The following is a 72,089-nucleotide window of genomic DNA, read 5'->3' on the forward strand; positions in this document are numbered from 1 at the left end:
AGAATGATATAGTCTATATAGGACCTCATCCAGCCTCTCTGCCAGGTGAAGGGGTTGATGTGAATGTTATCAGTAATTACATGAAGGTCCCAATCTTCAAAGAATTGGATCCAGGAAGAAGCCTTGAGCTGTGAAAGAGTGTTAATGACAGGCCCACTGAGCGGCGAATGCAGCAATGTATTAAAGTCACCTCCTAAGATAATTTCAAGGTTAGAATTGAGTAATAAAGCATCAGTCAGTATGGCGTTCAGTTTAAATATAATTTTTTCAGTAGGAATCGAATTTGGATTCCAGTAGAGTGCGATAATCAAAAAGAATTGGCGCGGATTCATAGATAAGGATAAGTGAATGACTAAAAACTGTGGAGAAGCTGCCAAAATATATGCAGAGCCATCAATGTCATTTTTAATCAAAACAGCCAGACCACCATATGGTCTACCCACCGTTCCTTTTTCAGCATTGTGAGAGAATGCCGTATACCCATCTGACATAATATCCTTCAAGGCCATTGTTTCTTGTAAAATAATGATGGAAGGCAAATCACTACATTTTAGAGAATGGAACCATGTGTAAAAGTTTTTGAAGCCACAACAGTTCCAGGAACTAACAGAGAAAGAAGTATTTTATGATTTGTTACTCGACATATTGGCATTCGTGATTGTTTTTATTAGTGGTTCAAGCCAAGCCAAACCTTTGACTATGTTCGAAACTGAATCCAGTTGCTCTTTTAACGCAATACTGGCCTGCTGTGTATTAAATTCTAGATTTGTTAGGTGAACAGATGAGGATTCTGCCTGCGGCTGATGTTCAATAAAGGCAATAGATTCATCAATAGATGTAAACATAAACAATTGGTACCCAAGTGTGAACAAGTTGGATTCATGCTCCTAAATTAATGTGGCAATAATATGTGATTGCAATCTGCAAAGCATGCGACTATTCTTTATACAAGGAAGTTTGATCCATTCCACATCCTCAGAAATCAAACTACGTAAGGCCGGAATCTGATGGAACAGTTTCATTAATGCTGACCTATTAAGACAAGGATGAGCGTTATTGTCTGTAGTTACAAACCATCCCATTAGCAATTTTAGTTCCATTGGTAAGTGCTCGAGCATGGAAACAGAAGTCACGACTTTTTTTCGAGGTTGGGTACCCATTTGTCTATCAACAACAGTGTCCGACACGCTTGGAATTGACAAGGCAATCACAGCACGAGACTTCTCATTTTGTTGAACAGCAGAGACATTCTCTTCGGACACCATGCTACCTTCCCCAGACTGATCTATGAGAGGGTTTATCTTGTTTAAGGATGTCTCTTGATCCTTAGTATGTTTAGAGGATAGCATCTCCTCAATAACAACTCCTTTAGCAGTCTCATTCATAGCCAGGGCCAGGGTGGAAAGCGAGGATTTTTTGTTGTCAGTCAACGATAAATAATTAATCATTTGCGTTTGTGTTGCAGCAGTAGTAGCACTACAAGTTTTCAATGGGTCTTTAACTCGAATATCTGTAATTCCCGTAACCATTGAAGTTGTAGCAGACTCTTTTGATAAATGAACCAGATCTGCACCTTTTAGATCAAGATGTAACTTACTTTCAATGTCTAACTGATTCAAGTCTATGGAGAAGTTTCAATTTTTTTGATAGGTGTTTTAGGCCCTTTATTTTTTATGATGGTACATTTTTTGATTTAGACTCAGAAGGAAGTATAGATTGAGATTCTGTTTTAGCTCTAGCCTGTGCAGTTTTTCGCCTTTTAATTGCTCTCATATATGATTTTCTCACTTTACGCGACATAAATAGAGTATTTTTTTGAAGTTCATTCTGACTGGCCGAGTCATCATTAGATTCAGCAAGTTCAATACATTTAAGCTGATCAGCCTCAATAAATTCAATTAGAGGTTAAGGAGTATTGGGGTTAGCCAAGATGTCACCTGAGTCTGTAGGGCTATTAGTCGTACTGAAAACAGGGTGAGAAGGATCATTGGGAACCAGGTTAGCTTGCATGAGAATGTTTTCTATGACAAGAATTCTATCATGCTGCAATTTCGCAACCGACATGTAATCTATGGGCGAAACCCTTTCATCATCATTCACAACATGTGTTGGTATTTTGAGAACATTGGCGAATGATCTAGGATTGATACCTAGGTCTTCCATAGGGCCACATGTTTGAGTTTCTTGTGTCTGAAAGTTGATGATTGGGGAGACTTGTGAATTGGGTTTACATAGCCTAGAAGGGCAGCACTGAAGCAAGGATGGTGTTTGAAAATGTTCCCGTGCAAGCATGAAACCTTCTATACTACTCAGTTTAATAAGAATATCATAAGTGGACGCATTAAGTGCAAGAATAGCTGCATGGGTATGTTCATGACCCTTGTCTAAGAGATTCAGTATGCGGGTAAGAACAGGAACATTTTGCAATTCCTGCTTGTTGAGGTCAATTAAAGATTCTTCCAACGGAAAGGTTGGAAAATTAGCCTGACTCTGATGAAAAGAAACCCCAGCTATATTATGAGCTGAAAATGAGTATACATCCGCTGAGGGGTGTGAAGGTAATGGTTCCAAAATCATTGCAGCCGCATCAAGTGTAGGAGATCTAGCAGTGATTTGATCAGACATAACCTCATTACATATCTCTCCATCTTTATTGGACTTTGAGCCTACCAGTACTTCTAGAGGTGTTTGATGGAAATGCACCTGTTCCCTACCCCTTTAGATTTTGAGACAGGAGTTGAGGGACCATTAGACAAGTGTACACGCTTATGCAGTTCAGCCATAACAACAGGAGCCACCAATGAGGTATCAATGTTTGTAGAGACATGTGCATGAGTTGTAATACCCAATAAAGAATTGTCCATTATGGGAATGTTATGCACCATGACCATTGGTGGACTAGCAACAATCTGAAGCTTGGATTCGATCATGTTATCACACAACATATCCAACTTAATGCCGGCACTAACATGTACATTATGAGACACCACGTCACAAGACAAATCCACAATATTAGAATCCACAATGTTTGAATCAGCATCAATCAGTTGCTTTCCAGCCGTCGTTAACAAATAAGTCGGCACTGAATCAGCCAAACCTAAGGTATCAGCTACGCTCATCCGAGATTTCACTGGTAGTGTACCCAGACATTTGCCATTTCTTAGAGTACTCGTTGCCATGATTTGAATGTGTGAGTGCTCAAAATTATGCAACAAGGGGTAAACACACTCTTAACTAAAAGCACATCAAAGAAGTCCCCCAAATCAATCGAAGACAGGCTCTACAAATAATCTTACCCCACACCCGTGCACTCGCCGCACACCCGAACAGCCAAACAGCCAGGCACTTACGGGGCACTTCCGGTTGCGCGCGCGCGGTGCGCGAGGATGGGGAAGAAGTAGGCAGAGCCTGCAAGTATGGGCGGAGTCAATTAGTCAACTGGAAAAAAAACAGAAACAAAAAAGGGAGTAAGAAATTGCGGTACAGCACACGAGTCCAGTGAACAGTACAGAACACAAACAAGAACACAAGCAGAACACAAGCAGTTTAGACAAAAGAAGCCCTAGCTGACTACTACTGCTTGGAAAAACAAAAGTCCTTGTGATACGGTGTTACGGCACTGAACACCTTCTTCTTGCCGACGGCCACCTTTCCAATAGCGAATCACGAATGGACAAGCAGAGAGTTGCAGCCAAACAGCCAGGCACTTACGGTGCACTTCCGGGTACGCGCGCGTGGTGCGCAAGGATGGGGAAGAAGTAGGCAGAGCCTGCAAGTATGGGCGTAGTCAATGAGTCAAGGGGCACTTCCGGGTGCGCGCGCACGGTGCGAGAGGATGGGGAAGAAGTAGGCAGAGCCTGCAAGTATGGGCGGAGTCAATGAGTCAACTGCAGGGAATTATCCCACAATTACTGCCTCCTCCTCCTCTGTAAAGCGCCTCCCATTAGCCAAGGTGATGCAATTTTCTGTTGTCGGGAATGGTCTGTAGGCGTTAATGAGCTTGCAAGTGTAGGCAGTGGTGGATGCTGTGGTGTTGATTTGTTTTCCTAGCGAGAGGGTGGCATCAATGTACATACCTAATGTTGTGATGTCTTTAGATTATTTGATGTTGTTGCATCAATATTAAAGGTGTTGAATTTGTTGCCCAATTTGTTGAGTCTGGCTTGGATTCCCACTAGGGAACTTCACTCTTGTCGTCATTGAGGCAGAGACCATGTTGTGCTATCCAGGCTTGGATGATAAGGTAGATGTTGTTGGGTCGTGTGAGAGTCATGATTGCTTGTGATGTGTATGAGAATTTTTGTGTCATCAGCGTAATTAGTGTAGCATATGTCCAGTTGGTCAAGTTTGTCGAATAGAGGTTTTGTGAAAATGTTGTAGAGTGTGGGGGAGACACATGAGCCATGTGGGACCCCACATTTGACCGTCGATGGAGGTGCAGATGCCGATGGTGCACATACTCTGGTTGTTCTGCTGTTAAGAAATGATTGGATCCAGGTGATGGTGTCATTGGAGAAGTGGGCTGCCGAGGAGAGGTGTTTGCAGAGAGTTTTGTGGTCAACTAGGTAAAACGCCGCTGATAGGTCTAGTAAGAGAAGGAGGGCAAGGTTGCCTGAGTCCTTAATGTTCTCAATTTGGGTTACTAGATCTATCAGGGCTGTTTCGGTGCTGTGTCTAGGTCAGAATCCGGATTGTCGTAGCCCTAGTAGGTTATTGCTTTCCAGATGGTGCTCGATCTGTAGGTAGGCTGCCCTGTCGATGATCTTCAAGAGGAAGGGTACCGTAGTAATTGGTCTGTAGTTGGAGGGGTTGTTAGGATCAAGGGAGGGTTTCTTCAGGAGTGGCATGACCCAACCGTCCTTCGGGTTAGTATGGATTTCATTGGCCTTGAAGGAGGCGTTGATTAGTGAGGTTATGTATGGGGCAATCTCCTTCGCTGTTTCTTTTATGGTGGGAGCAGGGCAGATATCGCCCATGCATCTGGATGGTTTGAGGCTTAGTATTATTTCTTCTACTTCCTAGACACTGAGTGAGGAGAATTTGAATAAGTTAGGTTGGAGAAGGGGTGGGGTCGCGGGTGAGTGATCAAGAAGTTTTGAGTTAAAATGGCTTTTTTTGTTTCAATTTTCTTTTGTAGGAGCCCAATTTTGTCTGATAGTGCTTTTTGAACTGGTGTCTTTGATGCAGGTGTTAGGGGGCTGTGTGGGTGATTCAAGCTCTCTTAGAATGCTGAAGAGTTCCTTAGTGTTGGATTTGGCATTTTGAATATGGTTATTATAGGAGTCAGATTTGGCTGAGAAAATGGCAGATTTATATGAAGCAGAGGCTGCTAGGAAGTTTTCTTTGTTAGGAGCTATAGGGGCGTTTCTCCACATGATTTCAGCTGCTCTTTTGTTTTTCCGAAGTGTCCTCAATTGTGGTGTAAACCAAGTGTTCAGGTGGGCGACAAGTTTGGCTTTGCAAGGTTTCTGCAGTGCTAGTTGTCGATGGCATTTTGGTTGGTAGTGTTGTAGAAGTTCACCAAGTGGGTAGTGTACTTATTAGGTCTGAGGGCAGTATCCCTATGTGGGTTTGTTTGAAGAAGTGGTAGTAGTTTAAGGGCTGTTATGTTGCACAAGTTTCTAGCTAATCTTGGAGGGGCTAGGGTTTTCTCCTGGTTAGGAAGGTCTCTAGGAATGGAGAAGAGGATAGCATGATGGTACGTCAAGGCGAGAGGATGGTTAGCAGTGATGGTAGTGTTGCAGTTGCAATCAGATATCGAATCTAGTTGTCTTCCTTTGGAGTGGGTGGCTTGTGTCAAGCGTTGGGTGAGTCCTAAGTCTGCTATGCTGTTGCTAATTTCCATAGCGTTCTTGTCATTGGTGTCATATAGACCTAGGTTGAAGTCTCCGGGGAGGAGTGTTTGCGAGCATGGTTTAGTATTGGTAGTTAGCAATAGTGATAAGTCTTCTTCGAAAGGAACAGAGTTGGCCGCGGGATCTGTAGATCAGGTGGTCTGTGATCATTTGAGACGGTGATAGAGGTATTTAAATGATAAGTGTTCAGCATAGGTGGATGTTTGGCAAGGAATCTGTCTGAGGCCTAAAGAGGATTTAGCGATAATAGCTATGCCGCCCCTTTTCAATGAGGTTCTGTCTTGCCTAATGATGGTGTATTGGTCTGGGATGGCTAGTGACAGGCTAGTGACACAGCGCCCATTCATCCAGATGAAACAGGAGTGCGCGGGCAAGCGTCTTCCCCCCATCGTCTTACAGTGAAATAGCTTTAAAGTTGGCACGGTCGTCACATGTGCACTTTTTTATAAATTGCGACAATTTCTGCCAAGGTCCAAGACTCCCAGACCTGCATGCTAGACAGCACTATGTTAAATAGTTTGGTCATATACGGTACCAGACCACAGACTCATTTCTATAAACGTCTATCGGTGCTCTGTCCGGGCCCGGCTCCTTACCTATTTTTTGGCGCACCAGCACAAGCTCTACCTGGGCATTGGTGAGTATCAGTGGAGGAGGGAGTGGTGCCCTAGTTATACAGCACTTTCCCTGATGGATGTAAGCTCCATCGAAGTCCCACCATCTGCCGGTAGAGGTTACCGTAGTATTCTGCCCATACTGATTCAGGGATCAATCCATGAAATGCCTTTGGCTTGCTCAATGAGTAGCCCCCATCTTAGACCAAAAACTATTGCAGTCTCTGCAGCTTATTGCTTCCAGGAGGGCCTTCTATAAGTCATTATGCCACCCCCTCTTATTGTCCTTCATCATTTTACAATATTCACCTCTTACCCGTCTGCCTTCAGCACACCTCTGGGGCCCTTGGATCTTTGCGGCCACAATAAGCCGCCCCTTGGCCTCCCAGCAATCCCTATTGTACCAAGGGGTGGCTTTCTCTGTGAAGTTACGGACTGCATCAGCTAGTGTTGAGAAATAGGATCTCACCTGCGCTATTATTTCCTCATGGAATTTGCTCAAGTCTGTGGCACCGCTTAGATCTGACCTCACAAAGGCATCAAGGGAGGGGTCAAATGCCAGCACACATCAGTGGAAGAACTCCCTGCAGATCGAAGCCACCCTACCTCAAATTCTTTCTGGCCCGGCCAAGAAATGCAAGGGAGACTGCACTTTACTCATCATCATCATGGCTCCCTCTTAAAACCTCCCAAAGGTCCTTTCCCACCTCTATATGTAGTGGGTGATGATCGCTCTCCACCCTCTCTATAACTTCAAATGCCCTGACGGATCCCCGGGCCTCGAGATTAACAAGCATATAATCTATTTTGCTAGAGGACTGGTCATTATCAAAAGTAGGAGCAGCTGGCAAGTCCCCAGGAAATTGGCCATTGCATGCCCTGAGGTTGGTCGAGGCTAACAGAATTACCATTTCTGCTGCTGACTTGTGCTGCCTCCTAGGTGGAGTGGAATTCGGGGGGCCAAACCCGAGTGACTATCTTCCTCTGTCATGATATCATCCAGGGCAGGCATCAACTTGGTCTGTACATTGAGATCCCCCATAATTAAGGTTTTTGGGAGTCCAATAAGACACACCCTGCAATCCAGGATTTTATTCATGATCCTTTCTACAAGTGCTACCCCCTCCCTGCTACACCCCTGTTATAAAAATTAACAAGCAGCACATATGTGCCGTCCCACAGTTTTATATTCAACACCAAAATATAAGGCAAATGTATATCTATCACTGTAACTGATTTAAATAAGGACATGTTCACCCAAGTCACAAAGCCCCTGCACGGGCGCCCCCTTGCTCCCTCGGCTGCTAGGATAAAGGAGGTTGCATACCCCTGCAGGTGCGGAGGTTCCAGGGTCCAGGTTACCTGGAGCAAAATCACCTCAGACTCCCTAACGAATGTAAGCCAGTATTCGTCGATTAGGTACTTGTCAACCACGGCTATGTTCCATGACAGAAACTGCACCCTGGGCAGTGTTGGTGTCAAACCATCCGCTAAGCAGTGGAATGAGTTGCTCGCAGCACCCTGTCGTCTTTATCACGGGTGAGAGTAGATGGAGGAGAATTCCATCCCTGCTCAGGGTTCCCCCGAACTTCCAGTACTGTAGCCAAACCACTGATTTTCGCTGAGCTGTACTTTCCGTTCTTGGATCCCAGCGACATTGGAACAGGGCATCCTAGTATACCTTCTACATCCTTCAATGCCTCTAGGCGGCAACACTGCGGCTGTGGTCCTAGGTTGCGATAGGGACAGCATTGCCGTCCCAACAGGAGCCTAGGGTCCCCCACAAGGGTAGACTAGTGTCACTCAGGAGGGGACATTTTCATGGAGATCTTAATAACCTTTTTATTTTTTAACAAATCTTTACAATACTTTGCAGTGTGGGCGTACCCGCAGACTTTTAATCACTTTCAAAATTTCGGCCAAATCTGTTACTCGAATCAAATGTTATTAACAATAGAATTTTGAGGGGTTCCTATATGTCTCCGACTCACCTTAACTATACTTTGTTAAAGGGACGTTATGGTTAGTTGCACTAATAAAAACCTATGAAATTCAGTGTAAAAACTTTGTTAAAGAGACATTATGATTAAGTTGCACTAGTAAAAACCTTACAAATTCAGTGGAAAACTTTGTCAAGGGGATGTTATGGTTACAAGTAAAATCGGAAAACCCCAGAAATTCCCCAGTTATGGTAAGGTAAGCAACCATAACTCGCGCCACCACCATGCACTGCTAAGACTAACACCCAGGACTTCAAAGATGACATCACAAATGTCATTGATGACATCACTGATGACATCACATGTATGGGCCACTTGTTTTTGTGCACTGACATATCTAGGCCAGGTGGTTTTGTTCACTCACAGTCAGAATATTAAAACGTAAAAGGTGCTATATATGTGGACGTTAACATTGTCATATGTTCTTAAAGTACTTTCCTTAGGGTTTTGTCTCACTCATGTTGCACATACATGGGGCAAGAAGCAGGCCTCAAACACACAATTCATATGTGTACATGAGGATGAACTTGAATGTTATTAACATTTTATGGTAATGCTGTTTCTTTCTTCTGTACTTTGGTTTCCCTGTATGTGCCTTAGATTTGTATGCATTGTGGGTCTTTATATGTATTGTTTGTAGTAGTACATGTGTGTAGTAAGTGTTCAATTTTTAGCTGGTTATTACTTGTTTAATATTACTCAAACTTCTGATAATGTAGGATTCATTATTTTACTAATGCGGGTCCGCGCTTAGAAACCTTTGGGTATTAAGTGCGTTATAAATAACCTATCATATCATATCATATTCAAAATTACAAGATTATAAATATTGTACTTCGAGTGGATTGTGTCCTCCAACGTATTCCTCATCTTTGATGTTATTCCATCCAGCTCAGCTTCGTCAGAATTTTTTTTTCGGCAGAGGGCGCCGTGCGTCGATATCGTCGAGTCGATGGTCCCTCGAAGGCCTCCGTCGAGGGTGACGTCATCGGGTGTATAAGTAACACGCGCGGCGCCCATTTGCCTCAGTTCCGTTTTTCCGCAGTGTACGTTGCTTAGGAGAATCGGCGCGCCTCGAGTTCTGTGAAGAAAAGATAAATAAAGAAATATGTCTTCGTCATCGACGCCGACCACAACCCGAAATCGGGTTTCAAGAAATGTAAATCGTGCGACTCAAAAATGTCGATTACCGATCCACACCGAGAGTGTTTATGGTGACTTGGAGAGAGCCACGACATGGAAGCCTGCATGAAGTGTCAATCAATGATGGGGAAGGCCTTACGAGAGAGAAGGGGAAAACTGGAGGTAGGTCGTAAATCCGACTGAAAAGCCTCTAGCGTTGAGTCGAGGTCCCGTGAGGAGAAATCTCTTCGACGCGAAAGGCATCGGTCGGGGTCTCGAAGCGATTCCCATCGCTCGTCGTCTTCGACAAAAAAATCGAAGAAACGACGCCATAGATCCCCCTCCACTTCGTCTTTGGACGAATCCACAAAAATTATGAAATGTCCCACAAAACATTCATCATCCGAAGAATGGGAAGCTTTTAGGATGAAAATGTTGGAGGTTTTTGACAAAGCGAAGCCTCGGTCCGTGCCTTCCTCTGAAGCCAGCCGGGAGCGCCATCGCTCCGACACTCGCGCGCCCTAGATCCCAGGTGATCGAAAGAGGAAGGCTAGAGAACCTTCTAGGACGTCGAGCGAAAAAAAGTCGCTCGAGTCGAGTCGACCGATCGAGGTCACCGACACCGTCCGAGACCGAACACACCTCGAAGGGCAAGTCCTCGAAGGGTGTCTCGACGCCCTCGAAGTCGACGCCGTCGAAGTAGGATAATACGTGGAAGTTATCGATGCCTTTGTTGACATCGACGCCGAAGCCCTCGACCTTGAAACTTCCAGCTCGACAAGATCAGCTAGGAAGAGAGAAAGAAAAGGCAAAAGCACCTGGGTTGCATTCACGACCCAGTAGCACTCCTCCTATACCACCCCCAGAGAAGGTTTTTAAGCCTTTATCTAGGAAGGAGTTCTTCAAATCCTTGACCTCAATTTTTGAGGAACAAGAAAGATCTGATGAAGAAAATGTTCCCTTTGGCCTTCAATTTGGTACTCCAAATGTTCCTGAATGCCTGATTTCAGAGGAAAGCAGGATGAAGGATTTGGTGGAATCATTACACAATGCAAGTGGTATTGATACGTCCCCAGAGAACGAATTTGGTAGACCAGAGCCAGGTGAACATGCTAATCCATCATATTGTCAGTTAATGACTAAGGTTGTGGATTATTTGGGCTGGGCCAGGCCTACAGCCCAATTTGTCCAAGATGATCTTACAGACATATTGGACCATGGTCCTACTGAAGACCCAATTCTACCTTTCTATGTAGCCTTACAAAATAGGGTGGCCAAAAATTGGGAGACGCCGGATTCTATTCCTCCAGTGAATAAATCCCTTACCTCAAAATACCGCCCTGCTAGTAGCGACCCCAGCTATCTGTCTAAGCATCCCTCTCCAGAAAGTTTAGTTATACAGGCAGCCACAGCTTCAAACAAACTTGCGTACCCGTCTATCCCTCCAGACAGGGACGATAAGCGTGTGGATGGCTGGGCAAGGAAGGAAGGTATTTTCAGCCGGGAGAATGGCATTAAAATCAGCCAACTCCACCTGTGCCTTGGCAAAGTTTTCGTATACTCTTTGGGAATGTATTGCAATGGCGGCGGAGCACATACCAGAATGGGAAGAAAGGGAAGGATTCCTAGCCATTGTTAGAGATAGGCAGCTGCCAAATCGTTGGGAGCTGCTATCAGGCAACCTCAGTCCTTTCGTGCGACAAATCAATCTTGGAGGGGACGATCCTATCGTTACTACACCTCATATGGAAAGGTGAGAGGAATGGCCAGTCGAGGGGGGCCAAAGAAAGGCCACTCGCGGTGGACGAGCAAGACGTGCAAAGCCAGCTCCAGCTACAGCATCTTTGCCTTCAGCAGCTGCAGCAACCGCCACAAAACCACTTTGAGGACTTGCATCACAAGACACCTGTAGGAGGCAGGCTGTCACAACATCTGCAAGAATGGCAAGCCATTACTTCAGATGTTTGGGCCTTAGAAATAATAGCCCAAGGTTACTGCCTTCCTTTTCTAACGCAACCTCAAAGCAATCCACCAGGGAGACACCCGTTGAAGTCTTTGAATCTGCTCCTACAGCAGGAAGTTTGAACCCTGCTGGAGAAAGGTGCTATAGAACCAGTACCTGCAGCGGAAAGGAACAAGGGATGGTACTCCCCGTACTTTTTTGTCCCCAAAAAGGACGGAGGATTGAGACCCATCTTGGACTTAAGAAACTTGAACAAGTTCCTCAGGAAGGACAAGTTCAAGATGGTTACCCTTTCTCGGATCCTTCAGGCCCTTCAACTTCAGGACTGGTTGGTGTCATTGGACCTCCAGGATGCTTATTTTCATGTGCCGATTCATCTCAAGCACAGAAAATACCTGAGGTTCGTGGTTGGCAACTCACACTATCAGTTTCGAGTCCTGCCATTCGGATTGACCTCCGCCCGAGGGTCTTCACCAAGTTAATGGTAGTGGTAGCAGCGCACCTCAGGAGAGGGGGGATTCATGTCTACCCCTAACTGGACGATTGGTTGATCAGGGCGCGTTCTGCCGACAAGCACTGGATCATCTGAAAGTCACCTGCCACTTCCTCCACAAACTGGGCTTCTCCCTCAATTTCAAGAAGTCGCAAATGACACCTTCCCAACAGCTTCAATACATAGGAGCTGTATTAGACACATCCTTGGGAAAGAGCTTGCCTCCCAAGTCGAGGGCTCAAGACATTCTCCAGATGGTTTACAAATTCCAAAATGCCCAAAATCTCTGGGGTTACGACTTTTTAAGGTTGCTCGGCCTCATGGCATCCTGCATCTTCCTGGTGCCAGATGCACGCTTGAGGATGAGATCCCTTCAGTGGGCATTAAAGACTCAATGGTCCCAGTTCTCAGGTCAAATGACGGATCTTCTCCAGATTCCGAACAAGGTTCGACAGGACCTTCTATGGTGGACTTGTACAGAGAACATCCTAAAAGGGGAACCTTTTTGGCAACCATGGCCGGAGATCACAGTAGTGACGGACGCCTCACTCAAGGGGTGGGGAGCTCACGCCAACGATCTGACAATCAGCGGTCGTTGGTCTCCATCGGAGTCCAAACTACACATCAATCTTTTGGAGCTGAGAGCAATCAGACTAGCGCTGAAGGCTTTCCTGCCATCTGTCAGAGGGAAGAATGTCCTGATAATGACGGACAACATAGTGGCCATGCATTATTTAAACAAAAGAGGAGATGTAGGGTCACTACCTCTGCAGAGAGGCAATGCAACTCTGGTATTGGGCAATTCAAGAAGGAATTTCTTTAGCGGCAGTTTACCTGGCCGGGGAAGAGAATATGACAGCAGATGCTCTGAGCAGGCAGAGCACGGTGTCCCACAAATGGGAACGGGCTCAGGAAGTCATTCTAGAGATCTTCGCCCTTTGGGGAACTCCTCAGTTAGACTTATTTGCGACCGGTACCAACCGAAAGTGCAAACAGTATTGCTCAAGGGAATTTCCCCCGAGAGGAGCCCTAGGGGACGCGTTCGTGGTGAAGTGGTATTTCCCACTACTGTATGCGTTCCCTCCGATTCCCGTCATTCCTCAGGTCATCAGGAGGTTGAGACGGTTCGGGAGCCGCATGATCCTAATTGCCCCGGATTGGGCCAGGAGAACGTGGTACCCGGACCTTCTAGACATGTCCATCTGTCCTCCAGTACGTCTTCCTCAGAGAGAGAACCTTCTCTCTCAAATGGAAGGTCAGGTTCTCCACCCAGAGGTCAAAACGCTCAACCTTCATGCTTGGTATCTGAAAGGCTGAGATACAGGGATTGGAACCTTCCAGATGACGTTATGGAGGTGTTGCTTTTGGCAAGAAGGCCAGCGACAAAGTCTCTATACCGTTGCCGTTGGAAAAAGTTTTGCAACTGGTGCAGAGAAAAGAATGTCAATCCTTTTCTATGTTTTATCCCGGAAGTACTATCTTTCCTTCTGACCCTAGCGCATAGAGGTCTGAATATTGGAACAATAAAAGGTTACCTTGCAGCGCTTTCCATCTTCAAGCGCTCGTTAGAAGAATGCTCCTACTTCAAAATTCCTTTGATAATACAATTCTTAAAAGGACTCACTAATGTGTTTCCTCCTCACCCATTTCAAGTACCGATTTGGGATCTGAATTTGGTCTTAAAATTCTTAATGTGTGCTCATTTTGAACCGCTGCACACGTGCCCATTGAGATTGCTAACATGGAAAACTGCTTGTCTAGTTGCCTTAACATCTGCAAGAAGAGTGAGCGAATTGCAGGCACTGTCTTCTGGGCCACCCTATACTGTGTTCCATAAGGACAGAGTTGTTTTGAAGGTCAAACCCTCTTTTTTAGTGGTATCTGAGTTTCACTTAAATCAAAACATTGTGTTACAGACTTTCTATCCTCCACCCATCCTAGTAAGGAGGAGGAAAGACTCCACGGGTTGGATCCAAAAAGAGCTTTAAGCTTTTATATCTCTAGGCTATCTAGGCTTAGATTGGATAACCAACTGTTTATTGGCTACACGGGAAAAAGTTTGGGTCAATCAGTAACAAAACAGACCATATCACGTTGGATTGTCCTTTGCATTTCAGAATGCTACAGACTGGCGGGGAAAGACCCACCAGAAGGTTTAAGGGCTCATTCCACCAGGGGCATCGCTTCGTCTACAGCCCTGCAAAGAGGTGTTCCTATAAAGTCCATTTGTGAAGCAGCGACTTGGTCATCGCTGCATACTTTTTCAAAATTCTACAACCTAGATGCTTCCCAATCTAAGGAGTTAAATTTTGGCAGAGCAGTTCTATACTTGGCCATCTAAAAAAAATAAAAAAATAAAAAAGAAATCTAATCCCTCCTCCATAAGGATTGTCCTTACTGCTTTGGGAGTCTATCAAAGATGAGGAATACGTTGGAGGACACAATCCACTCGAAGAACAAGTTACTTACCAACTGGTGAAATTCTTTCGATTGGATGTTCCTCCAACGTATTCCTCATCGCCCTCCCAACCTACCCCTCTGTAGATTTTTCCCGGGCTATTGCCACTCCAACTCTCGCAAGGCAAAGTACCTGTTTACCGACACAGTCTGCATAGTGTAAATCAATAACAAAAGAGGGGCAAAAACAGAACTGAGGCAAACGGGCGCCACCCGTGCTACTTATACACCTGATGATGTCACCCTCGACGGAGGAATTCGAGGGACCATCGACTCGATGACATCGACGCACGGCGCCCTCTGCCGAAATTTTTTTTTCCGAAGCAGCTGAGCTGGATGGAATAACATCAAAGATGAGGAATATGTTGGAGGAACATCCAATCGAAAGAACGTTACCAGTTGGTAAGTAACTTGTTCTTCCATGCTGCAGCCATTACCTACGTTTATGTATGATTAGGTTCCTGTATGAACAACATTCCAATGTAACATTTTGTTTAAATAAGTACATTCTTTAAAAGATTAAGTAGTTCTTGATAGGTCTCCCGATCACCCCTTACATCTTGTTACCAACATTATAAACACACCCCCTTATAGGAACTTTTCATCAAAATTAATTTCATATGTGATGTCATCAGTGATGTCATCATTGACATTTGTGATGTCATCTTTGATGTCCTGGGTGTTAGTCTTAGCAGTGCACAGTGGTGGCGTGAATTATGGATGCTTATGTTACCATAATTGGTGAATTTCGTGGGTTTTCCGTTTTTACTTATAACCATAGCATCCCTTTGAAAAAGTTTTCCACTGAATTTGTTAGGTTTTTTATTAGTGCAACTTAACCATAACGTCTCTTTAACAATGTTTTTTCACTGAATTTGATAGGTTTTTATTAGTGCAACTTAACCATAACATCCCATTTTTTTTTCCACTGGATTTCATGGGTTTTTACCAGGTTAGACTTCATTTTTCTACATATTCCTTACTACATACTGACTCCCCATCCCCTCTGCCCCATTTTGATAGCCGCAGTGTCCATGGACTGCACAAATGTCTGCAGACTTCAGACAGCATTCACACTGCCCAAAAGCACAGGGTTTACCTTACATTGATGTATCCTGCAACGAGCAAAGACATATACATGAAACAATAAGATATATATATTCGCACCAGGACTTTTACGTTGTGCGCGTCCCACTTTCATGCTTCGCTCTTTGAAGGGGATTGTTGCCGCTGGTGGCAGACGGTACTGCCCATAGGATTGGGACCCAATGCAGACACGGGAAGACAACAGCTGATACTACCTTGCCGGCCGGCGCTTTTCATGTGTGCCGGAGGACGCACAAGAGATCGCTCTCAGGTAAGTGCATGCTGTCAATTTGTTTACACTTCCCGGTTGCCACACATGTATTTATTGCATTTTGGCTCCCAGCCCGCACCAGTTTCCAGGTCCTTTTGTTGCCGTACTTACTATTAGAAGACGGCACTCCGCTCTCTTGGTTCTTTTTTGTCGGACTCAGTTGATAATATCCAGTACTTGGCAGCCAGAGTATGACAGGCACGCAGGACGCCTGGGTGGCAGCCCGGCTACTCCAAGCCAAGGATTTATTTTGTGAAGAGCAGGAATCCATCTCTACACTGCCCACTATTGGGGCTAATAAAAATGCTAGCAGCAATGTTAGCAAGGAAGTGTTCCTGTTGAGGGAATACAAGAGACTCCGACGAAGGGAAATATCTAAGTGGTGGGAGCAGCATTCCCTTCAAAACTATTTGGACTTTGAGAGAATACCACGAGGCTTACGTATAATGACTACTCCGTCCTTTGAGGACCAAAATCCATTAATGCTCGAGGAATGGGGAGAAGCAAGCAAGGATTGTTCTGGCAGGTTTTTGACAGTATTAGTAAAGTATGCTAAATTGGATCGTGATTTGGGTAAAGTAGAGGTCGATCTTACCAAAGTCCCTACAACAGAGTAGGGTAAATCTTTACGCAAAAAAATTGATGAAGTTTTAATTGCTTATGAAGATGAAATCAAACAGCGGAAACACAGGAAATTTTTACGAGACAAAACAGACTATGAGATGGGTCGTGTTTTTACATTTGCGAAACGCTTCGACTCTCTCCTCAAAACTAATGCCATACAGTCTGTCTGTTCCATCTAGTGACCTAGCCGCGACCACCTCTGAGTCAGATATCTCTGCATCTGAGACTGACGAGCCCATTCCCAAAATGAATTTCTTGGATGAAATGAGACTTCTATGTCAGGATGGGAAAAATCAAAAAAGAGGTAGAGGTCGTGGTAAGCCTAAAGGACGAGGAAGAGGTCAGAAGTCACAGGCAAAAAAGTCATCCGCCGAGGCCGACGTGGGAACCGGTCAAAAGGCGTTACAACAGGGCAGATCAACGCGCTCTGGAGTCAAGAATCAACTATAGAGAACATGAAGATTTGGCAAATTATCAACTTATCATCCCATGTCCTCACCAAATCCCAAACCTCGTTACTATCACTAGGTCTTAATTTTTGTCCCACTGTGAATTACGATTACGCTCAAGTACGCATAGACTTCGAAGAGTTTATGCGTTAAAGTCAAGCTAAAGAAATTCTTTGCCAACACAGCTGCCACCATAAAACGTCCAACATCCCGTACTGGTGGCACCGATCTCTTAATTTTGGATATTCCATCACTCATGGATCTGGCATGCCTTGATGATGACAAATATGATCCTTTGAACATTGATTTTTCTGATTTTGACATCAATCCCAATTGGGATATACGGACCAAGCTCAAAAGTAAATCAAGATTCAACCCTCAATTTTCAGTCGGTGGCTGTATTGAGGCTTTCCATCACTTATGTATTGATGATCTCAGAAAACTTCGTCTAAAGGCAGGTACCGCCAAACATAATCTCACTATTGCCCAACGCCAAGCCATGAATGAACTTCAGCTACTTTCTAACATTGTCATCAAGCCAGCTGACAAGGGTTCCAATGTTGTTATCCTAGACAGAACTAAATATGTCATTGAGGCCAATCGACAATTACATGACCGCCAATGTTATACCAAAATGTTAAAGGATCCTTCTGAAGAAATCAGGACTGATTTGATTGCTCTGTGTACCAGGTGGATGAGTGAAGGTCTACTGGAGTACGATCTGGTTAAATTTCTTACTCCCACATGCTATACTATACCTACCATTTACTTCCTCCCTAAAACGCACAAATGCCTTATTAATCCCCCAGGTAGGCCTATTGTTACTCTTTGTGGCTCATTATTGGAACATTAGCCCAATTCATTGATGAAACACTGGTCAAATTTGTCACAGTGCTACCTTCCTACCTGAGGGATACTAAGGATTTTCTGCAACACGTTTCTAATACACCTTGGGAGGAGGGTTTACTTTTGGCCACTTTAGATGTAGTTTCGTTATACACATCTATTAGTCACACCATTGGTATATCTGCATGTAAATATTTCTTGGACACTCGCTCGTTAAACTATCTTGGACACAGCTCTATGATTTTGGATATGCTCTCATTCTGTCTACACAACAATGTTTTTCTTTTCGAAGGACACTTCTATCGTCAAGTAAGGAGGACTGCAATGGGGAGTACCTTTGCACCACCCTATGCTAATCTCACAATGGGGTGGTGGGAGGCTACTTTCCTTTCTGACTTATTACTATCTTGCTTTCCGACACAGATTATCTCTTGGTGGCGGTATATAGACAATGTTTTTATCATTTGGAAGGGCACCGAAAGGGACTGGCTATCAAAGTATCAACACTAACCAGGTCAATCTCAGTTTTACTGAATGCCATAGTCACTCTAAAATTGTTTATTTGGATGTGACCGTCATGATGGATGACTCCGGTATCAGCACTGCCTTATATAAGAAATCTACTAATACTAGTTTACCACTCCATGCTAGCAGCTGTCATCCTACCCCTTGCAAAAAGTCCATCCCTTATGGCGAATTTATTCGATATCGCCGCAACTGCTCCAACATTGCCTGTTTTGACCATTATTGTGCACAGGCAGCTATGGATTTCTTGAAACAAGGTTACCAAAAAAGAACGATTGAAGCGGCATATCTTCGAGCCCGAGGCATGTCCAGGGATGCCTTACTTTATGATACTGGTCCCAAATCTTTGCCCAATGAAGATCCTAGATTCATCATTACATTCAATACCTCGTCTAATGAAATTCGAAAAATTGTGGCAAGACATTGGCATGTTCTCACCCTTGATAATGACTTGAAGCCCATTTTGGGCAACCGTCCAACTTTAACCTATAAACGTGTTCCCTCCCTTAGGGACAAACATGTGTCCAGTTTCTTACCCCTGTGGGCAAGATCCAGCGTTCCAACACATGGCTTCCAGCTTCTCATACGGGATTCACCAAGTGCATGAAATGTAAAGCATGTGCCCATGCTATTGCCAAGAAATCTTTCTTGCATCCTATCACACAAACGCAGCAACTGATATGTCATTCAATTAATTGTGACACCACTTTTGTTGTTTAGGTACTTTCGTGCCCCTGTGTGCGTTGCTATGTTGGCAGCACTACCTGTAAACTAAAACTCAGGATTCTGCCACATCTGAGGGCCATTAAGAAATCTGATCCAACATACCCTATGGCTAAACATGTTAAATCTGAACATAACAACGATGTGAAAATGTTAACATTTTTTGCTGTGGCACATGTACCCCCGCATCCTAGAGGTGGTGATCGCGTACTGAGGCTGAGACAACTTGAAACCAGATTTATCTTGGATCTTGACACTAAATTCCCCAGGGGGCATAATGTAGACGAGGAGTTATATGCTTTCTTGGGTACTTAATCTTGTGCCCAAGTGTATTTATTCTCTGTTTTTCCTGCCATTTCTGTTCTGTTTTCCTCTATTTCGGGTTATCTTGTTTTCCTGATAGGACGCTTTTTTATTTTGGTATTCCTGCCTCACGTTTGTTGGTTTTGTGCAGGTATTTATGGCTTTAAATTTGTCTTTACACATATTATTAATTTTTTCTTTTTTCATCTTTCCTTACCTGCCTGTCTTAGCTGATTATTTTGCAATTTTGGGGGAGCACTTTCTGGTCTATGTATTGTTAACTTTGGCGGCTCACATGCAGCTTCTTTTTCTATATATCTGTGTCCTTCCCTTTACACTTTGACATTGTTTATTTTTTTCTCTATGTCTTGTTGTTACTGGTCTAGCTGACTGCGTGTTCTGGATTTGTCATGCTGCTTTTAGCTCTTGGCCTTATGTACCTCCAAATTATGGTTCGCCATTATTGCCCTTGCACTTGCACTTTGATGAACTGGCAGCTATTTTTTGCTAACTTTGCACAGTCATGTTGACGCACTTGCACTTTAAATCATCCTCTCATTTTGAGGTTGGTTCGGCACATAGATGCCTTGCTGCTCCGTTCACCTATTTGCACTGTACAACTGACATCTGTCGATGTAGCTTTTGCTTTTTGCACTTATTATCTTGCTGGCTGTATTATCATGCTGACATTTTCTAACATTTTCAGTCCAGCTCCATTGTTTTTAATCCTATTTTACATCTCATTGTGATTGACCAGTTTTTATTGCTATTGTATTATTATTGGGAATGACTTGCTTTTTCATGAGGTTGTTTGTACATCTGTATGGGGTGTTTTCCAATGTTGGTTCCTTTATCTTGAGTGTGGTTTATTACATCATCTATGTTGTGTGGCCTTCATACTACTATTTTATGCACTGTGCATATATGTCGAGTATGGCCCTTATACAGCTAATTACATAGGTATAGGGCTTTACCTTATATTGAAACTATTATGTTTCCTATTATGCTGTATACTGTGGTCAGTCCTACTTTGCATGACTGATCATTAACAGAGGTTTTGTTTAGGCACTGTGCTTTCATTTCTCTGTTTTAATATGTATACACACTACTTTCCAACATGGCCACCTTTGTTCCCTCATGTGCTGTATGAAGTGGTGCCATTGACATAGTGAAGGGACTCCATGTAGGTGTTTGCATTTATCATTGCCTAACCCTCTCCCCCTCACGTGATCAAGCGCTCAGTTTAGCGCGAAACGCGTTGTTTGCAGGCTCCCCCACCTAGGCGTCCTGCTGTTTGTCTTTTATGTGCTGCCTTGTGTCGTGCATTTGTGTGCTGCACGATGCATTTGGTTTTTTAATATTTTGGATTAACATTAAAGACATCAGTTAACTTATCACTGTGTCTGCGGTGTTCTTCTCCGACCCTCCACCGAACCCGGCACTTGTTTTTATGTGCCTGCGGGATTGCGTTTCGCCCTTTCCTCCTTTTTTCCATATATATATATATATATATATATATTTTTTTTTTTTTTTTTCAAAAAAGGAAAAAAAATGCCATAGGACAGGGCAAAATTCGATGGATTGCACTCCCAAGAGCAGCTGAGAAACGAAATCCAGTCGCAGCAAGGAAAAGGCATGACAGCAAATCCAGGCAGCACAAATGTTTCTTTATTAATAAAAAGGTGCAGCAAAAAGGGAAAGCCTGGTTACAAAACAACGCATTTCGCGGTACACTGACCGCTTGTTCACGTATATATGTATATAGTACATCCAAAAATAAATCTTTATAGGAATTCAGTACTTGAAACACCACAAGTATGGTGCACAACATAATGGAATGCACCAAGCACAAAGCTTAAGTGTACACTAAGTAGTATCAACTCAGTGGAACTTTGCTTACACACTGACAAGCACCTGCCAGTTATTCCAGAAGAAACCCTTAGAGAATAGTAAGTACACTGTATTTTTTTCTGAAAAATTACAATTTATTATGTATGCATAACTTGTGAGAAATAGCAGTATTGTTTTCTTTGAACAGAAATAGCAAGCACACTGGAATGGTTTGAAGAACATTTCCCCAATGACGAAATGAGTGAAGAAAACAGCTGTAATGGTACAGAATGCATTTTTGAAAGCAGAAAAAAGTGATGTAATTTGCTGAAATAGCACTGTAACATGGTTTTCTTTTTAACAGTACATAGTGGGAATGTGGAAACCAAGCCCAAATTACATTTGAGTGAACCTGAAGATGGACAGAGACAGTCCCTAACTCCAAATGCACAGAATGAACTGATTAACTTATCAGCAAAAATGGAGGAACTAAATAATACTTTTATGCAGTTGATGACGTTTGTGAAAAATCATGTCAAGGAAAATGTTCAATAACACTGCCCGACTTGTGCCCATTTACACTGTACCAAACAATCATCCCCATCAAATTCCGTAAATGAAAGACGCTATGATGAAACCTCAATCCCTTCCTCCCCCATGAACATTGTGTAGAAAATCCCAACTCTCCCATATAAGTATCCCATTCCGATTCTCATCTATTTTCTAATTGAGTGTATGTTTTTGTTTTCAATAAATATGTGTGTGTGTACTGGTGCTGCTTTTTTATTTTTTAAAAGCCCAATTTTGAGTCTGCGAACTGCACGACTGTCTGGGTTAACTGTATCCAAAATGGAGGTGCCCCCGGACACCACGGCTGTACGGGCATGTCCGCTCTGTTGTGTCACACTTTTAATTAGTTCGGGGACTGCTCCCCTGTCCTGCGGACACTGGCACACATGTGCACCTGATCTCACTGGGCCCCCAGACACTGCACCTGTCTGGACATGTCAACTCGCACGTGTCACACTTTTAATTAGTTCGGGGACTCCATCCCTGTTCTGTGGACACTGGCACACATGCGCACCTGATCTCACTTTGCCCCCAGATACCGCACCTGTCCGGACATGTCTGCCCGCTCGTGTCACACTTTTAATTAGTTTGGGGACTACGCCCCTGTCCTACGGACACTGGCATGCATGCGTACATCGTATCCTACCCAATAGGTGTCCGCAGGACAGCCGTCGTGTCCCCAGACGTCATCATGTGCCCCCACTCACACCGTACGATGGAAATATCCGCGGACAGTGTCCGTACCCCTGGACATTTTAAAACTGCATTTTTACCCATTCTAGGGTGTTTCACGCTGAAACTGTACTCCTGCAGAGATCCTAGACCGTGTCTTAGTTGGTGGCAACTTTTTCTAACTTTGTAAGTGCCATTTGTGACTCGATAGTCCGCGGACAGTCGCACGGTCTGTGGACAGCCCCTCTAAAGGGACCCACTCATTACTGCTCCTCATTCTCAATCTGGCTGTCCAGGAGAGAGCACCTACTGGTTTTTCTGTGCTTGTTGGAGACCACAATGGCATCTTCTATGGTCACTGCAACTCCCCCACCACCACCATCTGGTGGGCCTGGAGAGGTCAACCATCGAGGTGCTACAGAAGTGGATCAAGATGAAGATGAGGATGAGGTACTGGAAGACCCTCTCTCCAGCTCTCGTTGTGAGTCCTGGTTGTGGCAGCTTTTTATCACCCTTGGGGGTGTACCAAAGGCCCGGGCAGACCAGGTTCGATGCACTGAGTGGAAGGTTGTACTCAGTTGCAGAAAACCAGGTCTGTACTCCTATGGGACCACCTCCATGCTGTGCCACCTCAACTCCAATCACAAGGGAGCAGTGCAAAAGGTCGTACCTAACTCGACGCCCGCTAACTCATCCTCATCATCCGCTCCCGTCACCACAAGGGACACTCCTGTGGGACAGAGGATCCCAGCAGAAGCCTCATAGGCCATAGATAACACAGTTGACCCTTACCTTTCGAGGGTGACAGTGCGGTGCATGTGCTGTGACACACCGGTCAAGTAGCACGAGAAACACTGGGGGTCATTATGAGTTGGGCGGTAAGGGATACCGTGCACCGGTTAGGAGACCGGTGCCGGTAATTTATTACCCTCCAATTCCAAGGTCCCTTAGCGGGAACCGTAAAGGATGTGTGGTCTGACCACACGTCCTTTACGGTTCCCGCTAACGGACCAGGGTGCTAATAACGGGCCTGCTATTTGCAGGCCCGTTATTAGCGCCTTCCTCATTCCCATTGAGCCCTATGGGGGCTCAAATGGGAATGGGGAATGGTTGGTTGAATGGGGACTTACCGGGTCCTCCAGGGTCAGAATGACCCGGTAAATCCCCATTCAACCAGACCGGTGCCAGACCCGGTATTGGAGGCAGCCCTGGCGCAAATAACGCCATTGCTACCTCCAATCTCGGAATGAGGGCCACTCAAAATCTTCCTTTCTTCACCTGCCCCTTTGTCTCTGTGGTTAGTGCCCCTTCCCTGCCCTCCCTTGTCTCGCCTGTGAAAAAGAAGCCAAATATAAAACAAAAAATAAACAAAAAATAGTTCCTTTAGGTGCCACCATTCACAGTTGAAAAATAGAAGCACCCCAAAAAGTTACAGGGCCCTACACAGCCTGCAGAGTCCACAGACAGTGCGGTAGTCCGTGGACACTGAAAAATGTGTGCGGTGGTGGCATCAAAAACTTTTAACTCTTTTGTGTGGGAAAGTGGTGACTCTGAAAAGAACCTTTTTTGTATTTTTAAATGTTTTTTTCAATTTTTAAAGTAAACTAAAGAACATTTTATTAAACTGAACTATTTCTTTAAACTTGCAAAAAAGTAGGCATTTTGTTTTCCGTGTATTTCCATGTATTTTTTTTTGCACCTACTGGTAAATGCTTTCTATATTTCAAAAACTGCTTCAAAGCATTTTGAACGTTTTGCAGAAAAAGCTGTTTACTGGCATCGGTAAAATGTACTCCATCTCTGCAGAATATATTGGCAATGCCAAATTTTATATTTTCGTTATCGCCTCGCTTTCTCTATTTGTGGACCAATTGAACTTGAGCGCATCCACATCTGTCTCTGGGCAATGCGAGAACAAATCAGTCTAGAATTTGTGAACATTTCCTTCAATTTGTCCAATTTCTCCTTCATTGCAAACTGCAGTGAAATTCCAGTGACATACCCTAAACTGTCCCCCTCACAATGAACAATGATAATGTCCGGATGTTTCAATGTCACCATATTTACACAAATTGGGAGCAAGTCCACCCAATTCATGGCACACCCTCCATAACATTGCACATGAACATCATCAAATCCAAGATTTTCTGCCAGTCCACAGTGCTCTGCATGCACCTTCAGCCAACAGATCCACGAGTCCCCCAAAATCTATACACTCTGCCTCCTGAAATACATAATCATAGCCATCTACAGTCCTCTCAGCAAACAAAGCTTCTGTCAGAGTCTCTCCTTGTGTACCACTCCCAGGAAACCTGATTGGCTGGGCTGCACAGTCCCATTTCCATTCCTGGCATCTTCAAAAGACCCTGATGTGGCACGTGCCGTCCGCGGACTACTGCGGTGTCCGCGGACAGATTGTCCGATTGAAGGGGGTGGAGAGAGAAATTAAACACAATGTAAGTTATTTAATCTTTGGTGGTTCCTCTCAAAAGAACCTTTTTCAGTTTTTGGGGCTTTTCAGGTTTTTTGTTCCTACAACTACTCATATACACTCTACATCATTTTCACAGGAACTTTCTGAGTGCATTTTGAATGTTTTTAAGAAAGATTGCATTACCAAAATCAGTGAAAGTCATGCCATCACTGAAAAAATGATGTCCACCATCCGGCAGAATGTTCTCATTTGGGAAGGATGTCATCCAAACACCATTAAAAAAATGAACATACCCCTTTGTTCTCAAGGCACCTTCCTGCGTCTTGTTGGGGACAAAACACATTTGTGCATCGCCATAGTGCCCTTGGAGGTATGTGTAAAAAGATTATCTTTCCACGTAAAAATAGTTCCATTAGTGCTTTCAGCATATGTTTCAATGCAATCTGCAAATATATTGCAGTAATGTAGCCCAAAGTATGTCCCCCACAATGCACCACAATGATATCTGGACATTGGAAATGAGACATGTTTTTGAAATGTGCAAATAAAATCTCCCAGTTTTGGCCAGGCACTCTATACCATGAAACCTCCACTCCCTCCAATTCAATGTTCGCAGAAATGCCACGCATTTCTGAGTACCTTCTTTTCAAACTCACCATCCAAGAATCTCCCACCATCCACACAGTAAGCCTTCTCATCTCAACAAGCACAGCCATCTTCCCAACACACAGCAATGAAAAGAACTGCTACCCACTCTTCTAATAAACCACAACCAGAATACCTCAGTGGCTAATTCGCACAGTCCCCTTTGCCTGCAAGGCATCCCTAACAGACCCGGTTGTGGCATGCTCTGTCCACGGACTACCGCACTGTCCACGGACCCTGTGACACAGTGCAGCCCCTCTTCCCTTTCTACTTTAATCTTTGTAGCACTCCCTCATTGGCTACTTTCAAGCAGTCACAATGCCATGCACCAATCCCATCTAAAAACTCTACATCTAACTCTGTCATCTTAGTTCAACATTTCAGATGTACTGTTGAACTGTGAGTACATGTCTCCTGTTACTCACAAGCACCTGCATCAAAAATGACTATAAAAATCTCTGTTTGCAGATTCAACCACATCTACATCTATCAACACAAAGTACAGGTATGCTTATATTTTTAAAATTATATTTCCAACTCTTTTACCAATGCATATAAACAGGGTGCCTGCCACTTAGCCTGCATTAACGTAGTCAATAATCATACACTCTTGTGTCCCATCTTCTGACATCAAGTGGCAGTTACTTACAATGCGATGTGGTTACAAAGTTTTCTTTTAATGAGCATTTTTGTAAAAGTTTAAAAATACATATTAACAATTTCAGAACCACTGTCTTTTTTGTTAAAGAAAAGAAAACCACAATTAAAACATTTCTACAGCATCTTTAAATGACAGATCCTGTGTGAAAGTTGTCTATTGACACTACATGCATACTTGCCAAAATAACTCATTTTAATCTATTAAGTGTTATTTTCTCCTTTAATTCTGTCACTTTTAACACCACTTCTCCCAATAAAAAAGTTACACTAAAACTCCCACAATGCAAAGTCAAAACTAAAACTGTATGTATGTTACTAAAGCATGCCATGTACATGGAATGAAAAATGGCAAAATGCAATACGTTTAAAAATATTTATTTTAGCACCATTTCAAGTCAAATTAATAAATGGATGTATACCTTCACACATTTATAACAGTACAGTGTATAATTAAATTTGTTTTAATAAAGAAAATGGAAACGATTTGTGCAACATTTTGAAATAACACTGTGTGCAATTTTATTAACTTTGGCACACATGCATACTTGCTAACATTCTCCTTTCTAATCTGTACTTGCTTGTTGGCTCCTCGATTTTTCTCCGCATTCTGGGTCTTGAAGTACATCTTTTAAAATGCAAAAAGTGCAGCCACAACTCCCACAATACAAACAAAAAAGGCATAATTGGAATGTATCACATTTGCATGTATGCATGTACTGACAACATAATAAACCTTCACACAAGTGCCACTTAAAAGTGTTCTACAAATATTTTCCATCTCCGTTTCTTTTATTTATTAAACAACTTACGCACAGTGCGGCTATAAATCCACAAAATCATTTTTTTACTTTCATATACAGCCTCAAAAAGGAAAACTTTTTAAATGGCCAGCATTTTCCATTTGGCATTCTATAGAAAGTCACACTTTCTTGCTGCGGCCCCATTGGGCATATTTATCACGGGACCACCGGACCCATTAGCAACAGTGCCAGTGCTCAGGTGTTCCCATTCCTGTAGAATCCTATGCAACTCCACGGGAATAAGGACTAACATTTTCCAGCACCTGACTTTCCAGGCCAACAGGAATTGTAACGTCCTGGTGGCACTAGGAAGCTAGGTGCTGAAAATGTATTAGGAATCTGGTGGCAATCTTATCTGCAGCGCCGGCAGGGTTACCACCATACTCGTAATGAGGCCCAATGTTATTAGCTCTTCCTCCCAACAACTCCTCCTACATTCATAAATAATGTCTTCTTGTACTAAAATTACTTCACCATTACCATATAACCCACTAATTTTCTTCTTTGGCAATTGCAGTGAACAACAACCTCCTGGAAGGCAACAACCTGAAGAAAAATAATCTTCACATCCTACAAAGTGAGTGCATTAGTGTAGTAGTATTCTTTCTCTTACTCGTACAGTATAGTTTAGCCGCATAGTAGCCTACACAATTTCTTTCAAATCAACATTTATTTCGCTCTTATTCAATATACCTCAACATGTACACTCTTTATGTCTCACCTAAACACCATTATTATAACTGCCACTATTAACCGAAAAACATCGTAATGTCCTTACTGATTTATTCATACTACCATTCTCTTATGCACTAACCCAAGCCCTTCACACATCTACACAGACAGCTACTCTTACAGCCTTTCCAACCACAACTAGCAGCCCATTGCACAATCACACAGCCCTCTATTTATGTCTGCCCTCATATTCACACACTCATTCACAATACACGCAAATATATTCCACAACTTTCAAACCCACACTTTCCTTTTTTTCCGACAGACAGAACAGAATGCCTACTAAAAAGCAACGTCCGGAAAACAAAGAAAAAATAGAGCAGATACAAATAAAAGCATGACAAATACTCATCCACCTCTAGCAGAATATATAGAAAATATTCAAACAAAACTGTTAATACAATCAGTCAACAAAACTAAACCAGCAAGCACAAAAAAAACCTAGGGCACCTCTTTCAAAAAGTAAAAATAAAAATAAATGTATAAAGAAGAAAACTGCGAATGACCCTACCACTATATCTAACAGTTTTAACGTAGCCACAATTAAGCATTCCAAAACCTTTCTTTTACAAAAAATGTTCCACCGTAGAGTACACCACAATCTTATGAAAACAGCTGAAAAGTCACGCTCTACCCTTCTGACCGCAGAAGACTAATCGTGGAAGTTCTGACAGCGAAAATCTGCTGAAAAGAAAATTGTGTATATTAATTTTCAACAGATTGAAACCACTAACAAAATTACCCTTTACATTTCAAAAAGTACTTCTAAACATGAACAATTTCAACATAGATAGCTTTTCAAACTTCTTTGAAGGTGAATGGACTCACACAAGCAGCACAAAACCATATTTCAATGAAGAGTCATAAAGAAGGTTAAAGGGTTTTTTTAAGTTAATGATTGTTCTTATACATGTTTGACTTTTTAACCAATAAAACATTAATTTTTAAAAAATGAAGAGCCTTATAAACAAGAACAGAAAAACCCAAATGCCATACATAGTAATGGCCGAGGGTATGTAATGGCACAAGAAACCCTTATTGAAAAAACGTCCCAACAAACTTTCAATGAACTGTTTCACCCAACCAATCCGTCCAGTCTACAAATGGCCATGCAGCTCAATATGTTGCGTACAGCAACAATCCTTCAAATCTTTATGACAATTCCTCAGTCACTACGTGAAAGTACAAGACAAAATTAGAATACAAACTTTACAAACCATGGACTCCTGTCTAGTTCGCAAGTACACTGAACTGCGAGGACATTAATTAGCCTGCATTTCAGGAACAGCTTGCAAAAGCACCTTCCACCACATCAAAATGTTAGGAACACACCATTCCACTATATGGAATCTTCTGCAGATACTGTACCATGCAAAAAGTCCTGCTTTACAACTACAACCTTTTAATGACATTCTCCTACATGGAACAGTCAAATAACTCCTTGAACAAATAGAACACATCCAAAGTAAATATTTTGGAAATGAAGATGACTTAGAAAATTCAGTAACTTTAGAGAACATTAGCGAAAACCTTACAATCACCAATCTTCTAATAAACACATACAAAAAAGAAATAGCAACATTTAAAAGCACATCTGCTGAAGTACTAAACCAAATATGTGTCTGTTGTCGCAGAACTTTTTATAAAAAGAACATACAAATTGTAGCCATGACTTACAAAATAGAGGACAATGAGGAATCCCAATAGTTCCAATTAGCTTTATATCTTATAATAGAAATTAGATACAAAATAAGTGACACCGCAATACAAAGCTTGATAATAACCAAATGCCATCACAAGCTGTCACTAATAACTTGGGATCATCCCACTTCCAAAACCTCTCCAACAGCTTAATTTGTATGAGAGCATTATAATCCAATCAGTAGACCCATTTCAAGCTATAATACACCTTCAACCCAAAACAGCCAAATTACCTCCTTCTGAATTATTAAAAGGCATTTGTGACAAAGTAGTATATTTGCCATTAGATCTTAATGGAAATGTAGAAACTCTAGGAGTGCATCAGCCTAAGAGAACGTCTACGGCTAAGCACATCTGGCCTAGTTCACACATAGCCGTCCAGACTGAAACACCTGACGTACAAAAATATCTCTGCCACTAGCATACAGCGACCACCACCCGGAATAGCTGGCCTTACATAGACTCTCCCAACAGCAGCTATCTATCTTTAACCTCAAGAGCACCCACCCACGTGTCTGACTGCTACGGGGCTGCTTAGTCGAGCCTTGCCAGCCACCCAAGTCTTAGAATGGCAAACATGCACACACGCATCTAAGCTAATCCCCTAGAATCTGTAACCACATCGACTACGGTCACCAAGGGCGTTCAACCAAGGAAAAAGCGCATTGAGGCCACACAAGTGGGGAAAGAGCGCTATATAAGTAACAAAATACAATACAATAAGATACATCTTTGATTATCCTAGTTAATGTTGTACCAATAAGAGACACAAAAGACAAAAATAATTGGCAACATTTAGTAGACTTAAAGAAAGTTATAAAAGGAAAACAATATCTAAAAGAAAACAGTGAGTACTACAAAGATATAAACATTGAAGCGAACTTAAGAGAAACTACCCACATAATTCAGGATTCATAACCAACTGGCCAATTTGAACATGTAGATCCTCTTACTGCAGCCAATATTTTGGACTAGTATACAATTCACCACTACACTCCAAAGACACCATAGATGATGCATTAGAAACATATCAAATGTGTCAAGCCAAAGGATCTCCAATCAGCATATGGGAGAAAAGTGTAGAAGCATGTTCCTTTTCTCTATTCTTTCCTACAGGAAAAGGAAGAAGATATGATGAAAGATCCACACAAATAACAGCATTAGAATATCGCTCTTTACGATTGTATTCTGAAGGCCCCAGATTAAGACAAAATTTAGAATGCATGTTCCACCTCCTGTTCGAAAGTGAACTAGCAACTCTATGTTACGGAGTTGCCTACACATTAAAAAACAGGATTGAATGTTTTAAACATGTCTGCTACTCAACTACTTCAACAGATAAAAGACAAAGATGAGGTTTTGCAGTCAAGTATCCCTGATCTCTTGGCAAACATGCGTGGTACAAAAGAATACTGATTCCGACGTCACGCTGATTTACGGAGTATACTAACGAACCTCGGCCCACCCAGATGGTTTGTTACTTTAAGTTGTGCAGAATATGAATGGGATGACTTGCACGACTTCTTAGGCATAGCAAACCAAAATACAAGGAATAGACATAAAAAACCAGGAGAACTGTTCTCTTGACCCTGAAAATTTTATCAAGATACTTTCGCCACCGCTTTATTGCCATGTTGTACTTCATCTGTGATAAAAATATCCCTCCTTTCAGAGAAGTGGAACACTTCTTTTGAGAAAAGAATATCAATCCAGAAGATCACCACACATCCGTATGCTTTTGTGGATAAAAGATGCTCCTAAATTTGGTCATGACAGTGATGCCACTGTTTTGCAGTTTATTCACAAATACATATCCTGCAACATCCCTTCCGAAACCGCACATACAGAGCTACATACACAAAGTTCATGCTTCCAAATACATAAGTGTGGCAAATACTGCTGAGGCAGATATAAAAACAAAGGTAAATACTACACCAAATGCTGCTTTGGTTTCCCTAGACCAGTTTCAGCAAAAGGACAAGTAAACAGCTTGATGTCTTCTGTTAAACACAGTGTGAAAGGCAAATTGCCTAAAAACACATACAACATTAAAAGAAACAAAGCTTCAAAGTACATCAATGATTACAACGCAATCATTGCCCTCTTGTGGAATGCAAACATATATATAATATATTGGAGACAATTTCACTGCTGTTGCGAGGTATGTCACAGCCAATCTAACCAAAGCTGAAAAGTTAAAAGATATCTACGATGACATATCATCTAACAAAACACTGTCACAAAAATTGTACAGATTTAGCATAAAAATGCTGTCCCATAGAGAATGTGGATGCTATGAAGCTATAGACAGTTTAACAGGTACAGCCTTCTATGGCAAATCTGAACACATAGTCTGGCTAAGCCTTGGTCCAGCTGCATCCAGAAAAAGGTGCTGTAATCCTACCAAGAAATAGAAAGAATAGCTCAAAATTATTCCAACAGCCAAGCCATTTTAAAAAAACAATGTATTAGATACATACTACCCAAACAGAAGTGCTGCTTTGGAAAACATGTGCCCATATCAAAATTGCCCAATATTTCCCCTACAAAAATAATGCGAAACCAGATGTAAAATGTGGAAAATACGTGGTCTCAGCTTGTGAAGGAAGCCTCGTCAAACTTACCAAACCCAGCCTAATTAATCATATAAAAGAATCATCTAAAACTCCTCAACATAGAGAATTTTACTACTTGGCTGTACTGCCCTTTTTTAAACCCTGGCGAAAAGAAGAGGATTTATTAGGTAACCATGACTCATTTGAAGCTGCATTCAATGCAAATGAAAGCAGTATAACAAATGTCACTTTCAAGCAATACAAAAACGTGTTGGACAATCAACGCCAACAAGAGGAAGAAGTTCAAGCACAATTAAATTAAGACATTCCTGAGGGCAGTCAACCCTCTCTTACAGGAACCACTTGGAGAGCCATTCATTCTAAATGAAGCAGAAGTAGCCACGACTGAAGTAGAAAACACCCTGTATCAATATGAACAATCAGAAGAAAACGTATCAGTGCTGAAATCACAGCTAAATGATGAGCAACTTAGCATTTACCTAGAAGTGACTACAGAAATTGATCATGGTTTGAAGCATCGAAGTAAAATTTGTAGCTGTCAAAATTATAAACCTCTACTCCACTATGTAAGTTGTGAAGCTGGTTCTGGAAAAACATATTCTTAATTAAAATGTTCCGCAAATTGCTCCAAAACCTAACAAACAACAACCTTTCAGCTTTTGTAACTGCCCCCACAGGTTTAGCTGCCTACAACATAGGAGGTGTTACTTTACACCGACTACTGTTCATTCCAGGAGAACACCAAAACAAATTAGAGAGTATGCAGCATTCTGAAACAAATGAAAATGCTCCTAATAGATGAGGTAAGCATGGTTTCCAACCTAATGTTGGCTTTAATTCACCTCAAATTGCAAGAAGTCCTTAAAACGAACTACAAAGCACTCTTTGGAGGAAAAAAAAGTTATTGTTTTTGGAGATCTCCTATAATTAACAACAGTGAAAGGTGAACCTATTTTTAAAACCTTAGGACACAAGCAATGCCACAACACACTTGCAGGCATAGGAAATGTATATCTCGGGCAACATTTCCAATACAGAGAACTAACTGAAAACGTGCGTCTATCTGCTGACCTCACCTATTCTAACATTTTAAAAAGCATTAGAACTGGTCTTCTTTCTAAAGATGCACAATCCATTTTAAATAGTAGACGCATCCATAAGCTATATGGGCATAACACATCTGCTCTTGATGTCGCTGAACAATTAGCACAAAGAAATGTAAAATATATGTCCTTAATGCCAACCCTAGCAAGCTTAACTCAATTCAATGCGACAATGTTAAAAAAAGAAATGCAACCAATAATGCATATTAGCTCCACAGACAAACTGGAAGTGCACGGCATGACACTCCCTATGTGTCAAGAAGCAACAGCACGACTTAATAGCTAAGAAAAATGTATCTCCAACACAGCTGGTTTGGAGACAATGTTAATGTTGTGTTTAAACTGCAGATTAATTCTAAAACGTAACTTTGAGGTGCAGCAAGGTTTAGTCAATGGAGCAATTAGTACAGTTGTTGGCTTCCAGGCGTATCCACATGACAACAACATTCAGTTTGTCAACTTCCACTTTGATAAACATTCAGAAGTTAAAAGGATAGGACTCTCATCAGCATGATTCCTTCTTTTCAAAGACGTGTGTACGCAGAGAACAATTCTCTGCCTCTTGCATATGCAGTCACTATTCAGAAATCGCAAGGTCTAACCATAGATCAGACATTGATTGACATTGGCAGCACAGTCTTTAAAGAAGGTATGATCACTTTCACGTCTATGTACACTAAAAGGACTATTTCTAGTCAATTTTGATGTAAACAAACTCAAGGCTGCCATTCCTTGTATCCTAGTGTACGACAGATTACGTGCACTCTACACACCCCATCTCGATACGTACCCTCTTCCTGAAAAAGTTAGTTTTAAAAAGAAAATGACTGCAAACAAAACTTATAAGAGATCTCCCAACAAAACCACCAAAGAAACAAAAAATAACAGCTACTCAATCAAGCAGTACAACCACAAAACTATCTAGTGCAAACACAACTGCACATCCATCAGCAGACATAAAGAGAAATATTTCTTCTAAAAAAAAAGTGGAGGTCCAGCAAATGACACAGAGACAGAACTCTCTGGTCCATTTAAATTTTCCAACACATCCGGTGTAAATTGCTATGCAAATGTAGCAATTAATCTTCTATTCCAATTGCCACCAACTGGTCAAAACATTTACTTGAACTGCTCGGACCAGTTGTGTTTACAAATGCTTGTCCTTCATAGAAATGCCACAAATAATCCTGACAAACTTAGTGTCTCAGGAATAAGGCAAGAATTGGACTACTGTGCAGGAATGGTAACATTCACCATCAAGTAAGAAGAAAGAATCAGAAACCAATCCAATTCTAGGTGTGCTCTCGCTAAGCTCTCCTATGGAATTGCAATAGTTGTATCCGATTTATTGATTGAATCATTACTTGAAATTAAAGTCGGTATCAACTGTGTATCCATCTTTTCAAATTTTAATTCAGAGGCTTAAAGTCGCCCAACTTTTCAGTGCCATTATGATTCTATGCCAATGCATTTCGGACTATGCCTGTCATCAGGGCTGAAAGGCACTAATTACCATTTATGCAAATAAATTGTGCATATGTATGTCAGCAGTAAATTAACACCATCAATGTATGAATTTGTGGAGTAGACCATCACATAGCAAAATCATAATACATTTTCGATTTAGCAAGCCACCACACAGATAAGTTAAATCAGTAAAATAATAACATAATGTGAATAACACATACCATTGTTCAGGATGAAGTGTTGTTGCAAAAGAACAGGAACAAATGGAAAATCGGGAAAAATGGGACCCTGCGTGTTAGTACTTAATCATGTTTGACTTAGGTAAATCAAATATCATTCCTGTCTATTGAAACATTATTGTACCTGATTGTTTGGCCTTTTGAAGTGAAAGTGGCCAATGTTCATTGAACGGCGTAAACCACAATCTGTAATCACCAAGAAGATTGAGTTATCAAATATTGCTGTTACCGCATCGCTGAATACCCAGAAATGTTAAAGGAAATAAAGTACGAGCCTTCTTTTTTATGTGGCTCCAATTGTGCGTGCCGTTATGTTTATCTACAAAGAAGTTAAAGCCACTTGTTAGAATGCTGTACATTTTTGTCATATCTCATAATAGTCGTACGCTATGTTGTGTAACAGCCTCACTTTCTGTAAGACTTCAGAATGGCTGTCGGACGCTGTTAGCTGAAACCGGAGTCTCTCTGTATGAGAGTTAATGATCCAGGGTGCACTTGTTGAGAATAGATTCCCACTTTCAAACAAAATCTGTGTTTTCTTTGCAGAAGGTAGGTCTTAGATTAATTCTTAATCCTCTCGGGATTCAACATTCACCATAAACACACAGGAAGATCCACAAGAATTTATAATGTACTTACTGCAAGTACTGGAAAACAAAAACATACCTATAAATGAAATCTTCCAGATTTCATACATGTGGAAACATACATGCAGTCTCTGCAAACATGTTTCACAAGAGCACATCCCTAATGAACGATTTGTGTATCTATACCAAATTGTGAATCCATTCCATTTCTTCAGCTGGTGAAAAATGCAAATCATGTCATATTATGCACTTTTTGAAATTCAATCATTCCACCTTACACATAAACTCACATAGCCAATATTGGATACTAATGCTTTTAAAGGTACAATGCAGATGGTACCAAAAACATCTGCAAGCTTACCAGCTTCACACACGGGCAAGTATCTATTGGCAAGAAAACCTTCACCACAGTAGGCATAATCTACCACACTGGTGCCCCAACCACTGCAGGTCACTATAGTGCATACATTAAAAGATATGTGGTTGGTTTGAATGCCACAACACTTCAGTTACTCTAAAACAGAGATTACCAGCAAATCTAACAAATGCCTACATAATATTCCTTAAACCTGAATTTTGTCACTGACCTCTGAAACTTTTAACAGTGCACTTTAAACATTCCCTTAAGTACTGCACACTTCAAACAAACATACTGTGAATGTTAAACTCACATACATGTAGTAGGGTTTTTGTAATGATGTATAGATTTCTTTTTCCCAATGACCCAATGATTATGCAGACAGAAACAACAACTGTGCAGAACGTACTGATTATGAGGGTCTACAAAGTTTAGTCACTGAACTGTAGAACTATCAACAGCTAGAATACGCCAAGTGGTATCTAACTGCATCCATAGTACTGCAATGCTATTTTTGAATAGTAAAATAGTTAGAATCAACCAACAAGTATCGAACGGCTTCAAAAAATACCCTTCAAACTATAAAACTATCAACAGTTAGAATATGCCAACTGGTATCTAACTGCATCCATAATACTGCAATGCTACTTTTGAATAGCAAAATAGTTAGAATACGCCAACAGGTATCTTACTGCTTCAAAATAATACCCTTCAGAACTATAAAACAGTTAACAGTTCGAATACGCCAACTGGTATCTAAGTACATCTATAGTACTGAAATGCTGCTTTCGAAATGCAAAAGTGTCAATACGCCAACAGATATTTAAGTACTTCAAACATACCTTTAAACAAGAGTACAACAGTACTTTTGAAAAGCAAAACAGTTAGAATACACCAATAGGTATCTAGCTACTTCAAAATTTCCGTTCATTACTCTTCGCAAATACACCATTACGATTCTTCCTGCTGCAACACTGCTGGTAACATCAAATACATGTGTTTGTGCACTTTAAACATTCCCTTAAGTACTGCACACATAAAAGAAACATACGGTGAAACGTAAACTCACATAAATGTAGTCGTTTAAAAAAAAATCCTGTATAGATTTTATTTCTCCCAATGACCCAATGATTATGCAAACAGAAACAGCAACTGTGCAGAACACACAGTAATGTTGTTTCAAACTTAGTACTTAGAATGTACTGATTATGAGTTTCTAAAAAGTACATGATTATGTGTGATTGTATGATATGAGACATTGTAAACTATCCTGCTTAGCATATTATACTGTGCTTTTTTCACAGAGAAAGAAGCAAAGATTTCTTCTACATTACCATATAAAACAAACTCAACCTGTATCCCCAATGGTACAGCAATCATAAATTCAATTGTATTATGTCACCTTGCTACAAATACTGTATACTGTCCACACACTATGTATAATTACTATACACATATTATTATAATGGTTGTATCCAGTGCCAGATTCAATTTCTGTAAACATATTATTATAATGGTTGTGGCCAGTGGCCATATTATTGGGTGCATGGCTTTGCACCATGCGCCCAAGAATCTGCCCACTGGCCACAACCATCACAGCATAATATGGCCATGCATGTAGGAATCTCCCCACTGGCCACAACCACCACAGCATAATACGACCATGCACACAAGAATCTGGCCACTGGCCACAACCACCACACCACAACTTGCCCTGAACTTCCCAATTCAAATGACATCGAAATGGACCGCCAACCCTATTTTTCACCTATGAAAATGTCCCCATATCATCTAGATTCCACTCCCCTGCCCTGCCCTCTTGCAGTCACAAAATAACCCCAAATGTGTGTCTCAAGCTGTCCACCCAAGCCCTCTTTCAGTCACACAAAAATCAAGGCTGTCTGCCGAGGCCCTCTTTCAGTCACCAAATAACCCCAAATGTGTATCTCAAGCTGTCCGCCCAGGCCCTCTTTCAGTCACCAAATAACTCAAGCTGTCCACCCAAACCCTCTTTCAGTCACCAAATTACCCCAAATGTGTGTCTCAAGCTGTCCAGCCAAGACTCTGCCCATGCACTACCACGGTTTCCGCGGACTACCGCGCCACCCGTATGCTCTTCTTCCACCTAAACAAAGAGTTCTATATCATCTTTTTTCCACTCCCCCACCCTTGCCAGCCCTTTTTCCCAACACCATACGACCCAGAATGTGTTTTACAGATTTTTTCCCTACTAATAAGTCTGCAATCAGTTGCGGCTGTCCGTGGATTCAACATGGTGGGCATTTCGGAAAATATGACGCACCTCACGCTTTTCACCATCCAATCAGCGGGGACATGTCAGATGTCTGCGGACATCTCGTGGCCCCCTGGACCAAACAGAGGCCTGTCGTGGAGCGAACAGGGAAGTGAGTCCACGGACCGAACCCAGATATCACACTTTTTTTTTTTTTTCTACCTACTTTTGAGCCGTTTTAAAAAAAACTACTGGATTGATTTACAACAAATTTACAAAAGCACGCTTTTGGGACCAAGCCACCGCTCCTGCCTCAAATTTGGTAAAAATCCGTCCAGCGGTTTGGGTTGTAGACATGAGCAACATTTTATTTCCATTGCATCTATGGAAAAAACAGACATTTTGGGACCTCACCTATAACTTTTCCCCCCCTTGATGAAACCTCACCAAACTGCGCAGAATAAATCTGACGGGACGATATACTTTCTTTTGCAAAGTGTGGTAAGGATTTGTCCGGGCGGGCGGGGGGTGAAATTATAAGCCACCCAAAAAGTGCTCTTCCTGTGGGTTGAGCAACTTAACCATAACTACAGGTTGGATCTCTTTGCCAGACTGCAATCGCTCTTTTTACTCATATTGACCCTCCAGGTTCCTGCGCATCAAGAGTTGAAGGAACTACTTCTTGTGCCCCCGTAAGAAACATATAGATCATGTGAGAGGTCCCCTCACAGTCGTCAAACTAGCACATTGGAATTCTTCAGTACCCTTTGCAATCCACAGCAAGTGTTTCCATGCAGTGTGTAATGGGGAAAAAATTGACCACATTACTACAATCTACAGACCACTTTGGATGCACGCATGGTGTCTCATGCCATCTCAATGCCAAAACTACAAAGAAGCAAACCACCACAGATGTACTGTTTCCTTTAAAGCAAAATATGTAGTTCCCACTCTCACAGTATACCCACAATGGCTTTCTTGTGATATGGCCAAAGTCCTCCCCAACCCCAATTAGAAACAAAGTTGCCTGGTGCATGGCAAAAGGCCAAAGGGAAACGGGCAGCCTGAGCACATAGTTGACACCCTGCAAATGGAGATAGAAAAGCGGGCAGGGCTAAAATCATTCTTAAAGCCTTCCAGGGGAAGTCCCAACCCCAATTGGAGCATGTGGCCAGCGATGCCATTCGATGCCATTGGGAACCGGGTGGAGCGTTGGAAGGGGCTTGGGCTGGGCTACAAAAACCCAGCCAGCACAGAGGAGATTGAAAGGTGTTCGGTCAGATCAGGTGGATCGGCTGTGAATCGAGAGACCAGGCGGAGGATCATCTGTGGAATGGAGTGCTGCATACATTGTGTCAGTGTTCTGTGAGAGAGAGAAAGTAAGGTGTTGTGTGTGAGAGAGTAGTACCAATTGTATGTAGTATAGTAAGGCATGTGTGAAAGAGAGAGCGAGGGGGAGAGAACGTGTAGGAGGAAATTAGAGGTAGAGTGAGGGTGCATGTAAGTGATGGAGTGTATGGTAGGTGCATGTGGAGAGAGTGCAAGGTGGTAGTGAGAGTAGTGGTGTGGGCAGAGTGAAGCAGGAAGGAGGTATTTGGGAGAGACAGGCTGAGATCAGAGATATCAGGGTGATAAGATCAGGGCACAGGTGTAGCTGGGGGAATGAAACTAGAGCAAGGAAGAGGGGAGAAGAGAAGCAGAGTGATGAGCATAGAGATAGAGAGAACGAGGAGAAGATATTGGATGATGAGCATAGTCTGGTCGTTTGGCAGAGTGGAGCTAGTGACAGGGGAAGAGTAGGACGATCCCAGAGGGAGAAGAGTGGAGATACATGTAGAGAGAGAAAGAGACAGATAAAGAGAGAAAGAGAGTCTGAGGGTGAGAGACTGTTGACAAAATGGAGAGGATCAGTTAGGAATTCCCTGAGGGAGATAGATAGAGAAGGCCATGGCCTTTAGATTTCCCTCCCAGATTAGAAAAAGACCTGGGCAATAGGGGGTTACTGTGCTTTGCAATACCATGAGGACATTGTAGGGGCTAAAATGGAGGCAGCCTGGGGGGATGTTGTAAGAGCCATAGGGACGGACCCTCTTAATTCCAAATATCCAAGTCTTCCCAGATCAGTTGTTTAACAGGTCAATAAACCAATGTACAACTACTCCATTTGTCTGTTGATTTTTGAGACCTCTCACAGACTACTGTGCGGTTTACCATGATTTTGTGCAATTGGAATGTCACGTTTCAGGGGAACAATTCTAAGTTACAGAGCAAGAAGGTAATCTGACACTTTGAGATTCAATATATCCTCCTCTTTAGTAGTATAAAAGAATACTAATTAGTAATTTAAACACTTGTAATTTGCAGAAAAGCAGATTTATAGGATAGTGTAAAATCGGAATCCGTAGAAATAGCAGAAAAAAACACTGAATGGGATGTTTAATTCGAATTTCGGCTGAATGAAAATTAGGAACAGCCTAAAAATGTAAAGTAAATATCCCATTCGGTCTGATTATTGTGAACAAGGGGAGCGGTTTATTGTGAAACAGGTGGTGGGTTAGATGAGCACCTGTAAGTACCAGGTGAATATTCTAAAAATAACATAAGAACCTTACAAACCAGTATCCAGGATGGGATAACTTAAAGTGGGGTTGTGTACGAGTTCCCTGAACCTCCGGGTCATATGATCTTTTAACCTCAAAACCCTTGCACCTATTCTTATGTCACTATCCCTCCAGGAACACCCGACTCTAACAACTAAGGTTCGGAGGTGATGGACAACAGAAAGTTCCAGCCTAATTTGTACAAGCAAGTCATTTAGCCTCAAGGCTATCCCTAAGCTACAACAAAACAGTTTGCTAAATTTGGCCAACAAAAGTGCTCATAAATCTATCCTTTTTAAAACCCATCCCTAGTCTACACAATACATATATACTAGATGCTTTCAGGTATAAATCTCTCCAAGCTACTCACAATTGGGTTCTCCTAAGAACATTTGTCCTTTCCATAGCACTATTGCTCATATAGGCCTCGGATGTGATAGGTTCTTCTGTTAGCTCTTGTTCCTTACTTTAGTACAACACTCTCAAGTCTCGTTAAAAATTGTTTATCAGCATCAGCCTCCTAACTCTCATCATGAACTTTAATATCTCTGATGTCTCTCCATGAACTTGCGTTCTCTTCCATTTCTCTCTGCGCTTTCATCGACCTTGAGTGATCCCAGGATTCTCTTAGGTCTCTTCCCTACCTTTGTATTTCTCAAACTTCTTTTACACTCAATAGTCTGCCTTCAAGAGGATTTTGGGTCACCATAGATTAATTCAGCCTCAACACAGTCTCTTGTATCTTAAACATCAAACTTTTTCAGTCTCTCCAAACATTTTCTCCTCTCAGTTTATCATAAGTCTTACAGTGGACTCTGGTTCTCTTAGATTTCTCTCGGGTCTTTCCATGGCCTCCCTCAGAATTCTCTCAGGTCTCCCCATGACCTTTCAATCTCTCGAACCTTTCTCAGGTCTCCCAGCAACCTTGGATTCTCTCAAACAATACTCTTTGCAATAATGGGTAATCATCCCCCATTCAGGGTCCTTTTCAGACCAATGATATTCTCACCCTCCTGACAGGGATTTTCCTTCTCAAACCTCTTCAAGGAAGCGCCTCATCCTTTGGTCTTCCCTCTGGTACAAAGGCTGCTGAGTAGGACTTTTTCCAAGGTCTTCTCTTGCATACACCACAGACTCTAGCATCCACACGCTAGAGCAACATTGCACAGCTGATAGTAAACAAAGTACACTCTCCCTGGTAGGAGGGCTCTCAACGTATCCAGGTAGGAGATTAAAGCATGTCTGCCTTCTCACAGTCTTTGCCACTCTCTGGTGTTTCCCACTTTCTTCTATAATGCTGGGCTGGTGCATGCTTTCCTAAGCTGGCCCAGAACTGATTTTCCATTGCATGATTTGATATTCTGAATGATTTCTTTTCTCATGATGCTTCATTTGAAACATGGACTTATTATGACTTCCTTTTCAGCACTTGTTGGGTCTTAATTGATGTATAAATCATTTAACAGTTGGCACCAAGCTGTGAATCTGTGGCTGTGTACTTGAAAGTGAGACCCTGGGAGTAAGGGGCATTGAGGTCCAAGAGACTCATCCCTCAGGGTGCGCAGAAGCCCCTCCCCCAATGGTTCAGCCGGCCACCAGAAGACCATGTCCTCATATTGGCTGGAATGTCAAGGTAGGGGCTGGTCATCCTCTTGACAGAGCAATTTCATATTTACCTCTCCCTCTTTGAGGTGATGCAGTGAGCCCTTAAGCAGGAGGAAATCCTTTCTGGAGACACTAATAGGGTACAGGAAACCCGAAAACCTGGGACTGTGGCTTTATTTGTCTTTTTTTATGCACTGTATTTACCTAGGATATGGGAAAGCCAAAACAGCTGTATAACAGCAGAGATTTCGTTTTCTTTGGAATTTATTTTGTTGGTGCACCATTTTCACTGCTGGGAAGGGACACATTGTCATATTGGTGGCAGGGATCAAAGTAAGACACTGAAACATAAGATTGAAGGGATTTATGTGGAAATGTGCACAGTGTTTGGGGAAAATAATAAACAGGGATGGCAAAAAGTACAATTGAGATGTCGGGTTTAGTCTATTGACTTTTGATAAAAGTTCAGGAAAAACTGAAAGTTAATCTTGACCTCTCTCCAGCCTCACAGTATTCTGAGTGTCCTGTGAGGCGTCAGAAATGCGAGACGTTGCTCACAAGTAGGGCTGTACCGAATAGCATATTTGGTATTCGGCTGAATACCGAATAGTTTGTCAACTATTCGGCCGAAGCAGAATATGAAGCTTAATAGTTGCTTTATTTAATAAATCCTGTTTCAAACTTCAAAAAACACACTTATTAAAAAAACAAATAAAGCACCATTTTAAATACATTCTATATTTGTATTTCTCTTCATTGTAATTAATGTAACACTCTAAAGTATAAAAGCCAGAAATAAAGCAGATTTAACCAAAATGAAGGGACCAAATGTACAGAAGATTGTTGCATATTCAGTGCCACTTAAATTAGGAGGCTTCACAAATGCAAATGGACTGCCTTTGTGAATCAGATGCATTGCATTCTCTATCCAGTTGCAAAGTCGATGCGGTCGAGTTCGAAACTTCTTTGCAGCTCACATAGAAATGTATAAAATGGTTCATGTAGGCTCATGCAGGACACCAGTCAAGAGGAAATCCGAAATGTGTGAACTCCATCTCACAACTATTCACCCCACCCAAACAAATGCTGCTCACGTTTCACTTATCCAAGCCACTCTTTCTCACCAGTACACAAACATATGCAACTTATAATTCCTGATAAAATATCAGATAATATTAAACTCAGGACTCAATTCCTTAAAGAAAATAAAAGAGGGGACTATGACGTAAGCAATTGGAAGTGACATGACAGGAACTGAAAGTATCTATGCACATTTCTTTCAGTTTGTTTTTTTCCAACTGAAGATAGTACACATTGCATATAAACATTCGCCAAAAAAAATATGTTTCTGTATTGTTGCAGGCTAAGTATAAAAGATGAGCACTTTTTTATCTAAGAATCCGTAACAAAACATGCCCTAAAGAGCAGATTACAATACAAGATATTTTTCAGCTGTGTGATCGCAAATTTTGTCATCTAATTCTATTCAGTTTTGCAAACTGAAGTCTATATTGCCTTTCTGAGTTCATGTTGCATTGTATTCAAATGAGAATGTCAAAGTATTCGGCAAGAGCCGAATAGCAAGAAACTATTCGACCGGAGCCGAATGGCTTTGAGTAAGTATTCGGCTGAATTCCGTCTGAAAAAAAGCTAAAGTTTGGTACACCCCTACTCACAAGTGCCAATTTATTCAACACAAAAGTTAAGACAAACGCCTAACTTTCCCTAATCTAATCAGAACGTCCCTGCCTAACAAACTAAGGCTAAAGAAAAATGACCTAGTGTCCCAAAAAGCATCTGTCCCTCACACACAAATATACTAAAAATTATACAGTGTTTGTTTAGCAGTCTTAAATCACACAAAACAATATACCAATCCAAACTCAAAGATTGCGAGAGGGGACTCCTCATGACCAGGGTTAATTCCCCTTCCGACTGGATCAATTCGGGAGTTTCTATCGCAAAGTTCAATTTCAAGAAAGTTCAGTGCTTAAGTGAAGTTCCACTTAGCGTAGCATATAAAGTTTTTTCCATTCAATATCCTTTCACTTGGCAAAGTGAATATTCCTCTTCCAACTGGTTGCCAAATGATTGTTCATGAATCAAAGCAACTGACCATTTTCCTTGATTTCCTGCTTGGTAAAACAAGAGTCTTTCTCTCAAACCACAAATTCATAAATCAATGTCAATGTTCTCTTCTCAAAAACCAAGCAATTGCTAACACATCTTATGTCTTTTTCCAAAAGAAACACTTTAGTCAGGATGGTTCAATAAGCACTTTCTGAAATTACTGCTTCTTCAAAGAAAAACTTTCTGAAATGTAACAGTTCATCAAGACAAGTTGATGCAATCAACACTTCCTCTTCCACCACACTTTTTTACCACACAGTATTTTCAATCATCTGCTTCTTTGCTGGTCCACTCGCCTGCCAGGACTAATTACAATTGATCCCTTTCCTGGTTTACTCACCTGCCAGAATAAACTCCTACTATTACAATTGTACTTTGTGGTAATGCTTGTTCCCAAAACTCTCCACACCAGAATCATACATGAAGTAGTTGAAACCAACAGCTGCTTCTCTTTAATGGGTCTCATCACAAGTTGGGCTGAGCGTTTTCGGTGCAATTACTGCAGCACTAATAGCGCTGCAGTAATTGCGCCGAAAATGCCCCATTGGACCCAATATAAATGGGGACTTACCGCCCCACCACAACTCAGGATTTGGCACTAATAGCGCCGGACCAAGTTGCAGTAACGCTATTTGCATTGAGCGGTATCCTGGCGAATTTACCACCGGGATACCGCCCACTCGCGATGAGGCTCAAGGTCTCTTGACTTTCAACAAAGTGTTACATCTCTTCCTAAAGTGGTATCCCTTTAAAGGATAATTATTCTTTTGCTTACCTTTTGGCTGTAGGGAATGCAGGTTACAGTTCTCTCTCCCTTGGTGTCTCAAACAAGGAGGGCTTTGCTCCCCCAGCCTTGTTTCCAGTTTATTCAACTTCTTGGCTGCTGACAATGCGGGCTACAATTTTCCCCTAATTGGTATCCCTTGTTAGGAGAGTTGCGCCCAGTTTGCCTGAATATCACTCTTCTTTGGCAATGTGGGTTACAATGGCCCCCTAATTGGTATTCCTTATTAGGAGAGTTGAACCCAGTTCAATCAGTTAATTCATTTGGTATTCAAAATAGTTAACTTCACCTAGCGCTCTCAATCGGAGAGCCCCGGGGTCACCTGCTTCAGGCCAACTCACCTGGCGTCTCCTTCTGACTGGCTGGTGCTTCTGCGGTTCTCAGCAGTGTCTTTTCTGCTTCTGCCAGCTACGCTGAGACTGCAGCCGCATGCGCAGTCCCTCAATGGAGCTCTGGCAGCTCTGTGTAATCTCTGGTAAATCGACCATAATGGAGCTGTTCACGGCGTGTCGGAAGTTCCTCTCCCACACAGCATTACTGGCTTCAGAACTATTTTCCACTGCACAGTCTTTGCATGGCCACCTTTCCCCAGCATCTACTCTGTCTTCTATGCAGCGTCCTGCTGCCTCCACAACTACACCATCAGCTTCCCTCTGTTCTTTAACTGGATATTCATTTATACTTTTAAAGATCCCAATAGGGTGCTTTCTCTCACAACAACTAGACCGCTCATGATGTTTCATCAACTCTAAGTCCCGGTACTATGTGCATTATGGGACTTGGAGTCCATAATGTTCTTGTTTATTTTATAATCAGTTAAATTAATTTAGTTTGTTTACTGAGAGTGTTCAAACTTATTAGAGGTTTAGCCTCTTATAGAGGTTAATGGAGTTGGTAGTTTACACTTGGGTTTAGGACCTTGACATAAGGCAGAATCATAACAACTAAAAGTTGTGAAATTAACTTCCTGAACCCCTGAGGTACCACTTTTAGGCTAGTTAAAATAGTTTTCAGGTTCTGTACTTTGGGTCGTTCTGGGAGAGGGACAGCATGTCATTAGGTATTTCGGTATTAGGGAAACCTCATCCTCAGGAGAGGATGAATACTACGTCTGTCCTGTCAAAGCCACCACTTCCTCCTGATAGCTGCCCCCTCCCTTGCTGACCCTCCCACGTTTTATGACACCCAAGGTCAGGATCATGCAGCGTCTGCCTTCCACTGGCCACATGGGAGAAGACTCTAGGCTGGGGTTTAGAGATGACTCCGCAATATTTAGCACAGTCCCCTCAAAGAAAAGATGCTGCACAACAAAGTCTTTTAACCAAAAATAGTCTGTGGTTTCACAGTGCCAGGCCTTGCCTTATTCTGTGTTCTTTTTGAAGGTCCTCGGCAGCACCAGTTTCATGGAGTCATCTCCTATTTTCTATTATGTAATCCATCTTGACCTGGATTTCCTGGCTGTTGATTGGTCATTCATCTGCAGGATTCCCAGCCCTGGGAACTTGAGGCAGAGTTTTGTTGACCTCTGCGAATACTTTAACTGATCTTTCATCTCCTGGTCCTAATTCTGTGTTTTACGAAATCTTGTGCCATGTGGTTTGGGAAATTCACTTCTCCCCTCGCGACCTATGATGAGGACATACTATGTCTCTCAGGAATGCACATATGGTAGCAGCTGGAAAAACCCTGTCCTTAACAGCCCTCTACCCCCACAAGTTGGTATAGAGTGTTCAGGAAATTCACCACAACTCTCTCTCCCCAATCCTTTCCCCTGTGGGCACTGTTCGTAACACCCTCACCCTCATACTCTTTGGCACTCTCTGCACCTTCTTCACCCCTTTGGACACCAACCTCTAACTTTCTACTATTGCTCTCTAAAGATGTTATTTTTTATACATTACTAATTGCACTGGAGGGGACCATGTGAGCTTGTACTTAGGTGCAAAAGATCCATTATTTGCAATTTGTTTCCTTTCCAGAATGGAGTGAAAATGCAGAGAGTAAAACACAGGCTTAATTGCCTTTACTCTTCACTTCTTCATTCCATTTTGGAAAAAGTGCAAATGCTTACAGCAAATTACGCTTTGCAGACAGCATTTGCAATGTATTTCTATGGAATCTGCATGCTTTTACCAGATGATAAAGTCAGGCGGGTTCCATAGAAATCAATTCATTTTCCGACAGCAAGACAGTTCATGCTCACAGAAAACCATGTGTTATTTGAAGGCAGAGCAGAAATGCACATCGTAAACATATATCCCATTCCGTATCCCCACTCTGCTTCTGAATAAAAGGAAAATCTCCCTGAGCATAAAAACAAGAGTTTACACCTTGGTTTTATACCTTAAGTTTATGCTCTTGAGGGTAGAAAACGACACCTTATTTTTTTCACACCTTTGCCCCTCTAAGCACCTCCCTCCTCTAAGTTACTCTCAACCTCTGGTTCTTCACTCCTCTGGGAATCATCTTCTCTCCCCCGAGCACCACTTCTCTCTGTACCACTTTCACCCCCCGTTTCTTCACATCTCTGTGAATCTTTTGTGCTCCTCTAAGCACCACCATCCTCATTAATTTCCAGCTCAATGCTCTCTAGATCTCTCCCATGTTCAATAATGTCACTCTTTGGCCACCAGGGGAGAGTCTTGCTTCAATCCTCCATGCTTGGTGGTCTGGTCTTTTGGGTTTCACTTCCATCTCCCAGGTTCTAGTGTTGCACTGGCTTCTGGAACTCTCGTTCATTCTTCTGGGTCTTGATCAGTCTCTTGATCCCTCCAACCTACTTCAAAAAAACTCCTGTGTTCAGCTCCTATTCCAAACACCTACTCTACCAGACTGAGCTTGTAGGATTGTACATGGCTTTGGCCCTGCCTCCAAGCATCTCTCTGGTGATAGGGGCTTCAGCTGTGATAGCTGGAATGGAATGGACTGTCAGGCTCCACACCCTGGGATGGCTTAAAGCCTTGTTGTAGGACTTGGGACTGGCTTGCTCCTAATGTTGGGTGGTCCCCGCCCTGCCTGCCAAACCCTGGACCTGACTTCCAGCCTCTCTCTGGGGTACTGTAGCTCAGTTGTATTACTCCAGGCAGCTGGTTTAGGGATTGGTGGAGATGTATCCTCTCAGGTAGTTCTATTGCTCCTCCTGAAGATGGTTCCTGGGTTTTCCATTTTGATTTCTTTATTTGTGCAACTTGCATGGTGTGATAGTGAGTCTGGATTTTCTGGATTCAGAATGTCCTCAACTACATGCCTTTGGTTATTTATTGTGTGATTTAGTTTATAAAAAAAGAAACTTTACACACATGTCCATATAAAACAGTAAGTATAATAAAACCACTATTCATTATAGAATGTCACAAAACATAAGTACGATTCATAAAACCCATCTTAAAACTAAGACATATCAGTTAAGGGCAAAAACAGTTTTACCGAATTCATCACCGTAATTACCAAATGATGGGTTTAATAATTAATTCCACCACAGCATTTCCCAAGTGAGCAAAGGGCGAGTATTAAAATATAGCATAAAGGCTTCTTCATGTACAGCACTAAGAACCAAACAATCAACAATTAAATGCTTCAAGGTTTCACTAGTAGATCTACAAAATCGACATAGGCGATCTTCAAGAGGAGCACAAGACTAAGCCCCTAAAACATAATTTCTTGGATCCAAATTTAGTTTTATGCGTAGCCAAAACTTTCTGAGATTTATCGAGGCATGTTTTAACATACATTTCTGTGTGTAATAAAGGGTTTAACATCCAAGTAGAAATGCTCAAACACCTTATAAGAGAGCAGCCTTTTCCTGTTTTCAATCCAGTCACTTTCAAATAGCATCTTTTTTTACCTTGGGTGGATTACGCTCTAATACTTCAAGCAAAACTGCTCTCATATTCATCATAGCCAAAACACAATTCACCTAAGCCTTAAGAGGCACACAATTCCCACAGGTTATACAGTGTATTCAATTACACAAATAAGGTAGAGGCCGGGGGAAATATTATACATCACAGAAGTAGAGTTCTTCGCCAAAGGATCTTAACCTCTAACAATGTAAGGCCCAAAATGTGCTGAATCACAGGAAACGGAGTGCCCACTGGTAAGGACAAAATTTGCTTTCAAATAAGGGACTCCATCTTATCCGATCCCAAGCCGACTTCCTGTACCTCGGCCCCGTAGGTCAACCTTGGAACAAGCACCTGATTATACATTTTGAGTGCATGCAGTAGTGAAAAACTGCCATATTTTTTGTCAAGCACACGAAGCTGAGAGGCCGCTGAAATCGCATCAAGATTTAAGGCCTGATTAGCCAGAAACAAGGATCGATTGACTTTTATCACAACCCCAAGATACCTAAACTTAAAGACCGCCTCTAATCTCTTACCATTAATGTACCACCTGACATTAGGCCTACCCGCCAAAATCTTCCTACGATTAATAACCAGGACCTTAGACTTGGTCAGTCTAATGTCCAGACCAAGGTCCCTAAAGAAATCATACGCCAGTGCCAGAGATTTTATTTTTGAAGTCCTGTTACAGTATAATCAAGCATAACAAGGTTATCTGTATAAAGCAGATAATGGATTTTAACAAGAATCAACCTTAGAGGATTGACCACAATGCCCGCTAGTGCCACCCTTATTCCAAAGATGTATAGGTTGAACAAAAAAGGTGCAAACATGCACCCATGGCATAGGCCGTGGTCCTCAGAACTCCACCCCGAGTATGTACCCCTTTCATCCAGCTTCCCTTTTGGTCTGATATCTTTGTGCAAAAGCTCCAAAATGAGAACCAGTGCCTCCGGACAACTCCAGTACCTAAGCATTCCCCAGAGCCTAGAGCGGTCAACAAAATCAAACGCCTTTGAGATGTCAAGAAAAGACGGAAACAAAGTACGCTTGCACTTAAATGCCTGGTTCATCAAAAGCTGTATCAAAAGGCAGTTCAAGGCTGTACTCGTTCCCTTACGAAAGCCTGATTGATTGATATCCAACTTGTCAGCATCAACTGCCCATCTTTCGAGCATGCGCAATAAAAAGCCTGAAAAGATCTGGTGGGCGGTAATTCCACGGATCGCCCTATCCCCCTTTTTAAAGATAACCACTACAATCGCCTCCTTCCAAGTCAAAGGGTACCTGGCCCGCCCAACAACATTCCTAAACAATTGGAACAACACCACAGCCCATAATGACAGGGCTGATTTTAACGTTAAGTTGGAAAGGCCATCAGAGCCAGGGGCATTCTAGGATTTAGCCTTCCCAATGGCAAACTTATCCCCACAAGATCAATACCCAGAAGCTCCCAGACGGCCACACCCGAAAATGCCCCCGTACTCGCAGACACACAAAGCACCAGGAGACTCACAGGAGCATGCAAGTTACTAAAATAGGTCTCCCACAAATAGCCAGAAATCAGCTGATGCTTCAACGAGGATTGCACATTACCCCCTATTATCATTTGCCAAAAATCTCTTGAAGCACAAACTACTAACGTGTCCTCTGCATCTTTTTGTAATAATAGGGCACAATGGCCCTTTGCCTAGTTTCTATAAGCCTGATTCAGCTTAGATATGACCATACTAGCATTAGGGCCCAATTTTCAAGCTTTCCTAACCTTCCCTCTCAGCTTTTTCTTCCTCGCACAAACCACTGCACTGAACTTATGAGAAAAGTCCAGACAGTTACGATCCGCATTTAAACTTCTCAGCAGGATAAATCCCGCAAGGATATCCTGCAGGTGAAGGAATGGGCACACATGTCAATAAAGACACCCCCCCCCCAATGATCTAGCTTAGCTTAGACTATCTTAGCATTAAAGTGAGCAGCAAACCTGGGGCGCCAAATTGCAGCATGATTGCGAGGGCTCATTTCAATAGGGCTAGAAGTTTGGGCCCAAGCAGCAAATGATCGCGGTTTATAGTCATAATGTCGAAAAAAAAATGTCGACAGACAAAAATGTTGGAAAAAAAATGTCGAAAATAATAATGTCGACATCCTATACTTATAATGTAAAAAGTCATTTTTTCGAAAAAAAAATGTCGACATTTTTTTTTGTTGACATTATGACTATAAACCCTTAAAACTATCAACACCTCACCCAACACCCCCCTGACACCCCCCCCCCCACGCCCCCAACCACCCTTTCACCCCTCATACTCAACACATACCAATTATATATTTATTTATTTATTTATTTATTCAATAAATAAATAACCTAAAAAAGGATCATTTACTATGGGGGGACCCCCCCCAACCCCCCCTCACCCAACACCCCCCTGCCACCCCCCCCAAACCCCCCCAACCACCCTTTCACCCCTCATACTCAACACATAACAATTATATATTTATTTATTTATTTAGTCAATAATTAAATAAATAAAAATAGTATCATTTACTATGGGGGGGTCCCCCCCCAACCCCCCCCTCACCCAACACCCCCCTGCCACCCCCCCACGCCCCCCCAACCACCCCTCATACTCAACACATCTTATATATATATATTTATTTATTTATTCATACAATAAATTAAATTTCGAAAAAATATCGAAAAATGTCGACATTTTTGTTTGTCGACATTATTGTTTTTCGACATTTTGACTGTCGACATTTTGACTGTCGACATTATGACTGCACACCAATGATCGCTACGAGTCTTGGGACATGTGAGCAAAGATAATATAAAATCTTAAGTAGATCTATGAGAGCCGTCAGTCCAAGTATAATTAGATGTTCCCGTTTAAGGGGGCAAGATGTTAGCTGTCCAAGAAATCACAAAACAGTATCCCTTGGATTCTTGCCGATTGTGAAAAACATATGGTGGATGCAGGCGGATACCAATGGGCATCCAAATATTCAGAATTAAAATCACCCATAATCGCAAATCCCAAAATGTTTAAAACAGTAAGCACCTTTAAAACCTCATCAGAAGGGTCCAGCCATGTTACTTTACTACCTAAAATATCAGGGTGACCCGCAAGCAAGTTTTCGATATTAGAGCCAGGAGACACACACCAGGCACTAATTAAACCACTGCATGGCCTACCTTTGGGCCCTTTCCTAGCTGGCTCATACAGGACGGAAAAGCCATCCACAAGTGGGGTGTCTAACATAAAAGATTCTTGGATGCAAATCAAGTCAGCCTATTTCCATAGGTTCTCGTTAGAGCAGAGATGGAAAAACCCATGCATATTCCAAGAGGCAGTCCTGAAAGGGGTAATTCATTTAGGACCCCTTTGTGATGGATTAGGATCATGCAAAGAATGTATAATATGTGACCAATCATACGTCACAACGCGGTTATGCGACCGGGAGAAACCTTCAACAGATTCAGTTATGGGAGCCAATTTTACATTGATGGTCAGAGGTTTGTGTGGAATATGCTCAGGTCCACCATCTCCCCCCTGGCTAGGCCCCCATGTTTGACAAACATTCGGCTTCAGAAACTACACGCTTTTTAATGAGCCTGGAGTAAAAAACTATTTTACCATGTCCACATGCCTAAATCCAGAAAAGAAACTCTAACAATGTCCTTTGAAGTCAGCGATTGTAGGCTTATCTCACCAAACAGAGCTAAAATATATTGCCGATTTAAGGGATAAAGCTCTTTAACATTAAATGTACATTTCAGGCACAAGTAGCGCAACTCGTCCTCAACAAAGGGCGCCAACTCTAATGGCAGCGCAACTCGTTTACCAACGAGCACCTGCCCCATCATAGGCAGTCTAAAGATAGAAACCCCAGATGGGCCCTTAGGTACCCTATCTAGCCCCATTGGCAAGCCTCCTGACCCAGACAGCTGCAATATGGACAATCTCCTTTCTTCATACAATAACTGGGAAGTTAACATGGTCGGCTCAAAGGAGGAGGCAGTCGGCTGCAATCTCACAAAGACAGGCAGACGTCTGATTGCCTGAAGCCCTTACACTCTCCTTTCCTGATACTAAAGTCAGAGCCAGAGGCTCACGCTGCTGCAGAGTGAAGGGAAGGAGGGCCTCCTCCTCAGACTCAATTGAGTAGGTGGAAACGGAGGACTCGTCCAACCCTTCAACAGCCACTGCTGTGCTTTTTGGTTTAAGATAAGCCGTGATCAGCGATTTACTATTAACATCAATGTTAGGAGGACAAGACTAGCCGGAGACAGCCTCCCGACTCTGAACACAGATCTTACCTTGGTTATGCTTGCCCTCCATCTTAAGGGCATATACACTTGCCAAGGAATTTGAGGGCACACAAGACCATCTAGGGCAATCAGTCATCACAAAAACTTCAGCCTGGGCCTTAAATGATTGTACAAATTTAAGGGAGCCTTTATTATTTAAAGGGGGCACAAGACTAGATCTATTAGCATTCTTGGATTTCTTTTTTCTTTTACGACCAACCTCAAGAGACATTACTGGCAAACAAACAGTAACTACCAGGGCAGAAGACACCACCCCCACACCCCCCCCCCACAATCTATGGCAGAGGCTGCGATGAAATAGTGCGTAAGGCCACAGAACAAGTGCCACTCTTCCCAGGCGAATGGTAAACAGGAGCGTGAGGTTGTATAAACTTGTTTACTAGACCTTATGTGTTGGTGGACTTCACCTCATTCAAAATCGGTGGCTCCCCCAACAATGTCAAAGATGGACTATGGTCAGCTAGAAAGGTTTGAATGGCAACAGAAACGAAATTAGAAACAGTAGGGGAACCCCCACCCAAGGAATTCTTACAAATAACTCCAGGAGCACTCAAGGCCAAAATGCAGCCTTCAATAAAATTAACCTTTGCAAGTAAGTCTTTTAAGGATGACCACACTTCTCTCAATTCATACATGTTAGAATTATGACCTTGGTCCATAGTATCCAATATCCTAGAAAGAACAGGAAAAGTAAAAGCGTCAACCACTGGCTCCTCCTGAGTCGAGGATCATGTCTCATAGTTAGACGATCCTTGAGGTCGTAGTTAAGCAACACTTCAGAGAAAGGTGAGGAGCAGCGTGCTGAGGTAGGCCCAAGCTCATTAAAAAAGTTATGGGCATCGGTGAAGTTAGGCGAGCTGAGAAATGTCGTAACAAAAGCATCACCCTCTGGCAGTAAGGTCACAGCTGAATCTCGTCCATTCCTTGTCTGGAGAAAAAAGGACTTTTCGAATTAGGCTGCGACGAACGAACACCCCCCCGCTCCACCCAGGAATAACTGCACCCTTTTTGCAAGCGCAGAAGAAACAATTGGTGCCAAGATGGACACATCAGAAAAAAAGCGTGTGCCCATACGGTCTAATAGATCCTCAGGATCCACATGGGTTAGCGAGAACAACCAATCAGCACTGATCGGCCCGGTAGTATTACCGACAGACACAGACACCATGCGTGGTGTGCCCACCTGAGGGGAGTTCACACCTGCCAGAGGATGGCCACCTATGGGTGTTTTGCCCCCCCTCCTTGTACATCGTAGGAACATCCAAATGGGGGGGGGGCATTAGATTATCAGGTTTTAACAAAGTGCCATCCCCGTGAGGCGCCCCCAATGGCACTGAGTTAAGCTCTGTTAGTTTTCCGCTGCGTAGACCCTGCATAATGCACTGCAAACAACAAGCGATAAAGCGATACCAAGTTTAGCAATCACTCCAAACACTGTACCTTAAGCCAACGGGCCTGTAAACCAAGCTGGGACCAAGACTTCGAGGTGTGTAAATGAATGGTCATCCTTTGACAGACCACGGCAGACCACTTGAAAGCTCCACTTAACCGCTCTGCATACCACGATTCTGTGAGCCTATGTGGACATTACAGTTTGCACACACGCGCAGGTCATGCCTCCAGGAAATAGGAACTGTAAAGATCCTCTGCCACGGCAGACCACTTCAAAGCTCCACTTAACCGCTTTGCGTACCGTGGTCCTGTAAGTTTATGAGGTCATAGCAGGTTGCACACACGCTCAGGACACGCTTCCAGGGAATAGAAACTGCAGAGATCCTTGGCCATGGCAGACCACTTCAATGCTACACTTAACCGCCTATTGTTATGGGGATGGTCAATGTTTTTCTGCCTGTTTTAATTGCATTAGTGCTGTGTAGGTCAATATTTCTCTAACTCTCTTAATTGTTATGGTGCTGGGGTTGGTCAATGTTTTTTTTAAAGTGTCTGTCAAAGATGGTTTGCCTGCACTGCCTTGCTATGATTCTGTGGAGGCTCTGTGTTTCTGTGCCTCTGCTGAGCAAGTGTTACAGCGATTCTATGGGGGCTGTTAACTCCTGACATTCCTGAATTCTTAGGTAGGTAAGATGTTGTTAGGGAACACGTGAATTTTCCTTACCCTGAGCCGAGAATCCAGTGAGGGTGATAACGGGTCCCTTCCCATTCCATCCCTGGACTGGTTATCATACAGCTTGAGGAGGTACTGTACTCCCTTTGTCAACCCACTCAGAAGCCTCCGAATCAAAAAGGGGTCTCCGACCAGCCCCAGTACCACCTGCACTCTGAGGGACAATATAAACTTTAGGTTTCCTTTTATTTCAGTTGGATTTGCCAGATTAGACAGACATCTTTGATGCACACTTTCTTTCCCAATTATTTTATTTTGATCCAGCACTGTACTTGTTCCAAACAAAGTATGTTAAAATGTAAGTTGAGTGAGTCTTTGCTGTTGATCCCTGTCACTTATATGTAAGATTGCGTCAACATTGGGATCAAATGCATAGTTCTCATAGACTGACTCAGGCTAGAATTCTGCTCAACACCTATAGTATTCACCTTAACTTGGTGGCACAGACTAACGGCGAAAAGATAGACAGGGAAATAGTGCCCCACCTTTACCACCGTACTCCTGGGTTCTTGATCACTGTTGCTGCTAGCAACTAAGATCTCCTCATTGGAAGATAGATCGCCAACCAAAGCTCTCTTGGATGTACTCAGGGGAAGATTCTGTGGAGTCAACCACTTAGGAGACCAATATATGCTCAAAGCTGTGGTTTTCTCAGCTGCCCCCTTGGCCAGAAACCAACATAATATGCCCCATGTAGCACAAACCACCAGAGAACTGTTACGGACAGCGTGTTACAACCTGGCCACATAATAATAATGATGTATCCAGGTGTTGACACTGTTACAGTTGTTAAATACCTTGTGGTAGAGAATATCCCACTTCCAAGGCCCAGACAGATTCTTCTCCAGCCCTTAGTTCCTGTATGTAATATAATGTTGCTAGTTTGCAGTTTTCCAGCAGCATTTATGCACAAAATGATACAGACTTACCACCTCATTGTCTACATGGAAATGTTGCATAGGACAACCATTTCTTGCACATTTGAGGGATTGAAAGTACTGTCAGATTATTTTTAAATATCAGGTTCACATGCTGTTGAATGTGGAGTAGTGTGCTCGTCTAAAACATGGCTCTGAATTAACAGGGAAGGGAAAGTGGGTTCCAAGGAGATGGACAGACCAGATAACGATTTGTTCCATTCCTTAAGATCAAGAGTTATTGCAGGTGAGTCTGTGCAGTGCTCACAAAATCTACTAGCCCACTAGCATTGGCAAGTAGTTTTTATGAAGGCCAAGTACCATTTGTATGATACTCAACCTTGCTGGCGAGTATGGGGATGTAAGAAATGTTGTTTTTCATTTACTGTGAACACACTTTGTTTGAAGTAAATGGCAAATACAAGTTTCACTGTGCATGCTTGACAGAATTGCACCAAATATGAAGTGTGCTTATGGAGACATGCACCATTTTACAAAAAACACTAGTAAATATTTTGTCACCAGTCACCTTGGGGCAAGTGCGTTCCTCTTAGGTCGAGTATGTAATCTAAGGAACTCGCCCTGCAGGTCTAGTGGGATTTGTACGTATTTACAAGGCCTGCTGTGAGGAACAGCTAATCCAGCCCCTTACCGATTCCAAACCCTCACAGAGAGCCGAGCCCAGGGGGGGTGAGCACTGGTCTGTAAAAAAAACACAAGCTCAGTCTGACTGTGGGGTGTTTGGAGGAAGGAGCTCGGAGAGCAGAGAAGGACCTCAGGAATAGGTTAGTGATTAGAAGGTGGTGGTGTAAAGAGGCTGGAAAGCACCACAGAAGTTGGTGCTGAAGGTTTGGAGCGGATGTTGGAAGCAAGAGTATGAGATAGTGGTGTTCACAAGGGTAAAGGGGAGGAAAAGGGAATCTGATAGCAGAGAAGGAGGTCCCTAGGAATGAATCAAAAATAGTGGCATCAAGAAACGCTGTTATATAGCCAGCATAGGAGGGTTCTGGTGGGCTGCGTTGGCCCCAGGTAGGAAGTAGATGGAGGAGGAGGAACAAGTGCCAGCAGAAGTGTACTGGAAGATGTAATAGGTTAAGGGGGAAACTGGGACCAAGATCCAGGAAGAAGGGCATAGCCAGATCCGGGGAACCCAGCACAGCCTATAGTCAAAGAAAGAGGCCCTCTTTCCTTGCTCAACCCGAGTGCTCACCTCCGTTGCAAGTTGGAGATATAAGGAAAAGCGAAGAAAGATTAAGTTAAAAGGAAAATGTGAAAAAGAGTTTGGGGGCCCGGGCAGCTTGCAAGGGACAAGGCTATAGAGATAGACATGTGTACAATAACGTCCAGAAACGAAAGTTGTACCTCCTGGAAAAGCCGTTGCACCCACCTCCCCTATTCAGAAGGTGATCACCATGAGGAAACGGGAGACAGTTTCGAATAACAATGCCTCCTCAAAAGTGGAGATTGTAAACCTCAGTAAGTAGTTCCATTGAGTATTACATGCATGAACACATCCTGAAACACACTGCCGATGTGAAAGATGGAAACTAACCACCTAACTCAAACCATACCCCAACATGCCACAAACGAAAAGGAAATAATATAAAATAGCATACAAACATTTCCTGTTCCATTGCCATACCATTTTCACAAGTCCAACTGCCATATAATGTCTTTATATCGCCAAGAAAATGTCCTGCCTTATCCTGCTCTGATTGTTTTCAGGTTTTACCACATGAAAAACTACTCCAATGAATATTGGGGCTAAAGTTTTTCTTCCAACTACTGATCCAACCTATAGCCCCCACTAGGATTCTGAGATACAGGAACAAAATGGCAGCGGTAACAAGTATTAGAGCCTGACCCATAGAAGGAATTGCACAACATGGCCCCAGTGCAGCTGAAGAAAGAGGTGGGAGTAAAAATGATCCAGCACAGCAATTTGAAACATCCTAAGAAGACCAACATAAATGGGTTACAACAAAATACTGTGTTGTCACTGTCTGTGGATATAACCTGCCAGACACTCTCCAGCGAAATTGAGATTTGAAATGAAAACCTTCAAGCCTCAAAACAGTAAGTCAATCACCTCCGCCCTGTAATTTGGCAAACTAGAAGTGCAGTATATGCTTACATCTTGTTATGTTCCCATCTCCATCCCATACCTCTTTTGTAAATCATTCAACTATGAAATTCCCTGCAACACACAATGACCTTTCCTTTTTCCCATAGTGTTCCTTGTGTGTCTTAGTCTGTGCAATTTTTCTTATTTTTGATATGTTGAAGAGTCAACCATAAACAATCGATCCCAGAACTGACTGGTACTGATTTAACAGTTTTCCCTTTTCCCTTATGTTTCTATGTCCTGTTCCTTTTTGCAACTAGCTTTTGTCTAAACAATTGTGGTTTAACATAGACCACGTGGCCCAGGTCTGCATAATAAATGTGCATCCTGGGCTATTGCACTGCATTTCTGAGTAGAGCTCTGCAATGCCCATGAGCACTGTGTAAGTTGTGAATAGGGCCAGCGACGCATAGAGGACCAATCTGGTACATTGCCCAGAAGGTTGTAAGCAAGGCCCTCCCAATACACAGCGATAAAGCATGGGGAGTCATTACTCTCATCATTTCAAAATCACAATGAGTGCAAACAGAAATTCAAATGCTAGTCAAACGTGAATATCCGACTCAGGTTCATTGGAATTGATGAATACTTGAAGGGAAACATGTGAAGATAATGGAACCCAAAAGCAATCAACTAAAACATGAGATGCTGAAAACCTGCATTGCTGCCTTGAAGTGTGGTGCCTGAGATTCAGTTGTGTGCAGCAATATTGCACTGATAACGAAAGCATATATGTGCCTCCTCATTTAATGGACAGTACCTAACATAAGACATGGAGACTGCCTCAATTTAAAGTCAAGTGCCAATAGGTTGCCTAGCTTTAGTCATTTCTTCACCATTAACGTTAAAATGGTACACCTGCGGAGATGCAGGTATTTACTTACTTCCATGAGAGATATCACTATTGTGTGCCCCCCCTGCAACACACAAAGACAATTGCTGAAAGCCCCTGTTAAACAATTGGACTCTTTACACTCATGAAAAGCAGTGCCCTTGTTGCATCACCACTATATATTACCGGAATCTTCAAACAAGACATGCTGGCGAAGGGCAGAACAGCCTCTATAAAAAACCATATGCCTTATAAATCATGGGGTGTGTCTCTAAACATCTGCAAAACCCCACTGTGTCAGAAATTGTCCACTGTAAACAGTGTATTTTTTTTCAACAGCAAGTGAAATCTGGGTTTATTCCATCAAGAATATATATCTAAAAGCAACAGTGACATCTTTATGAATGCATGTAAAAACCTATGGTGATAAAAAAAGGATTTGTACACGAGATACTTTAAATCAGGGAATACATTACTATGCAAATATATTAGCTAGCATATGGTGCCTTTAGACAGCTTATCCAATGCTTGTTTTATTGTTTCTCTTGGTAACCTGACAATGAGCTATATTCGTGTTCAACCAAGCATTGCTCTGCGTAGGGTGGATTAGAGTCCCACGCGTTTTATTGTCTGTTACCATAAAAACACATTATATGTCCAGTAATACAAAGGACCATGTGGAGCAGGCCTCAGAGTTAATGAGATTTTCCACCCTCGTGACCTATGTCCAAGAAAGTATTTCTAATAAAGACATTTAAAAACAAGCATTGGCAATGCCAACAGTTTGGGCTTTTTTACTACCCACCACCTATGGTAGGGGTTATAGTACTGCCTGTAAAGAAAACATGTTTAGTACTGATAGCTTACAACCAGATAATTTGACAAAATCTGTAAAAAGGTAAAGGGTCTTCCAATTGCGCTGGTTTAAGGGAAGAGTTAGAACCAGTGCATGCCAAGAGTGAAAGTGAAAAGTAAATTGCATATTTAGACGGACGTATAAAAGGATTCACCAACTTCTATTCCAATGTAATGGTACAGTCCACCTGATTTGTATAGCACATGCCATCATGCTTAAAAGTTAGTTATTATTCCCCAGCTCGCAGGACTATGGCTCCCTTATGCAAAGGGTTTTTGAGACTGACTTGGAAAAGTAAGACTTTACAGGCAAGCAGTGACTGAAATACATTTCACTGTATACAGTAACGTAACAGTCAGTTTAAGAGATTTGATTTCGGAAAGGCAGAAGTGCATGTTGAAATCACCCTCGGGAACCACACATTTGAACGTTTACGCCTTAGTAGTTTTGTTTTCACTGACAGAGGACTGACATAAAGGACAAAGACTCAGTGCAGGTTGCTACGGATGAGGAACGCTCATCGCACGTTAGGCCAGACATGTGACTGACCAAGCCAGAGGAAACTCGTTTGGAAATCAACCTACTATCTCACTAAGCACCTAAAATATGTAATTAACTTCTTGCTTTACAATATGTAACCAGCGCGTTGATACCTACAGGTTTAGCGCGCTTAATAAATGGACAGATAAATAAATAAATAGCCCAAATTCTCTTTACGCCAGTTTTCCAAAACTGTATATTTGTGTGGCAGGGAGACCAAGGATGAGCATTAAGGAACTACGTATTTCTATAAAGATGGCCATTTAACAGGTATGTGCAGCGGAACATAGACCTGTCTACAAGAATGTTATTCTTTTGACTGGACGATACAGTCTCATTTATACAAGGAAGTATGGTATACTTCTTGGTTATCCTGAAGTGGGTTTGTAGGGTAGCTGCATCGAAGAACTGAAAACGACCGCCCTCTGCCCACGTGCATTGCTTCGGCGCTCTTCTGAAAAGTCTCCATCCTGCAAAGCCCAGAGCACCAGACACATTGTAAGCCTGAAACAGACTGAGATGTATATCGGAGACCTACAGGCCATACACAGAGAGTGTCGTTCATTGGCTACCTTAATTTTGGGGGAGGCGAACGTTTCCCAATGAACATATCAACTTGTGATGGACAGTAGGCGTTTGCCTCCAGGCCTAAGGCGCTTTAGAAATGTTAAATAAATAAATAATAAATAACTTAACAGCCTTTACTTTTTTACTGGGCACGGATCAGTATTAGGATAGTCTGCAGCCACTGGGGCAATGAATCCATGACAGTACCCTGCGATTGATGGCCACAAAATCTCGGCCTCAACCCAAAAAACGGTGCATAGTTCCTTACAAGTCTCCACGTACTAAGCCAGTAAAGTAACGCCCTCTGCCATGCTCCGCAATAAGAAAATATACGGCAGTTGATCTCTTTGGAACTGGTTGGCTGACAGACATGCAATTAATGCAACAAAACAGCAAAAAAAAATTTTTGGGTAAGAGAGAGAAGCATACACACAAAAGGGCTAGCACATGGCCAACGCGCTGGTGTTGGAAGCAAGACCACACTGAGCAACACAGGTTCGAATCCTGGATCCGCTTAGAAACTGAACTCAGGTATGGTATTAGGCATGTTATAAAATAAATAAATCTCTCACTGAGCTGCCCTGACAATCTAATAGGTGCAACAAGGAGCTGTTTTGGTGTTGGGGTGCAGGGATTGGCTTGAACCCGCTTGCATGAGATGATATCCGGAGATCCTACAGTGCCCCCTATCCCGGATGCTTAACTTGTTCTTCATCTCCACTAGACTGATGCACTCCAGGAAGCGCATGTGCTGCGACCTGCTGGGGCTGCGTTTCACGGCCCCTTCTGATGATGGCACTTTGGCTCCCTTTGCTGTGCTGGTAGGGGTGCCCATTCCCCTCCACAGTGGGGAGCTGTTGCATGACTGCCTCTCCCTGCCGGCTCTGCAGCTACTTCCCCAGGGACAGACACTACTGGCGCAGACCTCTGATGCTTCACATTCGCCGCCTCTGCACACTCCAGAGTTCATATAACTGCTTTCTACAGCTTACAAACACAGACGAAGGACCAGACTAGAGTTTGTTTGATGGACACAGAGAAGGGACCGTGAAGAATAACAAAGTGTGGAACTAGTAGACATTATAAAATAGCACAAATTAAACCAGCCTGCCTGCGCTTTACGTCCAACGCTGCACGAACAATGAATCGAAAGGCTTCATTACAACGAACTCGCAAGTTCCCATGAGGAGGATTTTTGGGCGGAGAGAGGCAGCAATGGCTGGGAATAGCCATAATGATTAGCATGGCTATAGGCCGGCAACGGTGGGCCCATTACCAAGCTACACCTACACACTGTGTGTCCATCCTCAAATATCATTCGGCTGTGTCCCTCGCCATATGCCATTGCTCCCTATATTTACTTGAATCTGCACTCAAATGCAATCGTGTGGGCTTTATAGTCCAAACTGAAAACAGTAGAGGCCGAAAGGTGGTGTACTCATCTGATAAGAATCATGACTGTTCACATAACCATATGGCCTGATCCTAAGGCCCAGCGTCAAAGAACACATTTTTGCACTTGAAGTGTCACCTTTGACATCAGTTAAAGCAATACATCCGGCCAGATGTCCAGTAATGTAAAATAGACCTGGGCCCTTTCAGAGCTGTTGACATAACTCATTATGCTAGAACAGGGGTTTCAGAAATCTAACAAATGAAACTCTGGGATGCAATCATGCTTCAGAAATAATGGGCCATATTCATGCATTAAACATTATTTTGATTACAAAATTACAACTATATGAATTGGAAACAAAATGAAAAATGTGTTCTAATTATGAGGATCCCCTCTATCAAATGAAACAAACATTTTAATTGACTGCGGTTTAAAAAAATGATAGGAATTTTGAATACCTTCATGAATAATTATCACACAAACTCAAGTTGTGTATCCAGATGTCCGAGGCTTAGGCCAAGGGATTATGGAAACCCACATATCATCAATATGACATGTTGCTGCAATTAAATATGGAGTAAAGTACATTTTGCATTCAAAAGCGTGAGAGCAAGCATAACCCACCGTCTTATTCTTTTCATATGTATAGAAATAATGATCAGCCTATTAAGATTGGGTGGTGTATTCTCTGGGCCTGTCTGACTATTAAGCCAATGGAAATATTTGGCCAATCATAATTGGGATGTCATCAATGACAAAGTGCGGGAATAATTCCAATGATTAAAGTAGAAACACACAGGGAGTTCAGATCTAATTCTAGCACCAAAAGCTGCACTGAAGGAGAACACCTGTTCCAAATGGCTGGGTTCTGATCTGGGATCTGGAGAGGACAACGGAGTCTGAATCAGCTTAACCAGAGGCAGACCGTACCTTCATTAAAGAAAAAGTGTAAGGGACCAGGAGAAAACTGCTGGATGGGAATTCCCTGGGAAAAACTAGAGTCTCCACTGGCTCTGCAGCTGAAATAATTAGTCAAATGCAAGCACAAAAAATCCCCCAAATGTGATCAAGTAAGTTCTCTAGAACCCTTGCTCAGCTCAGGCCCTGCAGGGGAAGAGAACTGGGGAGGTGGTCTCCAATAGGGGACACTCATTCTAAATAGAATACTTTATTATTGTAGTGGCGAAATGCAATGTGTTTCTCACAATATTTAAAGCCATGTGAGATTTGACATTTTGTAGAAACCACAGCATAGAGGCTGGTCAATTATTATTAACAGAATTAGATTGGGATATTGTAGTTTGATAGTGTGAGTTATAGCCTGCTTTCACTGTACTAATGCTGGGGGAAATTATATTCAAATAAGAACAAAAACATTTTTTTTTTTGGCTTGTGCACTTTGTCAAACAGGGAACAATTTGTGCTGGGCAAAACAGGGAGCAATTCCCAGCACAGACAGTGCAGCATTTTGTAAATGATTGCTAAAATAAACTGAGTCCTTCGGTATTCACAGATATAGATTAACACTTTTTGCTGTGAAGTGTTGACCATATTTCATAGCCTAAAAAGAGAATTGTTGCTGGAAAGATGATTGTTGCTGTCAGAAGCGGCCAATGAGACTTGACGCTGGTGCGGCTTGACGGTTCTGCGAGTTACAGAGTGACGCAGTAGGACGCTGCTAGATCCCTTCCTTTCCTCTCCTCTCGACTTTCAGGCAGCAAGCTGTTAGGAGAGCAGATGTTGTTGAATCATGATCAGTGCCAGAGTTAAGTGCCTTGCTGGGAGTGCTGCGTCGTGGACCTGGGGTAATACTTTGGTATCCAGTGTCCGTGTGGTGGCTCCTTAGACTTTTCCTGCAGCCCCATCTGTGAGGGGGGGATTAAATCTCGAGTGTACCTGCTCACTGCACTTTGCGTCTGAGTGACAAAATTGACTTAATTGCCCTATAGGGCGTGATTCCCTGCCCGCCCCCTTGACCCTAGGTAGAGCTGTGTGGCGTCGGCACAGAATCAAAAGTCTTAAGTTATGATGAGAGGCTAGCGCTTTGAAAGTTTCCCTGAGTGTTTGCACCTCTTGTCATAACTGACCAAAATTCAGCCAGAGAATATTGTGTAGTTCGTTTTGACTCAGAGAGACCTTATTTTGAAGCATTAATCACAAATATGAAGCTGACACTGGAAGGTAACAAGTCAATATATTTAATATTATTTCTAATCTCTACCAGATTTGATCATCAGTACACCTGCTATGATTAGAGCAGTAAAAACGTAGCATACTGTCAGATGTAGGGACAGCATTATTGCATAAGCTATAGACATGATTGGCATTTAACAAAGATAAAGTACAATTCATCATTTTGAAACGCCAGCTTGAGCAATCATGGAGTTCATGTTATGTTTGTCTAAGCTATACTATGGTATGATCAGGAGTGGAGTGACATAATAAAGTACGCCGTCAGTCTAACATATGCAAAAAAGGTTCAACCAACACACTTGAAATTCATGGTTTCCTGGGGTTGCTGCTCTGACCTGCTATCGCCTGCTCTCCCCAGCCCCCCACAATCTTGTGGTCTGCTCGTGGCTCCCTGCTGCTGAATTCCTTAGCCTTAGCCTTTTGTGCTTTTTATATTAACACACGTGACTTAGCCTACATGTACTATGTGCGTCACTTCCGTGGCCTGGAAAGAACGTCTACAGTCTGCATCTGCTCATGCGCTTAGCTTTGAGGTGCACACATTATTTACCTATGTGTGAACTCAAGTGAAAGGTGATGTCTTTGCTTCTTGATTATTTCCATTGAAATGCATGGCCTTCCGCTCGGCGAACAGGCAAGGTGCTGTGTTTTATCCTGGCCTAATTCGAATGCCATTATATCGAATGCATTTTTTTTTCTGAAGGGGTTTAAATGTGACTATTGCTTTGGACGCTTTAACCACACATGTATTGTGCTACCCTGCTTCCTGCCTATGCCGGCTTTCTGCTACTAGTCCATCCAAAACAGGAAGCTGATACTTGTGGTTGGCTTAAAGGGGAAACTGTTCACCTTTAACTAACCCTAACGGCAAGTGCCTCTGAGTTTACAGCTAGTGTCTGATTCTGTCTTTTGAAAGCCACACTCGCATTGTGTATGAAAGAGTGTTTTTTGCCCAAAGAACATCCATAGCTTATTACTATGATGGTGTCAAGACCACTTGTATTTCGAGTGGATTGTGTCCTCCAACGTATTCCTCATCTTAGAAGTATTCCATCCTGCTTTGCTGCTCTTCGGAATAATTTTTTTTCGGCAGAGGAGCGCCGTGCGTCGATGTCGTCGAGTCGATAGTCCCTCGAGGGCCTCCGTCGAGGGTGACGTCATCGGGTGTATAAGTAGCACGCGTGGTGCCCATTGGCCTCAGTTCCGTTTTTCAGCAGTATGTTGCTTCGGACATTCGGCGCGCCTCGAGTTCTGTCAGGAAATATAATATTACAAGAAGAAATAATGTCCTCGTCATCCACGCCGACCACGACCCCGAGATCGGGTTTTAAGAAATGCAAGTCGGGCGGCTCAAAAATGTCGATCACGGACCCGCACCACGAGTGTTTGTGGTGTCTCGGGGAAGGCCACGACATGGTGGCCTGTTCGAAGTGTCAGGCGATGACGGGAAAGGCCTTGCGAGAAAGGAGAGGAAAGCTACAGGTAGGTCGGAAGGATCGGAAAGCCTCTAGCGTTGAGTCGAGACCCCATGGGGAAAAATCTCCTCGACGCGAAAGGCATAGATCCAGATCTCGAAGCGATTCTTATCGCTCGTCGTCTTCGTCGAAAAAGTCAAAGAAACAACGCCATAGATCTCCTTCCACCTCGTACTCAGACGAGTCTCCGAAAATGAAATGCCCCACAAAACATTCATCTTCCGAAGAGTGGGAAGCATTTAGGGTCAAAATGATGGAGGTGTTTGAGAAAGCGAAGCCTCGGTCCGCGCCTTCTTCGGAAGCCGCCCGGGAGCGTCATCGCTCCTACACTCGCGCGCCTTTGTGATCGTAAAAGGAAGGTTAGAGAACCTTCCAGGACGCCGAGCGAAAAACGCTCGAGTCAAGTCGACCGCTCAAGGTCACCGATGCCGTCCGAGACCTTCCACACCTCGAAGGTGAAACTGTCAAAGGCCGCCTCGACGCCCTCGAAGCAGACCCTGTCGACGAACACAATGTCATCGACGCCGTCAACGCTTTTATCGACGTCGATGCCGAAACCTTCGGTGCCAAAGGCTCCAACCAAGCCAGGACAGCTAGAAAAGGAGAAGGAGAAAACTGCAAGACGTGTATCTTCTTCAAAATCTAGTATTACACCTCCTCCTCCTCTTCCTCCTCTCCCAGAGAAGGTTTTCAAGCCTCTCCCTAGGAAGGAGTTTTTCAAATCCTTGACCTCAATTTTTGAGGATCAGGAGACATCAGAAGAGGAAGATGTACCTTTTGGGTTGGAATATGGCACCCAAAATGTCCCAGAATGCTTAATATCGGAAGAAAGCAGGATGAAGGATTTGGTGGAGTCCTTACATAATGCAAGTGGCATTGATACCTCTCCTGAGAATGATTTTGGTAGACCAGATCCAGGAGAGCATGCCAGTCCATCTTATCGCCAATTAATGACAAAGGTGGTAGACTACTTGGGATGGGCTAAACCAACAGCCCAATTCGTCCAGGACGATTTAACAGACATATTGGATCATGGTCCCACTGAAGCCCCAGTTTTACCTTTTCATGTAGCCTTACAAAACAGAGTGGCCAAGAATTGGGAAACTCCGGATTCTATTCCTCCGGTGAATAAATCCCTAGCATCAAAATACCGCCCAGCCAGTAGCGACCCCGGCTATCTGTCAAAACATCCAACTCCTGAGAGTTTGGTCATACAGGCAGCCACAGCTTCCAACAAACTTGCGTACCCGTCTATCCCTCCAGACAGGGACGATAAGCGTGTGGATGGTTGGGCACGGAAGGTATTTTCAGCCGGGAGCATGGCATTAAAATCTGCCAACTCCACATGTGCCTTGGCAAAATTTTCGTACACTCTGTGGGAGTGCATCGCAATGGCGGCAGAGCACATACCAGAAGGGGAACAAAGGGAAGGTTTCCTAGCCATCGTTAGAGATGGAAAGGAGGCCATGCAGGAATCCCTTCAATCTGGATTGGACACTGCAGATAGTGTAAGCAGGTCCATGGGCACTAACACGGTAATGCGCAGGTTTGTGTGGTTACGGAAGTCGGGTTTTGCACCAGACGTACAGAACCGCCTCCTGAACATGCCTTTTGACGGGTCTCACCTTTTTGGCAACAAGGCTGACGAGAGCCTTGAGAGGTTGCAGACCTCAAAAGCAGCGGCCAAATCTTTAGGAGCTGCTATTAGGCAACCTCAGCCTTTTCATGCGCAAGGACAATCATGGAGGGGACGACCCTATCGTTATTATACCTCATACGGGAAGACGAGAGGAATGGCCAGTCAAAGGGGCCAAAGAAAAGCCACTCGTGGTGGACGAGGAAAACGTGCTAAGCCAGCTCCAGCTGCAACCTCTTTGCCATCAGTGGCTGCAACATTCGCCACAAAACCACTTTGAGGACTTGCACCACAAAACACCTGTAGGAGGCAAGCTGCCACAAAACACCTGTCAGATGTTTGGGCTCTAGAAATAATAGCCCAAGGCTATTGCCTTCCTTTTCTAAAGCAACCTCAAAGCAATCCACCAGGGAGACACCCGTTGAAGTTTTCAAATCCGCTCCTAAAGCAGGAAGTTCTAACCCTGCTGCAGAAAGGTGCCATAGAACCAGTACCTGCAGCGGAGAGGAAGAAAGTTTGGTACTCCCCGTATTTTTTGATCCCCAAAAAGGACAGAGGACTGAGACCCATCTTGGACTTAAGAAGCTTGAACAAGTTCCTCAGGAAGGACAAGTTCAAGATGGTTACTCTTTCTCAGATCCTTCAGGCCCTTCAACTCCAGGACTGGTTGGTGTCATTGGACCTCCAGGATGTTTATTTTCATGTGCCGATTCATCTCAAGCACAGAAAATACCTGAGGATCGTTGTTGGCGACACACACTATCAGTTTCGAGTCCTGCCATTCGGGTTAACCTCTGCCCGAGGGTCTTCACCAAGTTAATGGTAGTGGTGGCAGCGCACCTCAGGAGAGGGGGGATTCATGTCTACCCCTACCTGGACGACTGGCTGATCAGAGCGCGCTCTGCCGAGCAAGCTTTGGATCATCTGAAATTCACCTGCCACTTCCTCCACAAACTGGGCTTCTCAACTTAAAGAAGTCTCAAATGACACCTTCCCAAGAGCTTCAATACATAGGAGCTGTATTAGACACATCCTTGGGAAAGAGCTCGCCTCCCAAGATGAGGGCTCAAGACATTCTTCAGATGGTTTCAAAATTCCAAAATGCCCAGAATCTCCAGGCTTACGACTTTCTACGGTTGCTCGGCCTCATGTCATCCTGCATTTTTCTGGTGCCAGAGGCACGCTTGAGGATGAGATCCCTTCAATGGGCCCTAAAGACTCAGTAGTCCCAGTTCTCAGGTCAAATGACAGATCTTCTTCAAATTCCGAACAAGGTCAGACAAGACCTTCTATGGTGGACCTGTGCAGAGAACATCTTAAAGGGAGAACCCTTTTGGCAAACATGGCCGGAGGTCACAGTAGTGACGGACGCCTCTCTCCTGGGGTTGGGAGCACATGCCAACGATTTGACAATAAACGGTCGCTGGTCTCCATCGGAGTCCAAACTACATATCAACCTTTTGGAGCTGAGGGAAATCAGACTAGCGCTGAAGGCCTTCCGGCCATCTGTCAGGGGAAAGAATGTCCTGATAATGACAGACAACAGTGACCATGCACTACCTAAACAAAGGAGGAGGTGTGGGGTCACTACCCCTGTGCAGAGAGGCAATGCAGCTCTGGTATTGGGCGATTCAAGAGGGAATCTCTTTAACCGCAATTCATCTAGCCGGGGAAGAGAATATGACGGCAGATTCTCTGAGCAGGCAGAGCATGGTGTCCCACGAATGGGAATTGGCTCAGGAAGTCATTCAAGAGATCTTCGCCCTTTGGGGAACCCCTCAGGTAGACCTATTCGCAACCAGTACCAACCGAAAAAGCAAAAGGTATTGCTCAAGGGAATTTCCCCCGAGAGGAGCCCTGCGGGACGTGTTCGTGGTGGAGTGGAATTTCCCACTATTGTACGCGTTCCCTCCGATTCCCGTCATTCCTCAGGTCATCAGGAGGTTGAGACGCTTCAGGAACCGCATGATCCTAATTGCCCCGAATTGGGCCAGGAGAACGTGGTATCCGGACCTTCTAGATATGTCCATCTGTCTTCCAGTACGTCTTCCTCAGAGAGAGAACCTTCTCTCTCAAATGGAAGGTCAGGTTCTCCACCCAGAGGTCAGAACACTCAACCTTCATGCTTGGTATCTGAAATGCTGAGAAACATGGATTGAAACCTTCCAGATGATGTGATGGAGGTGTTGCTTTCGGCAAGAAGGCCAGCAACAAAGTCTCTGTACCGTTGCCGTTGGAAAAAGTTTTGCAACTGGTGCAGGGAAAAGAATGTCGATCCTTTTCTATGTTCTATTCCGGAAGTACTATCTTTCCTTCTGACCCTAGCACATAGAGGTCTGAATATCGGAACAATAAAAGCTTACCTTGCAGCGCTTTCCATCTTCAAGCGCTCATCGGAAGAATGCTCCTACTTCAAAATTCCTTTGATAACACAATTCATAAAAGGTCTCACTAATGTGTTTCCTCCTCACCCATTTCAAGTACCGATTTGGGATCTAAATTTGGTATTAAAATTCTTAATGTGTGCCCCTTTTGAGCCTATGCACACATGTCCATTAAGATTATTAACATGGAAAACAGCATTCTTAGTTGCTCTAACATCATCAAGAAGAGTGAGCGAATTGCAGGCACTATCTTCTGGGCCACCCTATACTGTGTTCCATAAGGACAGGGTTGTGTTGAGGGTTAAACCATCATTTTTACCGAAGGTAATATCTGATTTTCATTTAAATCAGAAAATTGTTTTACCCTCATTCTATCCTCCACCTCATCCATCTAAGGAGGAAGAAAGACTACACAGACTGGACCCAAAATGAGCTTTAAGCTTTTACATCTCTAGGCTTTCTAGACTTAGGGTGGACAACCAGTTGTTTATAGGCTACACTGGAAGAAAGCTGGGTCAATCAGTAACAAAACAAACAATTTTGTGCTGGATCGTGCTTTGCATTTCAGAATGCTACAGCCTAGCTCAAAAAGACCCACCTGAAGGGTTACAAGCTCATTCCACCAGAGGCATCGCCTCTTCCACAGCCCTTCAAAGAGGTGTCCCTATAAGGTCCATTTGCGAAGCAGCAACTTGGTCTTCGCTTCACACCTTCTCAAAATTCTATAACCTGGATGCTTCCGAGTCTAGGGAGCTAACTTTTGGAAAAGCAGTGCTTTACTCTGCCATCTAAGGGCATTTAAAACAAAAAACAAAAAAAAAAAAATCTGACCCCTCCTCCAGAGGAACTATGCAAAATACTGCTTTGGGAGCCTATGTAAGATGAGGAATACGTTGGAGGACACAATCCACTCGAAGAACAAGTTACTTCTTATCTGGTAACGTTCTTTCAATTGGATGTTCCTCCAACGTATAAAGAAGTAACTTGTTTTTTCAAGGCATTAAGTCATTGGGCCTCATTTCAACCCAGGCGTTAAGGGGTTTACGGCGCCGTAAACGGCGCCGACCCTTAACGCCTGATTACAAGGTCCCTTAGCGCCATCGTGAGTTTAACGCCTGCTTTTTGCAGGCTTTAAAATCCATGGCGCTAAGGGACCTTGGAGATAATTACGGCACCGTAATTTACGGTGGCGTAATTATCTCCTTCCCCACTCCCATTATGCCCTATGGGGCAAAAATGGGAATGGGGAAGGGTAAATGGGAAATGGGGATTTACCGCCCCATTCACCTTGGAATGGGGCGGTAAATCCGCCAACCACCATGGCGTAAACGTAGTTTACGCCATGGTGGCAAAGGTACGACCCAGGCGGTAACTTACCGCCTGGGTCGTAATGTGGCCCATTGAAGACAAGAGGCTGCTATTCTGTGGTTAGGAAGAGGCATCTATCATGTCTTGTTAATCGCTTTTGCTAAAGCCACTGAACAAGCTATGCGCTTTCTTTCCGCTGAACCCACAAGCATTGTTTATTAATAACAATATATTGGGCTTCATTACGACCCTGGCGTTAAGGGTTTAACGGCGCCGTAAAAGGTGTTGGCTCCGTTAAACCCTTAACGCCTGATTACGAGGTCCCTTTGCGGGACCCGACCTTAACGGCTGGTTTTTCCAGCCATTAAAGTAGGGACCCGCAAAGGGACTTTGGTGCTAATAACGATACCGCAATTTGCGGTACCGTTATTAGTGCCTTCCCCATTCCCATTGAGCCCTATGGGGCAAAAATGGGAATGGGGAAGGGCCATGGCGGCATGGGG

This window comes from Ambystoma mexicanum, chromosome 13 (genome assembly GCF_040938575.1).
Source record: "Ambystoma mexicanum isolate Mex_15411 chromosome 13, UKY_AmexF1_1, whole genome shotgun sequence".
NCBI lineage: Eukaryota > Metazoa > Chordata > Amphibia > Caudata > Ambystomatidae > Ambystoma > Ambystoma mexicanum.